This window comes from Ascaphus truei, chromosome 14, assembly GCF_040206685.1.
Source record: "Ascaphus truei isolate aAscTru1 chromosome 14, aAscTru1.hap1, whole genome shotgun sequence".
Lineage (NCBI taxonomy): Eukaryota > Metazoa > Chordata > Amphibia > Anura > Ascaphidae > Ascaphus > Ascaphus truei.
The window spans coordinates 24,814,130-24,875,077 of record NC_134496.1 but is presented as its reverse complement, the minus strand read 5'-3'; the positions used below and the strand labels follow the sequence as shown (position 1 = coordinate 24,875,077).

At 43.9% G+C, this 60,948-nt stretch overlaps 1 protein-coding gene across 3 annotated transcripts; it reads left to right on the top strand.

Annotated features, from left to right (window-relative positions):
- Positions 1-303: 303 nt before the first annotated feature.
- On the top strand, positions 304-43,411 carry IRS1 (insulin receptor substrate 1). Of its 3 annotated transcripts, XM_075570128.1 has the most exons (3): positions 304-4,302; positions 37,066-37,122; positions 42,289-43,411. In XM_075570128.1, exons 1-3 carry the CDS (start codon positions 1,038-1,040, stop codon positions 42,291-42,293), a joined length of 3,327 nt encoding a protein of 1,108 aa, XP_075426243.1. In that variant the 5' UTR covers positions 304-1,037; the 3' UTR covers positions 42,294-43,411. The 3 variants fall into 3 exon arrangements, 2 of the variants coding, with proteins under 2 accessions (XP_075426243.1, XP_075426244.1); XM_075570129.1 differs by lacking the exon at positions 37,066-37,122 and having other exon boundaries at positions 307-4,302; XR_012787984.1 differs by lacking the exons at positions 304-4,302; positions 37,066-37,122 and adding an exon at positions 28,693-31,420.
- The last annotated feature ends 17,537 nt before the right edge of the window (positions 43,412-60,948 follow it).

The window sequence follows — 60,948 nt, the reverse complement described above, 5'->3', positions numbered from 1 at the left end:
TAACACCAAACTAAATGGCGTCCACGCCTTCTTACTACACCGACCCCTCAACCTAACTTTCCCCGAGCCCCACACAGCAGAGCGGAGGGGGAGTGGAGACAGCAAATAGACTGACAGGCGTCCGTAGCCAATCGCAGCGCGCCCTGCGCCCCACCTCCCCCCTCTCTCCACCTTGCAGCGTCTTTCGTAGTAAAGAGTAGGTGGGCGGGGCTTGCTGTGTGTGTGTGTGTGTGTGTGTGTGCGCAGAGTGGGCAGCAGGTTAGTGTGAGCCTGGCGGCGGGTCTGGGCTGCACGCAGTGTGTGTGTGTGTGTGTGCTGCTGCTGCTGCTGCTGCTGCTGCTGCTGCGGCGTCACGTGTTTATCTGGGAGGAGGGGGCGGCTCGCGCTCTGGACCGCGCTCCCGGGGACTCAGCCACAGACGCTTGTTTTGGTTCATTCTGCAAAGAAAGCTGCTGCTGGCGGGGGGCGCATTGCAGAGATAGCCCGTGAGCTCTCTGTGCCAGGACACCCCTCTCTCCCCGGGGTAATACACCGGCCCTCTCCCGGCAGTGACATTGGGTGGGGAGGAAGCCGTGCAGAGAGCCGCTCTCCCGGCAGTGACATTGGGTGGGTGAGACCGGTGGAGAGGAAGCCGTGCACAGAGCCGCTCGGGCAGCCGGAGGGAGCAGTGATACCCCCCACCCCCCTCACCTCTCCCCAGCAACAAGAGAAGGACATTACTACCCACCACCAGGCGCAAAGTTAGGCGGGTTCCGCAGACCGGGGAGGATGGATCGCACCCCGGGGTGTGCAGCGCTATCCCCGGAACGGGGTTACAGCCGGCACCATCACTCGGTGCATTTGTGGGTGTAAGAGAAGACCCTGGAAACCTGCTGATTTCCTACCCCCCGAGGACCATTACAAACACAACTCTGCAAAGTGTACTTGTCTGATTTCTCCTGCAGGGTTTGGTGCTGATCTGTGAATTTGTTTGGTGCACACATTATTTAGGTGATTTTTTTTATTTTATTTTTTGGGTGCTGTTTTCACTTGGTACCATGGCCAGCCCCACAGAGCCTCACCCTCAAGAGAACTTCTCCGATGTCAGGAAGGTGGGCTACCTGAGGAAACCGAAGAGCATGCACAAGAGGTTTTTCGTGCTCAGGGCTGCCAGTGAAGCAGGGTTGGCACGTCTGGAGTATTATGAGAATGAGAAAAAGTGGAGACATAAGTCTGGAGCCCCAAAAAGATCAATCCCCCTAGAAAGCTGCTTTAATATCAACAAGAGGGCAGATTCTAAAAACAAGCATCTGGTTGCCCTCTACACCAAGGATGAGTGCTTTGCCATTGCTGCTGAGTGTGACCAGGAGCAAGAGGGCTGGTATCAAGCTCTAGTGGACCTCCACAACCGTGGCAAGACCCACCATCAGCAGCATGACGGAGCTGCCAATGGGGTGCACAATGGAGTAAATGGGGAGGAGGTTTATGGGGAGGTTGCTCCGCCAGGCCTGGCCTTCAAGGAAGTCTGGCAGGTGATCATGAAGCCCAAGGGCTTGGGGCAGATCAAGAATCTGGTTGGCATCTACCGGCTGTGCCTGACCCACCGAACTATCAGTTTGGTGAAGCTGAATTCTGATGCAGCAGCTGTGGTGTTGCAGTTGATGAACATCCGAAGATGTGGACACTCAGAGAATTTTTTCTTCATTGAGGTGGGTCGTTCAGCAGTCACGGGGCCTGGTGAGTTCTGGATGCAGGTGGATGACTCTGTGGTTGCACAGAACATGCATGAAACCATCTTGGAGGCCATGAAAGCCCTAAGTGACGAGTTCAGACCCCGCAGTAAGAGTCAGTCTTCGTCCAACTGCTCCAACCCCATTTCTGTTCCCCTCAGAAGGCACCACCTCAACCACCCACCGCCCAGCCAGGTAGGGTTGAACCGCAGAGCCCGCACAGAAAGTGTCACAGCCACTTCCCCTGCAGGGAGAACCGCCAAGCATGGGTCTTCATCCTCATTCAGGGTTCGTGCATCCAGTGACGGGGAGGGCACTATGTCAAGGCCAGCCTCTGTTGATGGTAGTCCAGTAAGCCCCAGTGCAAACCGGACTCATTCACATCGGCACCGGGGCAGTTCCCGGCTTCATCCACCACTTAACCATAGCCGCTCCATACCCATGCCGGCAACTCGCTGCTCACCATTAGCCACCAGCCCAATCAGCTTATCCTCCAGCAGTACCAGTGGTCACGGCTCTACTTCTGACTGCCTATGCCCTCGCAGGTCTAGCGCCTCTGTTTCAGGCTCCCCTAGTGATGGTGGCTTCATCTCCTCTGATGAATACGGATCCAGCCCTTGTGATTTCAGGAGCTCCTTCCGCAGTGTGACCCCAGACTCCCTTGGGCACACCCCACCCGCAAGAGAAGAAGACCTAAACAACTACATCAGCATGGGCAAGCCCAGCAGCCACCAGCATAAAGGCCAGCAACAGAGATACCATCCAAGTCGGGGAGAAGAACACCCTGACTTGGACAAGGTTTTCAGGAAGAGGACTCACTCTTCAGGAACTTCTCCCACTGGGTCCCACCAGAAGACCCCCTCGCAGTCCTCCATTGAGGAATACACAGAGATGATGCCTTCATATCCCCTGCGTCTGACATCCTTTAGACACTCTGCTTTTGTACCCACATACTCATATCCAGAAGAATGCCTGGACCTTCAACTGGAGGGTAATCCAGCTAACCACAAAGATGATGGCTACATGCCCATGTCACCTGGTGTTGCTCCTGTGACTACCAAAACCAGTGATTACATGCCCATGAGCCCCAAGAGTGTGTCTGCGCCCCAGCAGATCATTAATCCAAGGCGGCATTCTCAGGTAGACTCCAATGGTTACATGATGATGTCCCCCAGCGGTAGCTGCTCCCCAGATAGTAGCAATTACAGCAAGATATGGACCAATGGTACTAACCCTAAACTGTCTATCGAAAGCAATGAGGGCAAACTGCCTTGCAGTGACTACATCAATATGTCTCCAGCCAGCGGCTCTACTACCAGCACCCCACCAGACTGCTACCTGAATTCTGTAGAAGAGCCCCCAAAACCTGTCTACTCTTACTTCTCCTTGCCCAGGTCCTTTAAGCATGTTCACAGGAAGAATGAGAATGATCAGTTACGCATCTCTGTCAGCTCAGGGCGCCTCCTGTACACCGAGGAGTCCTCTTCATCCTCCACTAGTAGCGACAGCCTAGGAGGACAGGACTTGCAGCAGCCTAGGAAAGGGGAAACTATACTGCAGGGTAAGAGCAGCAGGTTAACAAGACCCACGCGACTTTCTCTGGAAAACAGCAAAGCCAGCACTCTGCCACGGGCTCGAGAACCTGCTTTGCCTCCAGAGCCAAAGAGCCCCGGGGAGTATGTTAACATAGAGTTCAGTGACAAGGTCTTCTCAGGGGGCTTGGTGTTTTCCATGTGCTCTCCACCATATGTGGAGAGCAGAGTGGTTCCGCAGAGGGAAAACTTGTCTGAATACATGAACATGGATTTAGGAGCCTGGAGAGCCAAAACAGGCCATGCCTCCTGCACACCTTCCTCATGCAAATCTTCATCATCCAAGCCTGGCAGCTCAATGTGCTCTACCGGCACCTGCAGTAGTAGTCGCCCTCCTGTCCGAGGGCAGCTCGTCCCCAAAGACTACATGAGCATGCAGCTTGGTGCCCTTTGTTCGGATTACAGCCAGGTCCCCCCTGCCAGGATCATTGTCAAACCGATCAATCCTTCCTCTGGCAAGAGTAATTATGCTGAGATGTCAATCAGTCGGGTTCCTGAGAGCCCTGCTGTGGCTCCAGCTCCTAACTCAAGTTTATCCGAAGTTGCCCGCACTTCTCTTTTGGGTCAAAGCTCTGGCCCCAGCGCCTTTACGCGGGTGAACCTGAGCCCAAACCGCAACCAGAGTGCCAAAGTCATCCGAGCGGGTGACCCACAGGGCAGGAGACGACACAGTTCAGAGACCTTCTCATCTACCCCTACCACAGCCCGAGTCAATGCTGGCCCGGTGTCTGGGGAGGATGTGAAGCGTCACAGCTCTGCCTCCTTTGAAAATGTCTGGCTACGACCAGGAGACACTGGGAGGAGGGAGCCCCTGCAACCTGCAGATCACCTACATAATGGCCTAAATTACATTGACCTGGATCTGGCTAAGGATTTGAGTGGCCTGGAGCATTGTAACCCTCATCAACCCGCAGTCAATCACCCCACAGATGACCTGAGCGCCTACGCTAGCATCAGCTTCCACAAGCTGGGGGAACACCGGCGCCAGGCGGAAACAGAAGGTAAGCACCTGAGGTCACACACAGACACAGTCTACCCTAAAAAGTAAAGGGCACTTTATAACTTCCACCTCACTTATGCACTTGTAATCCACTATACCACACACAAGTTTGGAGACACAAAAAATACCTTAAACCCAGGGGTTCCTCAAATTCAGGCCTTTAGACACCAACCCTTAAGTTCTCACACCTAATCTAAGCAAGTTATAAGATCCTTTTATAGGTTGTGTTACCTTTTTTTTAATGAACCAACATCAATCGTACAGGGTTTTTCTTGTGCATAAGCTTTCGAGACTGCAGAGGTCCACTCTTCATGTTAGTACAAATAAAAGGTATCACAGTCTACAAAGTATATTTCTCTGTGACCAGTATGACTACTAGCACCCTTTAATAAAGTTTTTTTTTTTTTTTGTGATAATTACTGCTACAGTGTAGGTGAAATGATTAAGTGGTAATTGGAGATATTTTGATAGCTTGGATTACTGGTTTCTTTTAAGGATTGAACTTGGGGAGATTTTAGACCCTCTTCCACCGTAGAGGTCATGGCTAATAATGATCAATGGAACCCAGCACTTGAGTGAATATGGATCTCATCCCTTTCAATATGCTGCTTTGGTCTGTTTTTTTAGTGATCCGTTTGCTCCATATCAGGGGTGCCCTGTTGCCATATTCTTTGCTGATTTACTGAATGTTGCTTGTAACAAAGGCTGTGAAATGCGTGCAAGGGTCCTGTTTTGTATACACGTACGTATGTATGTATGTATGTATAATATATCTATTATACACACTCCAATCTGTAAATGATTACTCCGCTCTTTGAACAGTTAGATTGGTGTGTGCATGTCTAACATCTCTAACCCATTGGAAACTCATATACTACCAGGAAATTACCACCTGGTCCCAAATATGTGTTGGGGTTCGCCTTTGTTCTAAGCATACAACTTAGCCCTCAACAGAGGCAGATTTGGACACTTTGCTGTGCTCAGGCGTAGTATGAACACCTGGCAGCTTCACCTAGACATGTTTAACCCCTTACTGGCTTTATAGTTTCCGTCCCCTTTCCCATGCACTTTTAGGAGAGCCATGCATTGTGAAATCTTTTAAACAGGGATGGGTGTCGCCAGTCCTTACTAATGTGGGGCAAACTAGTCCCCTTAAATGTAAGCCTCCAGTATTACTCTGAGTTCTGTTATGATTTAACATGATCCTAACCACAGGAGAAACATGCCCACACTTTATTAACGCTGCCCCTGGATGTGGGGCTTTGATGGAAGCTTAGCACGTGGCGTGCATTATTTATAATGATTGAGCATGTCCCTGTAACTGTTATTATGAAAGTGTAGTATCTATAACACACCTAATAATGATCTGAGACCTTCGTTAATGTGTTATTGCTGAAATGTCTTAATGGTCGCCCAGCTCCTCGTGACATTTCAAAAAGTTCTAACACAGACACACACGTTTGCTTCCATTGGGTGTAGTGTCAGTTGTGTAGTCTGCCTTGCAGGTTGTGCAAATGTTCATGCTAAATGTGAAGTGCTTAGCTTGGGTATTGTGCTATTTGGTCTTTGTGGGATTTGAATTCTCCTTTTGGAGCGATGTTTGTTAAAATGAGAGCCTTTAAATTGTCTCTACTGTATTTGATGTCAAAATACTGTATCTTCAGCATGTAGAAGTTTCACTTTAAAGCTGTAGTGGCTCCACAATTAACCCCTTCATTGCTAGGCAGCGCATTCTGCGCTTCAAGGTCACACTGAAGGCTTTCTTTTGTATCATTTTCATGCACTTGGGTGTCTGGAGTATGAGATTCTGCTAGTTCAGTGCAGTTTTTTAAGTTATTTATTGCCCTGTCACTCGTGTACTATACAAATTACAATGGAAGCTTTTCATGAAGGACTTATTTTAGGCTTTTCTCATTTGGGCTCTTATGCTTCTCTTATGAATTTCCTTATTTTGGTTTCTACAGTGGAGCAGGTATAATAATGTGAAACTAGGGATATAATTAAATACATTCTGTGCCGCTGGTTAGGTCTTTAAGCAGACATCCCCGATTGCTCCTTTTTTCACACGTTCAAAGCGGCTCCCTCAAGAAATCTGTATTTATTGATGCACTAGAAATTTAATAATGAAAATTATGTTCTAATGGTTCTTGCTTCTTCCTTAAGGCATCTAATTGCACGCTGCAAACCTAATTAAATTGATGGCATCCTATTCGGGATTTGCCTGTCTCTTTCCCCCCACTGTAATTGTTAATCCTGATCTGTGCTAATGTAAACCATATTAGACAAATTTAGAATATTCTATAAGTTGGTTGTGATGGAGGTAGTGATTTGGTTTGCATGAATGGACGAGTAATGCTTTTTAAAACTTGAATTCGGACTGTTCTATCCAAGGGGTGGCCAACTCCAGTCCTAAAGAGCTACAACAGGTCAGGTTTTCAGGATATACCTGCTTCAGCACAGGTAGTGTAGTCTCCGACTGAGCCACTGATTGAGTGTCACCTGTGCTGAAGCAGGAATATCCTGAAAACAGGTCAGGTTATCTCCTGAGGACTGGAGTTGGCTACCCCTGTACTATTCGGTATGCCAGGGGTGCTCAACTCCGTTTCCTTCTCTCCTTCCCCCCCTCCCCCCATTCCCAACAGGTCAGGTTTTCAGGATATTCCAGCTTCAGCAGCAGGGGTCATTGGGCCATCTGCACTGAAGCAGGGATATCCTACAAATCTGACCCGTTGGGAGGGGGGGATTGGTGGCTTGAGGACTGGAGTTGAGCCGGCCTGCTGTATGCCACCCTTTCAGGTTTCACATAGTGTATTAGTATCACCTTTAGGCTTGCAGCACACGCAACGCATTGAAAACTCACTCCCCAAACCAGCAGAATAACCTTTTTGTTGAAATTAAATGTACATCCCATTGATACTTTTTATTGGGGGCTGTTTTTGAAAGAAACCGCTTGTGATTATATATAATATAAAAAAATGTAAATCCTGTTCATTTAATTGTAATTACAGGTTGCGCTACTGGAAGTTTTTCAAGGTTGAGTTGTTCATGTGAAAAACAGTTTCTTAAATACTAGGTTGTATCTCATTGTTTTCTTGGACTAGATTACTTGGAGAAAGTGTTTGAGACGTGTTGCTTCCGTTGGCTTGTCTTCTGTCTTACGCAAGTTTATTAATATCTAAGGGTATCCGGTTTGAACGCTTAGGTATTGTTTCACATTTGGAGGTGGATTAACATGGCTAGCAGAGAACTTCATGAATGAATCTGAGCGTGGGAATCTATCATAATCAGTGCTTATCCCGCCCCTCTCTTCCTCCCTTTTAAAACACATCCGTCTTACCCCTTTGCTTTTTCATTGCCATTTTAGCAGCAGAGAGGGTGCTGTTTGCTGGGCTGTCCTGGTGTTGTGTGGACATAATGGCAAGCTCACCAAATGGTGCAATTGCTTTCAACTACTCGCCCTCTGGGTATCGACTTCCCATCCCCTGCAGTGTCCATACCTGCTATATTCCGATCGACTATCAATTTACTTAGCAGGATCATTAGTACCCATTGGATAAATTATTCTTATAATTTGAATTATAGCTAAATAATAAATCGCTTGCCTTGAAGCAGAATTTGTCTATTGCCACAAAATGAAGATGGGAACCATCATTGTTTTAGGGGGGTGTTTGTGTGTGTGTGTGTGTGTGTGTGTGTGTGTGTATTTACACGGGTATCTTATAGATTATTATTTATAATGCAACAACAGGTTGCACAGGGGAAAGGGGTAGGAAGCCAAAAACAAATAATTTTGTATTAATCTTGCATATAAAGCAATAGGTTGGGAGATACCTGCTGAAAGGAGCTTACAGTCTGTGAATTGACAACCGCATTATATCTATAGATGTGAGTGTGTCTGTCTATCTCCTTTTGCAGTGCTGTTTTAAAGCTACCCATTTACCAATTTTTAGGGGATTGGAGATGCAGCTTCTGAGTAATATGAGCCTGAGATGGCTGCTCCATTTAAAGTTCATCCTCGTACACCTTCTGTTCCCATTGGTATTGAAAGCTTCCTTCCCCCACCCCTCCCCTTTGGCAGACAGGAGCTAAGCACATTGCTTCCACCTTGAAAGATGAAAGCCTGGCTTTCTGTGTAAGGGCTGCACGTGCACAGGCTGCCGGCAGGTGTGTGCTCTCTGCCGGGAGACACCCTGTCTGCTTTTTGTGTCTGATATCTAGGCAATTGATGTTTACTCCAATACAGACATGTAGCAGGCGTTCTGTCTGTATCAACACGGCCGTCTCACAAGCAGCACAGACCTTCATTTCTATGCACTGTTACCCACAAGAAATATAAAATATATGTAATTTACGTGTATGTTTTGTAATAATGTTAAACCTATTCGGTGCCAGGAATTGCAGATTTCTGTGTTGGTGTTATGCCGCTTGTTTGGGTATTTCCTCGGTGGTCTGTGTCCGATTTTGGAAATGGTAGTCTTTTTGAATCCTTGTTCAGAGGTCTGTTCCAGCTTTGGTTTCCCAATTTTTAATGCAACTTTGCAATGTGGTAACTCATGAGTTAAATTGCAGTGTGGGCGCATTTGGGAATCTGACTGTTTTACGCAGGTTTAGTGAAAACCTAACATTAAACCAATCCCTTTGCTGGCAGAGGGTCCAACGTGTTATCTGCTGTCAGCAAAAGGGTTACGTTTGCGAGTCTTTAGTATTGCCTGTGATTATACATTGTGGGTAAATTGCTGGGGTGGTTACGTTTTGTTTTTAGCCCCTTTCTCCTTTGTCTTTATGCTGAGTAAGGCTCATTGTTAATCTTTGCTCAACTCTAATTATAAGGCAAGCCGATGAACGTGCATCCACCTCGTGTGCGGTGCCAATGTGTTCGCAATAACGATTATGGTAATGGAGAGAGTAGGACAGTGACGCAGACTCTAAATTTTAGGTTGCAATGTTAATAATCAAAACCCCCCCCCCCCTCCCTTTTTAAAAAAAATAGGGCATTAATCACCTGGTTTTAACCATTTAAACATACCCCTATGTGAATGTATTATATGTGCACATTATGGTTGTTTGTTCATGGCATGGGTGGACAATTCCAGTCCTCAAGGGCCACCAACAGGTCAGGTTTTAAGGATATCCCTGCTTCAGCACAGGTGGCTGTCATTGACTTGAGCGACCTGTGCTGAAGCAGGGAGATCCTTAAAACCTGACCTGTTGGTGGCACTTGAGGGCAGGAGTTTGTCACCCCAGGTTTATGGCCAATGCGAGGTGTAGGTTTACCAATAAAATAGCCCTGAAGTTTTTCTCCCAATCATTTCCTTTCAGCACAAAGTCCTTGCATTGCTCCCATGTAACGTTTTTGTATCTTGAACTCTTAACTACTCTGTGTCAATTTTATCACAATGGTTTTGCCCTTTATTACTAGTGATCACATCCTCAGCAATTTCCGCACAAGACGTTACATATTTCCCCATAATGATCGCAACCCAGTAAACAAATACATTACACATTGCTTTGTAAGGGCTTGGCTAAGGCACATTGAATGGTTGCGTGTTATGACGGCTCTCTGCGTAGCAGGATGAAAACGCCAAGCACAGCGAGTCACTGTCACTTAAGGGAACGCCGTCCCAGCTTCTGTGCAGGGCGCGTGAAGATGAGCGCCGGTCTCTTTACAAAAATACCAGTCGCCGTGCTCACAAGCCAAAGACCTACACCGGATCCTCCCCGTGTAAGAGGTTACACTTACAATTAAAGTTACACAATTTAAATGTAATCGTTTTAGAAAAATCCAAAAGCCTAATTCTAAGCTTCAGCCTCAAGGTGAATGAAGAGTACCTGCCAGGGAACAAGGAGTTGATGTATAAAGATGGTACTGTGTGATCGTTATGGGCCATCGCCCAAACTCCTTTGCAACTGCAGTCGGCTTCTTACTGTTTCGTTTTCAGTCGGACAGGGGACACATTTTTGTTTTTGCGTAGATAAAAATAAAGTGGTACAATTTAAATGTCCGCTCCCGAATGTGTAACCCAGGGGTGGGCAACTCCAGTCCTCAATGGCCACCAAACGGTCAGGTCACCCATTGGTGGCCCTCGGGACTGGCATTGCCCACCCCTGGTTTAACCCCCTTTCAAAAAGTTATTTTTAGAATAATTATGATTTTAGACATTGGAATTGAGGGATATTATAAGTGGGCTTATACGTATTCTGGATTTGCAGAATATGAAAAAATAAATAAAATATATACTCACACACACACGTTTTAAATTATGGTGGGCGAAAAAGGTAACGCGAAACCTCCACCGTATTGCATATAGCAAATAAAAAGATCACTTGTGAGCACATTCACATGTCTTAGGCAGGTCTGCACCCCTGCCTTTCACCATTATCACCCAGCACAGTGTTTCCACTGCAGCAGGGGATTCTGGGAAATGACATGCAAATGAGCACACCGTGTCACCTTTTGCCTGAAAGGCAATTTTTTTTTTTCATGGCGGGAGTTATAAAAGACTGCAAAGTTGTAACTAATTGCCCTGTTAATACAAGCATCTTCCTGATGCTTATGGGAAATGTATATGCAAGTCTGTTGTGTCTGTGCTGTAAATAGTCTGGACTAGTAATGGGTATTCTTGTTGAAGCCTCGCTGAAGAATAGCAATTTATCATACCCTGATTTGGGCTCGATTTAGCCTATTTATAAACTCTGCTTGCACACAATTGGGACAGGTGCAGTTTTAGTGGGACATGATGACTGAGCAGCATAGAAGTACTTTGGTTATGATGTGATTTTAATTGACAGCTTTCTTTAAAAGTAGCATTGTTAGGGGAGTGATATCTCTGCATTATTTATCCATTTATTTAGTGGCAGTCCTCAGTTCCTGTTTCTTCCTGAAATTATTCTGATGTGGGTTAAGATTCGGTCTACTTCATGAGAAGGGCTGTGATACCTAACCTCAAAACACTGTGGCCGGTCATCTCTCTTTTAGTGTAGTAACAAAGGAGGGAGAAGTGGTATGATGCCTTTTATTGGGCCAACAAGTAGTTGATGTGTTCTAAGCATTCAAACCTCTTAGGGTCCTTTTAGCCAAATATTGTTTTTGTTTTAAACACTGATTTTCTTTTTTGAGAGGGAGTATATAGAAGTATTGCTTTAAGAGTGGGATACTGAGTTTGCTTAGTCTTCTCAGGCCGCGTCCATAACAGGGGAAGCCGCGCGGACGCTCCGTGATGAGCCCCTGCATCTTTAATGAGGATCTCTTTAGAGGGGGCTCCCACGAGCGTCCGCAGGCGTGCTGAGGCGCTGGGATTTTCAGCCGACAGCAGAGCCTGTTTCTCAGCGCGAAGTCACGTCGACGCCGTGACGTTGACGTCGGCACTTCGCGGTCTATTGGCCAAGCGACGTCACTGCCCCGCCTCCCCTACCCTCCCCCCCCCCACCCTCCTCCCAATCGCGCACCCTGGCTCGCCTGCCAGTTCATGGAATCGCTCCTGACCGAGCAGGCGAGCCTCAGCGTCAGGGCGGAGGAGCGCGACTTCCCCCTCTATGGACTCAGCCTAAGATTCATATTATTTGTTGTCATTTCCCAGAATCCCTAGCTGCAGGGTAAACACTGTATGCTAAGAGATAATGGGGAGAGGCAGAGTTGCAGACCTGAAGGTGCTCACAAGTGGTATTTTTATTTGTCATATTACTTAAGAAAATCTTAAATTTTGGCTTTGGCACACAAAAAATAATTTAACCTCCTATCTTTTTGGTAATACATTGTTCTTCTGCTGACACATGGGTCAGATAATATATTATCAGTATCGAGCTTGTGCAGCAGTAACCTTTATCTATAGCACACAATATTGCGTGTTAGAACAACTCCTATTTGATCGAATGCTGCTCTTGAGTTCTTGCAATCTTCATTTCTGATACGGACATTCGCACTCCCAGAGGCCATAGTATTTTTGTGTTTTGCACTTCAGAAGCTGTAAAAAGATCCATGATTTGACAGAACTCGTTTGTAAGATAATTTTCCTATTGCACATTAGTGTAGTTGCAAGTCTTTATGGTTATTGATCGATGTCAGTGTATTTCTGGAGATTCGGTGTGTTTGATTCCACTCTCCAAAAGTTCTGCTTGCTCTGTGATCTTCGCTCAATCACTTATCTGCTTTGGGTTGTAATACAATCGCTGCTTCTATCGCTTGGGGGTGATTACGCAGACTTCGGTATCACAGAGAGGCAGTCATGGTTCCATCTCCGAGGTGGCTGCATTAACACCTTTGGAAGTATAACTACAAATGTCTTTTTGAATTTGAAAGTGTTACAAATACAGAGAGATTATAATTAATTTTTTTTGTCTTTTCCCATTTGCTGGCAACCTCTTGACACAACCATGCCTCCCAAACTGTGGTGCCTTCTTGTTTTGTGGGTTATGCAATCCCCTTGTATGGTCCCAGTTCACAGGCCAGGCCACGCCTCCTTCCATACTCCCAGCTCAACGCTGCAGTCCCAAAGTGACTGAATGCTGAGAACGTAATATCGGTTTCCCACGTCCGGACAATCTACAAGAGTATTTCTTACTTAATTAAATCAAAGGAATGCAATGTCGTTCCCAGACTGCACATTTTTTTTATTGTTAAAGCAACAGCACTGTGATTTTTGTTTTCGATCTCTGGTGACAAAGAATTTGCTGTATTTTTGTTGCTGTATGTATATTTAATCTAGTGTTTTTTTTTTTTTTTTTTTTGCTACCCTCGCTTTGTAATTACCTGTGATGTACAAAGTAGCAGGGCAGGAGAGGAATGTGGTTTCCATCATGTAATTACTGGGGGGTGGGGGGAATTGACACTAAACAGTATCCACCACATGGTAATTACTTAATGGAAAATTAACACCAATGTTTCTTCTGCTTATGGAACGGAGACCCCATGCCACTAGATCAGGAGTGGCCAACTCCAGTCAAGGGCCATCAACCGGTCAGGTTCTCAGGAGTTCCCTGCTTCAGCACAGATGGCTTAATCAATGGCTCTATCGAAGTCCTGAGCCACCTGTGCTGTAGCACTTGAGGACTGGCGTTGCCCACCCTTGCACTAGATACTAGAACAGCAACGATTCCCAAACTGGTGCACAATATCATACAAAGTGTATCCCATATTCTCATAGTTTATATGTTTCTTGTGGCTGTGGGACCAGGGGGTGGAGCGGCGGCAGAGGGGAAACTAGGACAGTATCCAAAGGTATTTTTAAACTTGGATTGCAATTGGATAGCTAGAACGTAGGGGATATAATAGATTGAGGTAGGATAATGGCAAAGCTAATATAAATAGTTGGAACGGGAAGGTTTTGTACTTTTGTTATGGTGGCACAGAACGAAAGGAAACTGCAGTACAGAATCCACTCTATGAATTAGGCCTTCTGTTGGATGTTACTCAAAGCCCGAGTGCAGAAATGGATAGTACAGTGTGTGTGTGTGTGTGTGTGTGTGTGTGTATGTCTCTATCTATCCATCTATCTCTCATAAGTGGCAAGATACCACTTCTTGCTCTAAGCCACACAAATTAAAACTATTACATTTAACTTAATTTGTGCCTTTTGCAAATCATCCCAAACAACCTAAAATGTATATATAAAAATAAGATGGAGGGCACATAAGCTTGTATTTACTTATTTATATGCTGCAGAGCTTGAAGATTTATTGATGTGCAATTTTCTGATGATTGACATATCTGGGTCACATCCTTAGAAGATGTGTTGAGAGATTTATCCTTAAGTAGCTGGTAGATGTTCTGTTTCCCCCCCCCCATGCTTTGCCGTAAAGAATATTTTATTATAGCATCAGCTTTCACAATTTTAACCTTTCTGATTTTAGCATGATTTTAAAGAGTCTTATTTTATCAATCAAATGTACTGTGTACACCTCTTACCTGTATTAGTTCAGTTTTTATCCCCCCAACAGGGGTTCCTGGGAGCCCTTGGGTTCCCTGTGCATCCCTAAAGGTTCCCTGCAATTTTCAGGCCATTGGAAATTGTACAAAATACAGAAGAAGCGTTTACAATGCATCTGATCTCAGACACACTATTAGAGAGGGTTGGGGTTCCTTACAATGTATCTGATCTCAGACGCGCTATTAGAGAGGGTTGGGGTTCCTTACAATGCATCTGATCTCAGACACACTATTAGAGAGGGTTGGGGTTCATTATAATACACCTGATCTCCGACACGCTATTAGAGTGGGTTGGATTTCCTCAGAATTTCACAATAAAGTTATAGGGTTGCTTACCCCCAAAAAGTTGGAAACCACTGTATTAGTTGACACAGCAGTTGAGCACCAGCCATGGAATGTCTATGTATTGTGTGATCATACGGAAGACTGCTGCCTCCATGTCCTTCCTGTTCCTCCATCAATCACTCCTATGATTGTGTCCGTAGTGCTATTATGTTAGTTACTTCCTTATTGCAAGTTCAGGAAGCATGAGAAAAGTGAATCTTGGCATCTGAGGCGCCTTGATCCCAGCTTCTGGTCCTACTTCCAGTATAGATTTCTTATGTGAAGGAAATAGGTCATGCGGTTATGAAATAAGAATCATAAACAACACGATAAAATAAAACCATCTGTTGCTGTCTTTTTTTTTTTTTGGATTCATAATCCTAAATAATCCTCGCTTTGGGAATCAAACCAACAAATTCCATGGAATATACAAACAGATGGAGCAAGACTTGTGCTGCGGCCACGCATGGTCGCAGCACCAACATAGTAATGTTACGGGATCCCATAGAGAAGCATTGACAAATCCGCCTCCCCCAACGCGATTTGCAGCAGGCGCTGACCCGGCGGACGTTTTCTAGTTCGGCCGCAGTGCCGGGGACAGCAAGTTTTGCTATATCTACATGCACACTGTTTTTGCTGGGTGCTAATGCCTAACTAGAGGTGAAATGCTACAGAGGTCGTTCCATAAAGGGCAAAGATTAGGGCTGACAAATGAGTAATACAATTCTTCAATTCTCTTTCCAAGACCGCAGATTGGGAGAAATTCACAAGAGGGGAAAAAAAGGTATAATAAGTTCTACCTCTTGGAGGCAATCCTTAGTAAATTCTATATACGCCAACGCGGCCGTACAGGCCATTTTTGGTTAAAAAGCCCATTGAGGTCGGGGAGATTTTTGCCACAAAATGGTAGATTTAGAGTATTTTTTTTTTTTTTAAAGTGACCCCCCCCCCCTGTTGTCTTGGGCCCCAGAAAAGCAGTCTACGGCCCTGTCTGGTATGGCCACTCACTCACAAATACATATACACATACATATACACACATACATACATATACACTCGCACACACAAATATAAGGGATATGTGCCGAACACGCACCTTCACAATCAAACGTCACTGTATTTTATCAATCAAATTGTGCTTTCATGTTTATATTTATGGCATGAAACACAGAGTGTCAAAACACACAGAAGTTTCACTTATAATGCTTGGCACACTTGTTTTTTTTTTTTTTTAATGGAACCCTTTTGCTGCATAGGTGGCCGACTCTAGTCCTCAATGGCCACCAACAAGCCTGGTTTTTAGGATATCCCTGCTTCAGCACTGACGGAACCACTTGTGCTGAAGCAGGGATATCCCCAATACCTGGCTTGGTGGTGGACCTTGAGGACAGGAGTTGACCAGCCCAGCTTTGGTGTGAATTAACCTTCTTAAAAATTCTGCGACTCAAACTCTCTTGGTGGTTCTGCAGCCTATGTCTGCCACACATGCGGTCGGCATCCCAGTTTATATCAGGGCTTCCAAACGCTGACAGCCAGCTGCAGATTTGCATCCAACCTGCGGCTTCCCAATTAGTGCGATGTCTCAGACGCCAGAGAAAAGTCCTCATTGCTGCCGAGCGTTTGTCAGGCAGACAGCGGCAGTACCTGCTGCCGCATATATGATGAAAAGAGGTAATCTCTTAATAATTAATCTGCTCGGAGGATCTCTTTAAGGTCGCGCGCGGGCTGCAGCCACGCACCTTGAGACAGAACGTCAGCTCATTTTTCTCTGCTTATCCAGACAAAGCCATTGTTGCATTGGTCTCCAGGCATTAATAACCAATATATTATGCCACTTCTGAAAGTTCTCTTACTTTGCTATTTCTTGCCTCCGAGCTTATAGGAAGTTCCTGAGGCACCAGTGAAATGACCTACTGACCAATTTTATCAGTCTGTAAACATTTTAATTTACTTTTTTTTTTTAAATGGTAAAATAAACTAAAAAGCACGGTTATCTGTAGGATCTAATCTAAAATTGTATTAATGGCATATGTCAATATCCTATATTTCAGCACCCCCAGGGAAGAGACTTCTGAGGGCTCATGTGTTAACATCCCCCCGCCCCCCACATGTCGATCCACTAAATGCTATTATAATGTACACAGCACCTGCATATTTCTTATAGGATTTAATGCACATACAAAGCTAGGCTCATTGAGTGTCGGATTAAGGAAAGTTAGCTGCAGACTCGAAGTCTTTGTGATCAGGAATAAATTAGATCAGCCGCATGTGGTTCCTCCGGACAGGCAGTACTTGGATTGTAGGATAGATTAGTACAGAGCTAGATATGAGTCAAGCTAACATTTAATTGTCAAACACTGTCAAATATGAGCCTGCCGTTTAACTTCTTTAATTCCCTTTGGAGCATGCAAAAAAAACCTGTTTATATTTAACATCTTCTCTATTAATTCTCTTTTGTCTCTCGCACGCTCTCTCTTCTCTCGTGTTTAACCTTGTATCCATTTGGCAATAGAGGGGGTTATTATTATTATAAAAAAAAAAATTGTTGCTAGCCTAACCTTCCAATGCAGAATTGCAACTTGCATGGGTCGTGGTACACGCGCTGATTTTGTTGGGGCCTCCTACTGAAGACCAAAAACTGCAGTGATTTGCAAGATCAACACTTATATTTAGCATAGTGTCAGAAAAACTGCAGCAAATATTGCTGTGATCAGGATGCAGCGAGGAAGCTTTGTGCAGCTTGGAGGTGTGGCAGTGCATCTTTCAGTGCCAAAGAGGCCAACCGTGTACACTGCAGTGCTATGCGCTTCTCTCCTCTCTATTACTGAAGGGGTTAAACAGTGCTGCCGCAGAGCATAAAGGTGTAACTTTGGCATGCTTTCTCTCCCAGGCATGTGAACTTCTAGCTAGGAATGTGCCTCAGTACCGAAGAGCGAGCAGTTTTTGGCGCTGCTTAGCCCACGGGGGCTTGAAACTCAGGAGAGGAATGTTATTGTGTCTTCAAAGCTTGTTTCACACAAGCCTTTGTCGGGCCGGATCTGTGGGGCAGAGGTTTGCTATTATCAGGCACACACAAAGCCCCTCCAGCTCCCATTCTGATCTAATTGGGTGGCGATGTCTATTCATCCCCAGGGCTCATTCAGTGGGATATTGCATTGAAATCTGATTTAGTGACTCATCCTTGAATGGTAGGTGCTTTTTATTTTCTATTTTATTACATTTTCTTTAATCAAAGAGCGTTTTTTTCCGTGCCGGAACATTTTATTTATTTATTCTCCACGATCTCCAATTATTATGAAATGTAAGTGTTTGCAGGACCGGTGTTGATGATATAATCCGGACAGCACTATTTCCATTTAGAAAACACATGTTGGACTCTCTCAAACTCTCCCGGTTGCAAATCCAGGACACGACGATGCCGCCAGATTCGTCAATCCTGTACCACTTTCTGCGGTTAGTGGTCAAGGCAAAGAGGCGAGGTACAGGAGGGAAGCCTATTTCAGAGAAAGCATAGTGCTAGAACAAGAAGTCCTGCTCTGAAGTTGGGGGCGACAAGCTATGCCGCAGGGTGGCCACCAACAGGTCAGTTTTTCAGGATATCCCTGCTTCAGCACAGGTGGCTCAATCGGTGCCTCAGTCGAAAACTGAACTTCCTGAAAACCTGACCTGTTGGTAGCCCTGGAGGACTGGGGTTGCCACACCCCTGGGCTAGGAGGAAATGTGAGGAAGTACTTCATAGAAAAGGTAGTGGGTTCATGGTCTAGGCTCCCAACAGCTAGTGGAGCCTAATACTTTAAGGGAGTGACACAATGCTTGGGATTAAACATGAAAGAACTCAAAGGATCTAATGCAGGGGTGGCCAACTCCAGTCCTCAAGGGCCACCAACATATCAGGTTGTCTGGATATCCCAGCTTCAGCACAGGTGGCTCAGTCATTATGATTGAACCACCTGTGCTGAAGCAGGGATATCCTGACAAACTGACCTGTTGGTGGCCCTTGAGGACTGGAGTTGGCCACCCATGATCTAATGGTATCAGCAAATGGGAGAATCGCAGGACTGTGGGGGCCCAAGTGGGTTTTATTAAACGTCAGTTTCTAGGTTACTTTGTTTCTGTATAAAGCACAATTACATCAGTAATTCTCCAAAGTAGAAAACCACTGCACCCTTTTCATAATAAAGTAGCAGGTTATGATGGATTAGGCTACGACCTACAGTTGAAAGCCACGTTGTGAGGTCTGTAGGGGAGCAATGGGATGCGGAGGGGGTCATGGCGGGGCTTATCTGCCCTTTCATTGGTTGCGCACCGACCACGTGATCGCGGCACGGGAAGACAAAATTCTTGTCTTTCCTGCCAGCGTATGCGTCACAGCGCTTTGCGCGCCCACATGGCCACTGGAGCCTGCCCCATAGCGCATGCCGCAGCCTACACTTCCCAAATTGCACAAGGCTGCTGCTTTCTTCTTTTTTTCTTTTCTTTTTAGTACTATTTTTTCTAATGGTGTGAGAGGATTAGGTGTATGTTTGTGTATTTATATACTACTGTATGACACGCTTCTACAGCTCCAAAACACAAGTCTTTACTCTTTGGTGTGGATCAACTTCTCCGCACCACTTGATTTCTATGATCTTGACTCATAAAGTTGTACATACAGTAACCCCGCTGCAGGACGTTCTTCCAGTCACCTTCGTCACGCTCCCTGGAGCTGTCGGCTAACTGGATCAGCTGGGTCATTGATGCCTCTTGCTATATGTATATACACATTTTGATGATAACTATATATCACATTTCTAAATATAGACATTCAGAAATAATGTCTTGTAATTTCTCCACATAAACGTTTTATTTGCTAAATTATAGGCTTGTCAATTGGAGAAATTAGGCTATGGTACCGTGGATCACTCGGGGATTATGTGAATGCCAAGTGACCCATATTTACTAACAGCCCATTGATGTGAATAGGTTGTCTTCTAATGCCAGGAATTCAGGAATAGCCCCGCTACGTTTATTATATTCTGTTATATGGCCATCGTCCTTTTTTTTTTTTTTTTTACAGAGCTCGGACTTTTCCCACCTACTAGTAACCACCTTGTCTGCAAGATGTGCACTCGCATCCTTTCTATGCTGTAACCCAGCCGGGCCTCCCACGTAAATAATCTCGCTCTTTGCACCGCTGCTGAAACAAGAAGGGAAAGGCTTTGTATGCTGCTGAGCCAATACAAAGAACACTGATACCGCTACACATTTCTATCATGTTGCCCGTATTTTTTCCCTATTACATATGAAATAAGTTTCCAGTACAGCACAGAGTATAAAAGTGAACTAACCAAGAGAGCAGGCGTGCGAGTCCTAGCATTGCTTGCGTATAACTGCGACAGTGGCTTAAAGCCAATACACCTTAATGGCAGTCCAACGCTTAGGCCGAGTCCATAGAAGGACAGGCCGCGCTGAGCCGTGCGGACGCTCGGCGCTGAGCCCCTGCATCCTCAGTGAGGATGCCTTGAGAGGGGGCTCACGCGAGCGTCCGCAGGCGTGCTGAGGCGCTGGATTTTTCAGCCGACAGCCAAGCTGTTTTTCAGCAGCGTCAACGTCACGGCGCCGTGATGTTGACGTCGGTGCATCGCGGGCGATTGGCCCAGCGACGTCACTGCCCTGCCTCCCTCAGTCCCCCCCCCCGCCTCCGATCGCGTCCGCTGGCTCGCCTGCATGGGCATGAAATCGCGTAGATTTCAGCAGGCAAGCCTCAGCGTCAGCGCGGTCCAGCCCTGCTTCCCCTTCTATGGCCCTAGCCTTACATCTATTGTCCTGCTATTATGGTATTCTCGGTAGGTGGTAACTTTCACACTTGTGCCTCAGAGAAATCCGACTGCATATTTACAGTATTGCTCAAGAATACACCTATCCTATCCGCCTATCCTCCTTGTAATTGCTTTAACGACACCTTTGGGACTAAATTCTCCATTCATAGAAAGAATCCACTGCCACTTGTTTTCGGTAACCGGTACTGCTCCCGGTCTTCTGCTTCATTTCAGAAACTCGCATTGTAAGTGGTTACCCTACGACAGTGTTAACACCTTCGCTGCCGGGCCAGTGCGCCGCAGGTCCCTGGCAGAGAGGGAGTTAAAATGGAAATGTCAAGTGTGCCGTATTCTGCATATACCCACCCCCTCTTTGCTGCTCTTTCTAGCAGTAAAAGCGTTAATGTGTTTGGCTCTTTTGGTTGCCAAATGGTTAATTTCACTGCTTTTAACTGGAAAAACCTTCCTGGCACATATTGTGTCTTGTTTAAACAACCTCCCTTTTCCTTCGTTATAACTCGCTCATTCAGTTTGCAAAAGTTGAGTATTTTTCTGACCTCCACCCTTTCTAAACAGTCTGACCTTGAATTCCTAGACGGCATTACACATTTTGTGAGTTTTTTGTGTCCTCGTTTCATCTTCCTTCCAAACTTTGGCAGTAAATACCCTGATCCCAGGCCAGAGTAGACACACACAAGGCTATGATTAAGTTAGGGCTATTCTAATGCAATTAACTGTGCATCAACTGGTCTCATTGCCTTTTCTAGGGCTCAGGAGCAGGCAGTCTTGTGTCTTGACAAAGACGCCAAAACCTCCGCCACTAAATACGTTATAATTACCGGTAACCTGTAAACAGGATTGATGTAAATTGGCTCCTAACGCTTCTTAATTAGTTAAGTGGAGGGGGGGGAGGGGAGAGGGGGGTGTCTGTCTCTTAAGCAATGTCTTGTGCAGAAAAATGTTACTTTTATTTTACAAAAAATAGTTAATTGTTTACAGGGTAAGAGCAGTGCTTTGATCAAAGGACACAAAGAACATCAAGGACAGTTCGTATTCTGTTTCTGGAACCGCCTAGTAATTGGCATCTTTTAAGCAAAGTGAAGGGGGGGGAAGCTTCAAATGGGCTAGTGTTGGTCAATACAGTGATTAGCCCACTTTGTACCCTATTAACCCTTTGAGTGCCGGAGGGGCCGTGGCAGCATAGATCGCCTCCTTGAGGACTGGAGTTGGCCACCCCTGTGTTAGATCCCTGTAGGTAGAAAGCTTAATTTCCTACCCCCCACCCCCCGCCTAGTAACTTGTTGTGATCGAAGCTGAGCCTAATGTAATACAGTTGAACTGTATTGGAATTTAGACTGTAAACATCGTTCTGGAGTGCACATGTTTGGCTCCGTGTGCAGCCACGATGGCTGTGAGCTGGAAACCCCAAGGGGGGGCTTTACTTTTCAAAATGTGTCCTCAAACGTGAGGTCACGCAGCTGATGGAAGCTCTGTGCGATTTTGGAAAAACGATACACGGGGAAAGCAGGGAGCAGCGAAGAATTTCATGGCCTCGGGCCACAGCTCACAGCTATCCGATAGCTCTCTCCGCCCCCACAAAGCTCAGAGGTTTTAGCATAAACTGGATGTTCTGGAGAAAGATCTTGCGAATGCCTGCAGAGGCAAATAGCTTCATGAAGAGGGGATGCCATTGAGACTATTTTAAAGCAAAAAGTTGCTCCGTTGCAGGAGTTCTGTTGGCCTGAACACTGTATACTGCAAATTAATTGCTACTGCCTAATGCTGCTGATTTTATTGTAAGCTCTGATATACAGTATCACTCACCCCTAGTGAGAGTAGTAGAGGCATGTAACGTATTACTTTGCAAAGTGTTGAACCCCGTTAGAAGGGTTTAAGCACTATTTGGGATTCTTATTTCCATTCATCGTAGTTGAAGGCGTTCTCAAACTGTCCCTGAGAATGATCATGCAGCATTGTACAATAGTAATAAGTTGTTCGGTGCTGGGAATCCCTGTAGGATGGCTGCAATAATGTAGAACCGTTTTGTTTATTTATTTTTTAATAAAGCCACTACCCCATGCACAGCACTTCAGTAAAAATGCAGAGAAATAACACAAACACAATATAGGGAATTACATATACAATCAGCGATTGTAAGTATATAATGATGTTTTTAATGATCTCATCCCTGATTTGTATTGTGTGTATCCTTGTATTACGTTTTACTGTTTTTTACTGGAAAGTGCTCTGTACATGGGGGTAGATCTTTTAACTCTAAATTATTTCATTAAAATCTGTTTCTACTTTAGAGTTATTTTTTCACAAGTACAATTTTGTAGGGAACCCCCCCCCCTTTTAAACCAAATATATACGAACATGCTGATTAAAGATTAATGAACGTCTACCGTCAATGTTTCATTCAGTACACTGGATCTTTAGTTAAATCACTGTACTTGGGTAAGCTTAAAGTTGTACTAGGAGTGCTGCGTTTTGAGCATCATTTCAAAAACAATCATTGCAAATTTCATACAGACCTGAGCATAGAAAATGATGGGTGCAACTTGAAATGCCCTGATAGATCCTAATAGGACCAGTGGCGCTATACTAAACCTAATAACCGGAGGGGGAAATGGAACGTATTGCTACAAAAACATTTTAGTTGCAGAAGCCACAGAAAGGGGAATAATAATAATAATAGCATGTTCTTGTATAGCGCTGCTAATTGTACGCAGCGCTTTACAGAGACATTTTGTAGGCACAGGTCCCTGCCGGTAGAGCTTACAATCCTATGTTTTTAAGAAGAGATGTATTTGCTTTAATGTGTGCACAATGTGGGCAGAGCATCTAGGGAAGCACAGAATGTGGTGGTTTAAAAGATTTATAGGATCTCACATTGGGTCATCCCGCCCCACCCCTATTGTAGTAAAGGATTTGCACTGGGAAGAACATCTGGAACGGGACAGTGCTGGGAGGCATGCTCGTGATGAAAGGAATCCCATTTGGCAATGGCTTTTCCAGTTGATTTGACCCTTTGCATTAGTTGAAGGAAGTTATGCATTAGGAATATTCTCTTTCTTATTTAGAAATACTAACGAGCCCTACTGGTTATCCTAATATCCCTGCCTTTCCCTATGTTGCAGCTCTTGTACATCCATTCTAGCTTCTAAGTGAATTGAGGCCTCTCTCAGCTTCAAGCACCTTAAAACCTAGCATCAAATACACTCTTTACGATTAACATAATTTCTTCATTCATACTAATGTTCTTCAGTTCACGTTGGCGACATAGCGTAGCCTAGGGTTTGGTGATATACCGATATATATCGAAATATCGTGATAACAGAATCTCCTGGTGTGCCCATATGAGAAATTACATGTTATTGCAATATTTCGGGATGAGCGGTGCAGTGAAAGTGGCTTTGAAGCTGCCGCTGTGTTGTCTCTCTGCTCTAGTAAATATAAAGACAATGCATTTATTTTGAAAACACGTTTTATTTCTATTTACTAGACGAAAACCATACTGGATCAGCACTCGCTTGGCCTGATGAAGGAGCTATGAGGCCTTGAAACATTGCTCTATTTTGCACACAAAAGTGTGTCTGCTTACTTTTCCTCTCCTTGTGTGTGATTTTATTTTATTTTTCTGTTTTGCTGCTTATTTTGATGAATTAAACTTGGTAAGATCAAAAGGAAAATGTAAATCCTTCATTTTCTTTGATTTACTTTTGGAGTGCTGATGCAGTATGGTTTTTGTGTAGTTGTATAGATGTAGGATCATAGCGCCTCCAGCTGAATTATAGTAGACAGGGTGAGTGCTAGTTCATTATTTTTATTTTAATAAATTTATTGTGATACATATTATCATGATAAATGTCTTAATAGCGTTGCATGTATTATATATATATATATATATATATATATATATATATATATATTATACACACACAGACACACACACACACTATATGTATATATATATATATGTATGTATATATGTATACTATACCGTGTTAGCCGAGCTTAATAATAAAAAACGAATACAGTAGATGATACCATTCTGTGGCTAACAAAATGCTTTTATTTGTGCTCGCACCCACACACATATACACACCCAGATACACACGGTGTTCGGGTTGCAGAGATTTGTAGTCTGTGAGGTTGTATCTGTGTGGTGGTTTTTAAGTTCTGTAACCACGGCTATCTGACGCGTGGCACAAACTGTGCTGTTTTGCGGTTTTGCTTGTAATGTTTTTGGCACGGGTCTTCGGCTCTGTTCTTCCCAGGGTAAAAACGTTCAGAACCCGGCATGCCTCTCTGAAGGCTGTAAAACCACAAAATGATATAAACGGAAAGAGCTGAGAAAAATGCAGCAATTGCGATGAAAAGAAAACTTAACTTAAAAATAGGCCGACTAGAGCAGTACAAAGCAGCTGGGAGAGCTATGTAGCAGACCCTGCTTTTAGATAACATTCATGATCTCAATTCCATGTCTAGATTTGTTTACTGAAAAATGTACGTTCTTAAGGAATCCTTTTTTGAGGCTTGTAAATGAAAAAAATGTAAAGAGCAAACGTCCCTCGGAATGTGCAGTGTGTTTTTTTTTTATATATATATACAATTTTAGCTCCTGCTACGTTTTCTGTTTGGAAACAGTATCTGAGTGCAGTCCGTTCTGTGTCCTCGCGATGCCTTTATCAGCAAAGTTTAGCCGTCCCTCTGGGCAGGAAACTCCCTTAATCTGCCGACCGGTCTCTCGGCAAAGGTGCTGGGTAAGAGTGTTGCCACTTGGGTATATAAATACAAAAACAGCCATTTTTGCTGGCATAGGTGTTAAGCACACTTCTACCGAAAGTACATGGAGTGGAGAGAGCTGTGAGTGTATGTGAAATACCGTAGAATGTGTATAACTGCTAAAGTAACCTTGATTGAACATCTACAGTCGGGATAGCCAACTCCAGTTCTCAAGAGCCACCAATAGATTTTCAGGATATCCCAGCTTCAGCACAGGTGGCTCAAGCAGAGGCTCAGTCTTTGACTGAGTCACCTGTGCTGACGCAGGGATATCCTGAAAACCTGACCTGTGGGTGGCCTTTGAGAACTGGAGTTGGCCACCCTTGATCTGTAGGGAATCCATTAAATTCGCACACCACCACAGACGGTTATATACCCGATTTTATACTTGTAAAACATTTCTAACACTATCAAGACTGTTAATGGGATATTCTACCCTGGCATTGCCGTGTAAATCAGTATAGTTTCTGTTGTCGGGAGGGGAGCAACAAGTCACAGATGAGGTTTGGTTAAAGGCATTGTCCGTGATTGTAGGTCAAATTAGAATTTTTTATTATCCGTTAACATGTCTTATCGGTATATCCTTATTCCTCGCCTGTAAGTAGCTTGTCCTGACCACCCTCTCCTCCTCTGGGCTCCTACGCAGATTTAGGTATGTAACAAACTCTCGGGAGGTGGTCGTACCAAGTGCCTTTTGATGCATCTCTGGAAAGGGCTATAGCTAACGCAGGGGGCTTCCCAAATTCAGCCACCGAGGCCAGTTTCCCAGAAGGACCTACAACTAGGCGACTTGTCTCCATGATTATTCGAGCTAGGTTACTTACTTAAAGTGGCAACCACAGCTGTTCTTTTAAGTTTAAAATCCAATTAAATTTTTTACCCACTATACGAAGTAGGGATTCTTCCTGAGTTAAAGTGTGCTAAATTACACACACACACACACACACACACACACACACACACACACACACACACACACACACACACACACACACACACACTTGTGTTTTTTCTCTTGTCACTGCCCTTTCCATGCGTATCCATATCGTACCTACGCACAATTTAGATTTATTTTCCACGGTGCCCATTTCAGCTGCTAACTTTAGCTGCACATAAACAACACACGGTGCAGGCTGGAGGGATTGGTTTTCATAGCGGCAGCAGGCGGAAAACTCCCAGAGCCCTGAAAAAGGGCAGCCGCACCGGCCACTGACCAAGCACAGCATTGTGTTGCACTGTGAGATTGCAACGTGTGTGTGTCTCACTCTTATTACACACCTATGTTTTTCTCCACGTTACTATGTACACAGTAAGGAAGAAGCTAGGTGCACTCAATTATGGTGAAGAACCCTCACAGGTGCTCAGAAAGCCTCGGCGAGTTTGGGGTATGGTAAATCCTGGGGAGAAAGAAAATGGCACTCCAGTGGTATTGGCCAAAAAAAATGTTTTAGTCTTGCAAAAGTAAAAAGCATCAACGTTTCCGTCTAACGTAGTGTTGTCATCTGTCTTCGCAGGATTTACCATGTACAAAGTGCCAGTGTGTGACCTTTTTAGCTCACTATCCTAAAACAGGTTGGAACGAAGTATTCCTAGATAGGAGCCACACGCCGTGCAAAAGGCAGTAAACGCAAAAGTAATCTTGGGGGGGCGTAGCGGTACCGTACTGTGTTTAAAGATAATTTCTTGGTGCTTGTTGGGCAAAGGTCTTCAAATGTGCTCTGCAAACAATTTTGCGATTTTTCTTAGTTTCTTAGTAGAATTACACCACTTTTCGCCAGATATTTGCAAAAATTGCTTTGTTCAAAGGGTGATGTGAAAAAAGGATAGGGATATATATATATATAGATATAGATATAGATAGATATGTGTGTGTGTGGTTATCAGTACCGTGTTAGCCGAGTTTAATTATAAAAAATGAATAGACGATACCGTTCTGTGGCGAACGAAATGCTTTTTAGCTTCATTTGAGTGCGGTACAATGTGGTATCTTCCATATTTTGATGTACAGTTATCAGTACCGTGTTAGCCGAGCTTAATGCATTTCTTTAGCCACCGAACGGTATTGTCTCTTCGTTTTTGATTTTATATCATATCTATCCTATTGGGGGGGAAGTAGGGGGCTCGTGAATTTGAAACTTGCTATATGCAGCTCAGATGACCACCTGATTCCAGAGTTGCTTACCACTAAAAGTGACGGTACCATCCCATCCAGGGGAAAGAAAATGGAGGTTTAAAGAACGATGGAAACTGCTGCTTTATTACATTTGATTCACTGGCAAAGAGACAGAAATACCCCTAAGGCCTCGGGCATAGACACTTTGCCCGTGCAGAGGCGCGCTGAGGCTCAGGGAAAGCGGTGCTTTCCCTGGCCTTAGAGCGCGCGCCGTCCATGGGCGTGTCTGGGGGCAGGCCAGTGACGTCACGGAGCTGGTTCGCCCTCATTGGGCGAACCGCCCACGTGATCGGCCCTGCGCTCTGGCGAGCGCCAAATCTGAAATCTTGGTAAGACACACGCTTCCGCATGCGTGTGGAAGCCCCTGCTAAAGCCGCTCTCATTGTGGCTGCAGGGGCTCAGTGCTGAGCGTGAGCGCGCCTCAGCACGGATCAGCAAGGCTGATCCTACTATGTTCCAGGCCTAACGTGTACACACACATACACACGGCTCTCTCCTGCACGCACGCATGCATTCTTCTACCAAGGTGTGTTTAATGCCGTTCGGACGTTGTGTTGGAGTGATACTTTAAATGTTGAAACATTTAAGGAGTATCTACTAATTAAATTGGAAGCATGCCAAGGGCTACGTAAACATGTCAAGACTACTGGCAAAGTCGCATTCCCACCTCTTCAGCAGTACAGGAGTTAATTGTCATTTGGAGACAGTATTGTGTGCACATGTTTTTACATAGCGGTGCTGATTGCATCAACCAAAATAAATGGATGCATACCTGTATATAAGGTGTAGTACATGGTGAGCGATCACTATAAACAAGGGGTGGCCAACTCCAGCCCTCAAGGGCCACCAATAGGCCAGGTATTGGGGATATCCCTGCTTCAGCACTGGTAGCTGTCATTTTGATTGAGCCACCTGTGCTGAATCAGGGATATTCTTAAAACCTGATCTGTTTGGTGGCCCTTGAGGACTGGAGTTGGCCACCCCTGCTACAAACCTTCTCTTGCGTCCAAAAACCATGTGTAAAGAAATGTGACTGGACACACAGTGGGTGAGCGCTTTCACCTTTTATAGGAGCTGTACTGCAATTTGACTGCAGCTCTGCAGAGAGATGCCTCCCGGCGGACAGGGCTATACACGTGCCTCCTTGCCATGTGATTTCCCCATTCATGATCCGTTTAGGAATAAATGAGCAGGCAGAGCGCAACGTCAGGGAATCGGGGAAGGGGGCCCGCATCGGTTCTGGGCATGATGTCAGGCAGCTGCTAATCAGTGTTTAACGTTTCAGAACATGTCCCAGCTGGTATGACTCTGGAAGTACGTCCCGTGCATGTGTGTTGTGCATTACAGATCTTGCCTCTAATACAACGCGAGGGGGGGGGGGGGGGGAGGAAATTGGCCAAACCAGCATTTTTATTTTATTTTTAGCCATTGAATACAGTTTGGATATTAAACCCAATGAGATCTATAACTCCCTGAGTTATAAATGGGCTTTTTACCCACGAGGGAAGAGATGTTTAGGAATAGAACGTAATACGATTTTTAGGAACGATAAACCGTGTGGTTTTACCCAGAACCATTTGCAGCATTGCTGTCCGTTGTTCAGGGTCTCTATCATAGTTGGTGAATTTTAAGACACTTGATCTGGGGTGAACTTGACACACACTTGTGCGATCTTCCTAAGCATGTAAATATCCACCAAATAATCGAATTGTGCCACGGCTGCTCCATATATCCAGATGTTTCGCCTCTTCTTCTTTTTTTGCCTCCAGCCCTTAAGTGTAATTAATGAATAGTTATAGTCCATTTCCGCTTCTTCTCTCTCTCTCCCACCCCCCAACCCCACCCCCTTCACCATCCTTGTGAGTGGTTTAAAAATAATGGAGCTGTCACACACCCAGGCCCGCATGCGTTTGAGGTTAGAGAAGTGCGTCATATTCCTCCAACTGGCAGCTTTCCAAGAGCAGAGAGGGCTCCGAAACAGGCCGTTGAGAAACTAGGGGAGGGGTTGGCTGGGACCCCCCTCTGCTTCACTTTGTGCGTAACTTTATCCCAAGAGCACTTCAGCTTCTTTCAAAGTCAAAGCTAGGAAGCAGCGTGCTTGTGATGTCCAAGTGTTAAACCGAGTTATAAATGTCCCCTGTTTTAATGACTTTCTCAGTGACTGTTCATGGATTGTATTCTCCAGGGGGGTGAGCTAAGGTATTGATCCTTAAAAGAACAAACACAGCTTAGATGAACGCATGTTCCTCAAGGTGCAGTCCTGCTTACCTGCAAGCGTTGGAGCTGCAATAAAGTCCTCCGTTATCATATTTAACACAACGTTTTTTTTTTTTTTTTCCCCTATCTGATCTGTTAAAGATTTTATCTATCCAGGACCTGTAAATAAAAATCCCCACTTGTGGCGCATTTGCAGGTCTCGGACAGATCTGCAACCCTGCCTTTCCGAATATCGCTTAGCATACCGTGCTTTCACTGCAGCCAGGGATTCTGGGTAATGACATGCAAATAATCACAGTGTGTCACTCTCTTTTCTTCATATCCATTTTACCATGGGCCCCTATAAGCGTATGCTTGCCGTATCACACAGCTTTTCAGCACAGCCTGGGTTAAAGGATTACGAAGTAAAGAGTGACACATTGTGCCGATTTGCATGTCATTACCCAGAAGCCTTGGCTGCAGTGTATGATGAGATAATGGGGAGAGGCAGGGTTGCAGACCTCAGACATGCGAATGTGCTCACACGTGATATTTGTATTTACTGTCCTTCCTTCCTTTTTTTTTTTTTTTTTTTACACACCATAACTTTTTTTTAGTATCTGGTTTTATCCAGGAACTTAAAATAGTCACAATAAAATATACGGTATGTAATGTTTTTGCTTGGGGTTTGCAACTCGCAGGCAAGGCTGCTGTGGGGATATTCCAAATTCACTCGCACAGCCATATTTTTTTTTTTTTTTATAAACCCACGAATATCAATTTTTGCAGCAATATATCTCAAACAATAAAATAGGGAAGAAATTCACAACAAAGTACGTGATCGGGATAAACAGGTGATTTCTTAAAAAAAGAATAAAACAAATATTAAATTAGTGGAACTGCACATTTCAAATGCCCTTTTATTTTTTTCCAAGTCTGATCTTTAATTGCCGATGTTTTTATGAATACTGTGCTGACCACTTGGGGCTTGTAAAATGGTCACTGAGATCACAGATTGTTACACTTCTCTGTACAGGTTAACAAAAGGCATCAATCAAACCATTGATTTACTAGAGGAAAACTGGAATGTCGACCTTAAAGCTGAACGATGTAATGGTAACTTTAAGACTTCCAGGAATTTCCTGATCGTATGCTGTTTTTAGGATGCATTGGATTTATATTGGACTAGCACATTCTCTTGCTTCTTTTTATTTTTTAATAGAAGCAAATATCAACCTCAAGTATGCTCTGTACTGGCCAGGAACACAAGTGGCTGTATGTAGCTGAGCCGTTCTGTCTGTTAACCCCATATCTGCCAGTAACTAGCTGGCGAAACGAATGCTGCAACAATTGTTACGTCGCAGTGATCAGGGCTGAGCTGGATTGCAGATAAAATGGCTGTTTTGCAGAAACATCGATAATATCATGTATAAGGCATTGTGTGTGTGTGTGTGTGTGTGTGTGTTTCAAGTTTTTCTATTTTTCAGAGATATTGTGGTAAATTAATATTACGCGTGGGTATTTTTAAAATGTTACCATTAAGCGCTATCCAAAGCCGCTTTTGTTCTTTGTGGCTGCCTCCCCTTTTAAAAGCTTTTGAGTGCTCCAGTATAGCGATGATGGAAAGCAGGTACTAAATGGTACCACAGATCAGCTATTTCATCTGGTTCTACCCTATAGAGTCTGTTTCCTACGAGGAGTTACTTGCTAGTGAGCCAACGCCTGCCCCATTTGAACTTTTAAGAAAGGTGTAAACAGTAACATTGGGATAAACCAATCACACAGCAAGGTTTTAATCTACAAAGGGAACACATTGCTAAGGCAGTAAATGTTAACAAGCAACCCGCAGAAGACAGCTGCTTTCTGTTATTCTCCGACTCGTGGTGGCTTCCAATGAGAAGGTTCGGAGTTCTACAGGGTACACTTTCTCATCATGGAGTTTTAATGTTGTGGTGATTGTTTGGCAATCGGGAAAGAGATGAGGACAAAACGAGTCTTCGCTTCATTGACTGGTTTTAAAAGAGGGCTTTTGTGGTTTTGTTTTATCCTCGGAGATTAGATCAGACAGCAGCATTGCTTGTTGACGATGATTCTTCAGATCAGCATTTTGTTGTTCAGTAGAAAATGAACAGGCTGCAATATAACACAGAAGTGAACATGACTACCTCGCTCGATCTCAAGACTCTTCCAACCCATCAGATGTTTATTCAACGTCAAGGTGCAGATAAGACAAAGGGAAGTAGTCGCCGTGCTATATAAATACGTCCTTGTAGGGAAAAGCAAATTGTTGAACTAATCCGTGATCTGTCGAGTGGCCGAAATCTTAGTGATGCCCTTATTAAAGATAGACTTTTACGCAAGTATTTTAAATCCTCAAGGATGACATGTCCTTTATTTTAATTTACAATGGGACGTTTGACTGGGAATAATAGTCATTGTTGATTGCTGTAGCCCAATAACGCACACTTGGTTAGACAAAAAGAGATGGGGTAATAAAAATGGGGCAAAGCAGGAAGCCTATGAAAATAAACAGGATTCCTCTCCTTTATAAGGTCAACGGAACACCCTTTGGAACCCTTTTCAGGGTTTCTGAGGAACACCCCATCAATCTGTCAGTTGTGTTTGCCTAGCACTAGCAGAAGACTCCTTCAGAATGGGAGTTCCAGGTTTGAACTCATTACAATCCTGTAATTCCCCAGCCTTATGCTGTGATCCTCCCCCTGCTGAATACAGATTTGTTATCTTTACAATTAAATCCTTGTTTAGTTAAATCAGGAGAGACAAATGGGCTTAATTGCAGATTGCCGTGACGCTGCAGTGCTGCAGAATATGTTGGCACTTTTACAAATAAACAGTATTAATAATAATACTAAAATGGGAGACGCGGTCTTTCACATGGGATGAGGACTACAAGCAGAACTTTTAGGCTGCAGACTGTTTTTTTTCCCTGGGTTGTATTTGGAAAGATCATGTTTAGGACATTATTATTTGACAACATGCGCAGCCGGCGTTCAATTAAAGGTAATGCTACCAAATTTCTACAAGACTCAACCAGGGCTAGTTCATCTGAACCAACAATATCTGTTGTAAAATGTAATCTGTTGTACGCCATGAATAATGCAAATTAAAAAACAAACACTTGTGAAAGGTTATGTCACACTTACATTGCAGACCCCAGTGTGTGTGTGTGTGTGTGTGTGTGTGTGTATGTGTGTGTGTTTGTGTGTATTAGGCACACCTCTACATAGTCATTGGGATATTTTGCTCTGTGCACACATAGGGATAATTAATAAATAGTACATCACCCAGAGTACAGTATAGAGTTTATCAGACTGCATATCGTTTGTTTCCTGACGGCTGTTTTTAAAATGCTTCCTTGTAGAGAAACAAATTGTTTAACATTTGTGAATTGTTTGACCAGCATCAATAATAGTTAGAAAGTGTCCTAAACAAAAATGTGTTTAAAATAGACTATCCAGGATTTCACCTTTAAGTAATAATCAATTGGAGAGGTCATTTCCTGATAGTAAATGCCTTGTAGAATGAATTGAAGGCCCGAGGCAACGCAGCATGCGAACAACCCACGAGGGCATTAACCGCCAGGAAATACTTCATCTGAAAAGTCATTATTACAATTTATAAATTACCAGCATTAAAGGAAAAGGTACGGTTTTCTTTACCTTCTTTAAGATGTTGAAATCATGCATGGTTACGGATGAAGGTATTTATTGCTCAGTAACACCCACCACCCCAAGTAACATTTCTGACTCCGCCAACAAGAACCAGATCTTCCCTGATTCGGAGTTAAAATGTATGTTTTATTCACATGCACAATGCTGTACATGCCAAGAAAAAAATACTCACAAGGAACGCGAAATAATATTGTTTCCTGAAGGTCACGTACATAAAGGATGAAGGTCGCACACAGCTAGTTTTGATTATGCCTCATAGTCTTGCAACATGGCAGTCAATAGAGACGGCACTTTTTTTGTTTTAACAATGTTTTGCGGGTCCTTCTCTCAGCAAAAGGCTAAACTTTGTTTTATCTAAATCACTGCGAGTTGGGACCCTAAGCTATTGCCTTGTACGTGAGGTAACTCTCTATCTTTTTGTTAATAAGGCATTTTCTCAGTATCTCACGCTGATAAATGCATTTGTTTGCTAGAGAAGTGTTGCTTTTTTTTTTTGGGGACGTCTCGGGAGTTTAACTGGCTCAAGATGTTTCTTTTCTTTCCACATTTTGGTTCCAATGGGTTGTTCAGATGTGAATTGCAGCACACACATGTAAATAATATTTTGGAACACCCGTAACGCTTCGCTTCATTTGGTATCTTCTATCTAACATATTGAGCTTGAAAACTTTGCTGGTCCCTTGGTGAGGAGTTCTGGAAGTTTGTATGGGGTGGTTCCACTTCTATTCAATGGCATTATGATCTCATTTTCCATATGGGGTACTGATGCAGTTGAAGCACGTTTGTTACCAGAGAGAGTACTTTGTCTACACTATCTTACCCTGTGTGGAATTTTGGTCACTAGTGTTCTTGGTTATAATATTTCCCCTCCAATATATTTTAACTAATGTTGAAATGATCTGGGTGGTATCCTCTGTGTATTGTACGTTAAGCCAACAATGAGGAAAGGGTGGTAGATTTGTGAAATTAGCCTCCTCAGTGCTGGTGGAGTCTAATCCAGTAGTGCAGGGGGTCCTCAAGTGCCCCCGACAGGTCAGGGTTTTAGGATATTCCTGCTTCAGCACAGGTGGCTCAATTGAAGACTGAGCCACTTGTGCTGAAGCTGGGACTGATTGAGCCACCTGTGCTGAAGCAGGAATATCCTGAAAACCTAACCTGGTGTGGGGGTTTGAGGACTGGAGTTGAGAACCCCTGCAATAAGTGGATGAAAAAAATGCTTAGGATAGATGGACATAAGGGTAGCCTAAATCTAAAAGGTCATAGGTCAAATAGGGTGTGAGGCTTTACAGTAGAGGGGAAAATGGGCAGAGTATACACGTACATAGTGTTTTACAGCAGTAATACACGGGACCTAATCGAAATAAGCGCTTCATACAAAAATAACATTTGGGAAAAGAGGCCCTGCCCTGAAGAGCTTACAATCTAAGTAGGTGGGCCAAGTGGTTAGTATTTGTCGTCCATTCCGGCTCCTTTTGAGGAACGAGTGTATGATTTAAAAACTGATGAAGACGCATTTCTACTATATCTGGGGTGTTCCCAAACCTGCAAATAACGAGAAAAAAGTGACCATATTCTGCTGTGTGATTTACAACTGTAGATTAATTTTGTATCCTTCAGTGGGGTCATTAAACCGAGCATGAACGGGGTTTGGATATATTTTCTTCAGAACAATATACTAATTCTGCACAAATAGAAAACATCTAATTAAAAGCAATGCAGCGTTTTCTGATTTTATTATTTTAAAAAAATGTTCCCTCCTGCTTTCAACTGGAAGGCTTCGATCTACGAACTCTGATGCCAAATAGTTTTTCTGCACTGGTAATTATTTTATCATATCGCAAATCAAAGGTTCTGCTTTCCTTCGTGTTTAATAGGAATAAGGCTTGTGTGATTCATGGAGTGTGTATACAGGCATGCCCCGCATTAACGTACGCAATGGGTCCAGAGCATGTATGTAAAGTGAAAATATACTTAAAGTGAAGCACTACCTTTTTTCCCACTTATCGATGCAATCGTCATGCACGTGCATAACTGATGTAAATAACGCATTTGTAACAGGCTCTATAGTCTCTCCGCTTGCGCGAACAGCTTCGGTACAGGTAGGGAGCCGGTATTGCTGTTCAGGACGTGCTGACAGGCGCAGGCGCGAGCTGCCGTTTGTCTATTGGGCGACATGTCCTTACTCGCGAGTGTACTTAAAGTGAGTGTCCTTAAACCAGGGTGTGTCTGTATATGTAGTGTATGTGTGTGTATATGTAGTGTATGTGTGTGTATATGTATATACACACTCACAATATCTTTCGATGTTCGTTCTTCCAACAAAAGTTTTTTTAGGGTGCCCTGCTGTAAGTAGAGTGCTTTTGATATCTTGTCGGTGCTGGTAATTTGAAGCTCCAGTTGGGAAAGGGCTAAATGTTGGGTAATTAGTAAAAGTAAGGAAGCAGACTGTACAGAATCAAAGTGAAAGTTCAGTTACAGTTGGAAACGGTACTATTCTTGTTTTTTTGCTGTTTGTACTGCATCCATCAGTTTAAGGTTCCTCTAAGGGTTTTTCCTCCAATTTCCTGGCATTGAAGATGCTGCATGCTACAAAAGCTTGGTGCTGAGGCATCACTTCTATATATAGGCGGTGCGCCTCTGGTTTGAGCTGGCAAGGCAGCCTTCATTTGAACAGCCTGCGTGTTGCTAGCTCCAAGCTCTGTAGGTTTCTCTCTATCTTCTGCTTGTGCCTAATACTTTGTGATAGGTGCTGTTTGAAGTTTTGACTCTGCTGTTGTTATAGTGTAAGCAGTGACACAACACAGTGGCTTTCAAGATTTGTAATGACCTTTTGTAATAGTATTTTTAGTGCATGTGCAACTGAATTCAGTGCAGGAGCACACATCGCAACCTTGGTAAAGCTGTATCGGCTGTAGTTTCAGAGTTGAAAGTTACATTTTTATTCTTTCTCTGAAATACAGGCATACCCCGCATTAACGTACGCAATGGGACCGGAGCATGTATGTAAAGCGAAAATGTACTTAAAGTGAAGCACTACCTTTTTCTCACTTATCGATGCATGTACTGTACTGCAATCGTCATATACGTGCATAACTGATGTAAATAAGGCATTTGTAACAGGCTCTATAGTCTCCCCGCTTGCGCACAGCTTCGGTACAGGTAGGGAGCCGGTATTGCTGTTCAGGATGTGCTGACAGGCGCATGCGTGAGCTGCCGTTTGCCTATTGAGCGATATGTACTTACTCGCGAGTGTACTTAAAGTGAGTGTCCTTAAACCGGGGTATGCCTGTAATGCATTTTACAGCTTGTGTGTATGTAAGTGGCCAAAAGAAGCGCACACCGCACACTGTTCTAAGAACAATATATTTTCCCCAGACTTTTCTGCTTTGAATTGAATCATGAGTGATAGAGCGAAGGTGCGGGGGGGCCCAAGGTCATTGAGGACATGTGAAGATGAAATTGTTTATATGAATGCCCAGCTGTCTTATCAATCTTTTAACATGGGCGGCCAACTCCAGTCCTCAAGGGCCACCAACAGGTCAGGTTTTCAGGCTATCCCTACTACAGGTGGTTCAGCCATTCTAACCGAGCCACTGATTGAGCCACCTCTGCTGAAGCTGAGAGATCCTGAAAACCTGACCTGTTGGTGGCCCTTGAGGACTGGAGTTGGCCGCCCCTGCATTAGATTGAGAAAGAGAAGACCAGAAATGCTGGAGCTGACTACTGTATATGTTTGCTTAAGAGTTCCTCTTTAAGAGCTTACTCCTGTAGAGATGTGCTTTGTAGGTTAGGCTTGCCTTAAGGATGGTGGAAACGTATTACACCATATTTTCTCTCTTTATTTTCTTCTTTCCTGTTTGTGAACCTGCAGCTCCCCTGACCCCGAATAATTTTTTGCCTCCAGGATGCCTGATCCTGAATCATAACGGTATGCATTTGACAGTCTGAAATGCTCCAAGCTTTTGAGTGGTGTAATGGCTAAGTTATTATGACATGCATTAAGCAGTGCCCAGAACAAGCCCTCCGCATATAGAAACACAGCTTTAATGATCACTTTTGCAAGACTTCTAAGGATGCCCAGATGAAACCAGACATGACGTCTTTGCTTGGTCTCATTAGTGCTTTCTCTGAATTATGGGGCAGAGTTAAGGCCCCAGATTGGAGATACAAGATCATTGCCTTAAATAACTTGTTCACAGATCTGATGTACATTTAACTCTTACTCCCATAAAGCAAGTTTATGACATCTTTTAGTCACATTATGAATCCCTCAAATACGCAGAATTAACTATTTTTTGTCTTTCATTTGGCTATCTTGGATTGATGACACCAAGTATGACAATACCTCAATAATGCTTTTTTTTTTTTTTTTTAATATGTAGCAGGGGTGAACTATCTTTAAAACTTACAATTACTCAAATGTTAGCGCATACTTTTTCAAACATTTAAAAAAGTTGATTTTTCCCCCTTTTTTTTGGCATGTATTGACATCCTCTGTCTGCATGCTTGGGGAGTGTTACACTCGCAGAAATCAGACTGCTGACATTACATGCGTGTTTATGCTTTATAGGGAAAGCCCATGCAAAATGACCCTTTTTTGGTTTTGCACAAAAAATTTCACAAACTTTTTTTTTTCTGCATCGCCAAAATTTGCAACATTTGATCCAGATCCTGAAACGGGGCCTATTTGAAAGGGGTCATGAGACGGCACATGCCCTTAGCCCGGAAACCGCAGAAGAGTCCTCTACCTTTTACCTTCACTTCAGATCGCGTCCTAAGCTGAAAAAAAGCACTCTGCGGGCATGGTGTCACCACTACGTCATGGGTCCCCAGACGCCATGATGCTGTGAGTCCGTCTTGGGCACCCAAAGGGTTAAGTTAGCCTATTCCCGAGGTATCATAGGTGTGTTCACTGGCATCTCTCCATGTGTTGTATAGATGAGTGTATTAGGTGGTATATTCCAATGGGTACTTGGCTTTGCCCCCTTGTCCACTCTCCCCCACCTGCTCTCACCCCTCCCCCCCCTCTTTTCCTCTCCCTAGTAAACGTGCTATTTCACGGTGTGTTGCTAAACAGCAAAAAAAAAAAAAGAAGGGGGTTGATTAAACTTGTCAACATTTTGCAAACACTGTTGGTTAGAGTTTTGCGCATCTGAGCACCCCTTTCATGTATGAGAGGCTGAACCGTTTCAATGGATTCTACCTTTTCTGCATTAATAGCTTGTCTCAAGCCCAGAGCTAAGAACTTCTAGCATCCATGTCACGTACGACCCCCAGCTAGCACGCGACCTGCATACGGGACAAGGGTTAATACCAACGCTCGCAAGCGCACCCACTCTTCACCCCCTCAAGGGTCCCTGAAATGAGTTGTATCTCTCCTCAAGCCGTCCCAATATACCACCACGCCGAACAGCACCCAAGTGAGCACGTGACTTTAGATATACAACCAGGGTTAACACACACGGCTAATCTAGCCAGCCCACCTTTCTCCTCTGCAAGGAACCAGCGAGTTAATATTAACCCCTACTCAATTGCACATCATAACCATCCACTGCCACCACCTGAGGTTATGCAGATCTGATAAAAGATCTTAGACTAAAATATCTGGCAGGGCCTCAGGTCCCTGTTTCCTATAGGAAAAACTATGCACTCTAACACACAATTAGTTGTAGTAACATGTGCCCGAATTTAGCAAGTTATTCTCTCCAGCGTGTACAAAGTTCATTGAGAACCCAAAGCATTACTTATTAAATGTTTTAATATATATAAAAAAATACAGTGCTTGAACTACAGAAAAGGTATTACAAAATAAACATACAGTTACAATATAAGGCAGAACAGCTTCTTAAAATAAAAGGAGTAAAACAGAAAATCCTATACAGTACATTACCACATGCTATGGATTTTCCCAGAGGCACTGATTCTGAAGATGAGGTCTTCCATGCTTTCCAAGCATGCCCCTGGACAGATCTGCTGTTTTACAACCTGGCCCAGATTTAAGTACAATGAGCCCACCCCTTCTACAACATACCTTGAAGCTGTTCTCCCCCAACCCTGTCTGTAAACCTTGATTAATTCAATTGACACCTTGAGTGGGCCATCCACACGGACCCCCCTCCTCAAGTAAATCCCTTTGAAATTTAGAGCAGTTCAAAGAAACAGTTCTGACCTGTTTCAGACTCCGGCATTTTGTATTCTTGTTAAAAGTGTAGCTCATTAACCCCTTAAGCACCAGAGGGATTAAAAATACCCAATATCTCATGACATTATCATGACAATCAATGATTCTGGAAATAAGATATTGCTGTTAAAAAAAAAAAGTGCATACTACAGACCCTTTTCAATTATTTTCTTTAATTTAGGATCTGGTTTTTATTTTTTTATTTTTTACCATTAAATTCCGTTTCCTTTTTTTGTCTCCTAATTGAGTGGTAGATTAGCAGAATACTCTACATACATTAGCTGTTTTGACAGTTTAGAAGACAAGTGTCATCATCACTGCATCCATCAGTGTGCATAGTTTCAGGGAAATGTAATAAAGCTAAGATAATAGTGTGTGGATTGTGTTGAAAGGATCCTCTGATTTGCTAATCTCTGATCTGATTTAAAATGCACCGAAAAAAGGTGCATTCTCCCTTAAAACACACCCCGCAGCAGAAATGAAGCGTACATCATTAGGTTACGGCCCCAGTCTTCAGTGTAGCATGCGCGTCTGGCGCATGTACATGTGGAAACCGCGTTCTGCAGTCTCACCTCTGAATGAGTTTTTGCGACGGAACATGCGTTGAGGGAGCGTGGCTAAAAAGTAACATCCTCTACCACAGCAGCAAGCTGAAGAGTCTGTGCTCTTATTGGCTGCTATTTCCTTCGCTCTGATTGGCTTGGGAAGTCTGGTTCTCACATCCACATGACGCCGTCACTACTTCTGAACACTGTTTTGTTGTCTTCGGAAAAATCTGTCGAGCAACGCGGCGGCAAATTGCACGCCAAGGCAGGTAGGCCCGGCCACATCGAGGGGCGATACGTGTTCTTTCAGCTCACGCCATAGCGTGCGCTGCAGAACGAACTGGGGACCTAGCCTTACAAACCCTCACCTCACCATAACATTCACGGTTGCATGTTCGACTTGCCAGGGAGGATTGAGTCATCCAACAAAAATGTCTAGCTCCAACCACAGAGCTGTATTATTGGGGACTCCAGCTAATGCTGGCGGTAAGTAGGAAATAGATTAAACACAGGTTTTCCCTTTTCTGGGGCTGCCAACAGTGATGTCAGTGACATGAAATGGTCCTTAGCTGAGCTCACTGCAGCCCGAGATCCCCTACGCTAAGCCTGTTGTGTTGAGCACTGTTTTAAGGGTTGTTAAGGAAATGCTGACTGTTGGTGATGAGAAACAATGGGGTGTCCAGACGGTGATCTAAGCCAGAATTAAGCATTTCTGTGTCTTCTCCTACTTTACTGAACCTATTTCTAGGGGAATAATTTCAACGTGAAGTTTTAGGACCTTCTGCCACAGAAGCATCATTGTTTACTATGCGGCTTTATAATACACTGCTATGTTGATGATTTAATATTAGCTTACTGCTTTCTATAGCGATTGCTTTCCTTTCAATTGCATGCAAGTATTTCCTTGTAGATTTGTTGCTTTTGGTCATTTTTAAAGTGACCAAAAGCAACATGCAATAGAGTTGTAATAAAGTTACCGTACGGAGCCTGTGCACATCTATAGGTGTTGTATAAAACACTGTATTAAGCTCCGTTGTACCCATTACAAACAGTGTTTGCAAAGTTTTTTTTTATATGACTTTGGAACAGGGTTTTCCAGCTTTTGGATCATGTACCTGGCTAGGACAGAATGCTCATTTACTTTTTAAATCTAGCAAGTATATATATTTTTAAATGTTTCCACTTTTTGACAAGCATTGGTATATCCCAGCAGTGTGGTAGGAAATTGTGTATTTGGAGGAGTTTAACACTTGAGTAACAAATGGCCTCTCCCTGGTTCATGGCCCAAACCAGTTGTCTACAAAAAGAGCCTGTCACTTATCGGTCTTTGCTTCAGGTACCAGTTATTGTGCTGTTATGTCTCCATGTATTGTGTACTATACTCCTAGTTAGGAAACGCCTATAATGTCCTATTGCACTTTTTTTTAAACAAGTTTGAAAAACATATTGTGATTTCTATTGTTAAATGGTGAACAGAGTTCTGCCATTTGACGGTCTATAATAAAGATGGTGCCTAAGACATCCAGGAGGTCCTTTGTGTCTGAGGCACAGGTAGAGATAGGGATTTGCCCAAGATATAAAATGTGCGTATGACTTCATGTTTGTTATCTGGGACTCCTTGTGTTATATTCCCTATAGCCATTATTGGTTAACTTCCATGAGGTGGCTTGATTGATAATGGCTATTATACTTTTCTGAACCTATAATCTTGCATCAGTAACTTCTAAGTGCAGTAGTGCATACTCAGCCTGGACTAACATAGTAATTTATCACAGTAGCATGGAATGAATTGTAAATACTGGCCTCTGAGATTTGGAGAATTTTTTTTTGGTAAGACCTAAAAGGATCTAGAATAACTTGCCCAAGATCAAGTCTCATACTTCAGAAGCTAGGCCCTTGTCCAAGGTTAAGCGCCATACATTAATGCCAAGTCATTGCTGACTTTGTAAGAACTGCTGGGTGTGCATTGGGATTGATGTTTCGTTGTTTGCAAATACTGCATAGTTAGTTGTATGTGCAGGTAATCCACTTTTGGTGTTATTGATGATGATAAAACCAGTTGGATACATTTGGTATTTATTGGCTTATTTTTGTTACTTATGTTATATAGCCTGTGTGTGGACCTTTTTTGCTGCGTGCTGTAGCTGTCATGGTAGAAAGACTCGTGCTTGGTTTTTCAGTTTTTATTGGCCATAAGCAGCATTGAGTTGTTTTAGGGACAATTTCACAGTCTGAGCCAAAAAAAAAAAGAATTATTATACACTGCATATGTCTAACATTGTTTCCCTGTTGTCATTCACCACAGCATTCATCATCCAGCATTAACTACATCACTAAAAACTTTTATTTGTTTCCTTTTGTATTTTAGAATAACGACCTCTGCGACCTCAGCATATAACTCCTTCAAACTCACGGGAAAACAGACTCTCTCAGTAACCTTCACACATCACAACTTGGACCTCACATCCTCTTCCTCCGTAGATGGTACGCTGCATCCAGTTCACTTTGTTTACTTTACACGCAAACCTCAGGAGTCACTTGACTGAATTGCACCTTCCCTGTAGTGCCAAGCAAGAAGCACTGTGATGGATGGACAACGAGTCCGCTCTACTTCACCCTGGCAGTCATTCTCGGCGATCTGACCCACCCAACCCCTGGGCATGGTGGGGTTAATGGGCCCCGAGTACGCGCACATTTTCACAACTCATTCAATTTAAGTTGCTGCTGAAGATTACAAGAAAAAGAAAACTGTGTTACAAATCATTGTTGTAAATTATTACGTACAGAACTGTTAATAATGGTTGGAGATAATTAAATATTTAACATAGGTTTTGATTTATACATTTAATTTTTCTTTTTTAAATCTATCTTTTTCTTTTGCTAGAGCACATCTTTTTGATGTGGGACTTTGAGGTATTCTGTTGTTAAACAGACTTTGGGTAATTGCTTAATTGAGGCTAATATGAATATAAGTAGGGTACTTTTCTCCTTTTTAAGATTGTAATACAGAAATCGTGTCCTAGATTGCTAGGGCCCTTATTTACAGTCCTGTTTTAGTGACGATCAGTCGTAACGTAACCCCAATAACCCAACAGTTTTGCACTCGCTGCATAGTGAGGCGCTTAACCCCTTTGGTGCCAAAGAAGGGCGGCAGCGCACTAAGGGATTACCGTACGGAACTGAAGACCTCGCTATACACACTACTCACAGGTTTGGGAAACACAAACCTTTGCATTGCACAGGTACAAGAAAAAAATAAAAATATGAAATCAAGTCTTCCATTGTACATAGTGTAAAACAAATGTAAAAAAAAAAAAATGGGGAAAAAAAATACAATAAAAGAGGGAAAAAAAGGAGAAAAAAAAAATGCAAAGCAGAAAAGTGACGCGTGGCTGAATTCTATCAATCGAAACTCCCTGGAATGAACAATGTGGTTGTTTATAAATTCTGGAAAATCTTTCTACGTAATAAACTAGATACTGTTTAATTTTTTTCTGGTAAATATGTCTTATTTTCTGTTCTGTTCCTCAGATATCTCAGCATCCTAAGTGTATAAGCCAGGCACAGCCAGCTCCAGTCCTCAAGCGCAACCAACAGGTTAGCTTATCAGGATATCCCTGCTTCAGCACAGGTGGCTCAATCAGTGGCTCAGTCAAAGACTAAGCCACCTGTGCTGAAGCAGGGTTATCCTGAAAATCTGACCTATTATAGATCTGGAGGACTGGAGTTGGCTACCCCCTGGTATAGGCCCCACTAGGGGTCTAGCTCCCATGGACACTGGGAATGATACACTAGGTGCCCCCCTCCATCCCTGCCCCCCCTCCCCCCCCCAGAGCAGGCCAGCTGATGACTGCTGGGGATTGCAGCCGAAATCAAGTAATGACTTGGGAACATGGGAACTAAGGTGCGAGATTGCCATCAACGTTTCAGCCCTGTGTGGGATCTTGAGGAAGTTCCATATATAACGTCAATCATCGTTACTTTATGTTACTAAGATACACATCCTTTATAGTCTGCCAGAAGCTGAAAGGTAAAGCAGGCAGAATGTTTTCAGAAGTTGCAATAAATGTATTTTTAAAGCCAGGCTGAAGCTAAGAATAATCTCTGTAACCTTTTCGATACCACACAGGCCTGCAATACATTGTACAGAGCTCGGGCAGCAAAAAGATTAAACGCATGGTGAAAATACATGGTACCATTGGCGGCACTAACATTTGAGCAGCCAATTTGGCTGCACTAGGGCCCTCCACCTTTAGGGACCCATCCTCCTTGCATTGGAACGCTTTTCCGACACTACTACTAGCAGCTGTAATGGTGTTCCAGCATTTCTAAAGGCCTCTCCGTAGTCCTACCTGTGAAGTGGTGGTGGTAGCAGCGGTGGAGGGAGCCCACCCATGTGGGCCTAACACGGAAGTCTGGCTCCACCGTAACTCTGTCGCTGCCACCGCTCCACAGGTGGGGAAGAGAACATACGCTGAGAACCTCCATGAATATCGGCAAATGCATTGCGCTTTCAGTAAACCCTTTCCTTGTCTTACTTCCAGATTGAAGAACAAATGCTACAACATTTCCAAAGCTGCTGTGATCCGTATTACAGGTGTAAGTCAGTTTGTAGAAAATTAACAAGGGCGGCCACTGTTTAGCGTACCTGATAAAGTACAGTGTGTATAGATTATATATATATATATATATATATATATATATATAATCCAATGCACAGCCGGCACACCATATGCAAGTAAATAAGTTTTGGTGCTTATCCCATAAAGCAATAACAGACCATACGATACCGGTTGCAACACGACATCAAGGGACAGCACGCAGGTAAGTAGATCAAAAATGTTCTATATTTGATAGAAGACACAAAAACCGACGTTTGGGTCCCCCAGTGGGACCTTTCTCAAGGTTTTAAAATGACAAACACACTCGCAAAAGCACATGTGAGAGGGATGTAGTCCTTCTCTGGGACCCTTTACCACCAACAAATTCCTACCTCACAGCCTCTCGGTCGGAGCTCTTCTGTGTACTTGCAGTGCGACGCAGGTAACAATGTTGTAATGACTGGTACCATCGTACACCAGCTGGCCACCCAGCTAGGAGTTGATACATAAAGATTCTACCATCCTATAGTTTTTCATTCCTTTAAAATAAATGTAATACACTTGTATTTTGCCAGTCAAATTCCTAATTTCTCTTTGTAACTTTCCTTGGTACCTTCTGCATGGCAAAAAAACATTATGATTGGTTAAAAAGCTCCAGTACGCACTACAGTGGTAGCAAAGGGTAATTAACATGCTGGGAAAGCAGAATGTCACAGATTGTACATAGGATCCAAGGGCAGTAATAACAGATTATCACCGTAACACTCCATCGGGTGCATTAACATTTACCACATCTATCAAAAGGGTAAACAGTCTGGTTTTATATTGTAGGTGTATAAACGTAACATAAGTCGCACAAACATGAACGAAGCACTAACCCTCTGTCCTCTCCCCCCCCCCCCTAGAGTTGCCAGGTGGCTTCTCTGCTTCTCCAAAAATATTGGACACAATGTTGTGCTTGACACACACACACACACACACACACACCCCTATCTCTCCGCTCCATGCTGTTTCCTCCTTGGCCCCACCCTCAGGCTTCTGACACCACCACCTAATTGGCTGCATTACCCAGCAGCAGCCAATCAGGATGGAGGAAGCTGCCAAGCCCCTTAGCAACTGTCCTGCCCTCTCCCTGCTCAAGGAAATCCCCAAGCCGGTCAGGTCACTATGTCCGGGGAGGTAATACCGGTATAAACATACATATCCAGAGAGGTAATACCGGTATACACATACACACCCAGAGAGGTAATACCGGTATACACATACACACCCAGAGAGGTAATACCGGTATACACATACACACCCAGAGAGGTAATACCGGTATACACACACACCCAGAGAGGTAATACCGGTATACACATACACTCCCAGAGAGGTAATACCGGTATACACACACACACCCAGAGAGGTAATACCGGTATACACATACACCCCCAGAGAGGTAATACCGGTATACACATACACACCCAGAGAGGTAATACCGGTATACACATACACACCCAGAGAGGTAATACCGGTATACACATACACACCCAGAGAGGTAATACCGGTATACACATACACACCCAGAGAGGTAATACCGGTATACACACACACGCCCAGAGAGGTAATACCGGTATACACACACACCCAGAGAGGTAATACCGGTATACACATACACGTCCAGGGAGGTAATACCGGTATACACATACACACCCAGAGAGGTAATACCGGTATACACATACATATCCAGAGAGGTAATACCGGTACACACATATATATCCAGAGAGATAATACCGGTATACACATACACCCAGAGAGGTAATACCGGTATACACATACACACCCAGGGAGGTAATACCGGTATACACATACATATCCAGAGAGATAATACCGGTATACACGTACATATCCAGAGAGGTAATACCGGTATACACATACACCCCCAGAGAGGTAATACCGGTATACACATACACGCCCAGAGAGGTAATACCGGTATACACATACATATCCAGAGAGGTAATACCGGTATACACATACATATCCAGAGAGATAATACCGGTATACACATACATATCCAGAGACGTAATACCGGTATACACATACATATCCAGAGAGATAATACCGGTATACACATACATATCCAGAGAGATAATACCGGTATACACATACATATCCAGAGAGATAATACCGGTATACACATACATATCCAGAGAGATAATACCGGTATACACATACACCCCCAGAGAGGTAATACCGGTATACACAAACACACCCAGAGAGGTAATACCGGTATACACATACATATCCAGAGAGATAATACTGGTATACACATACACCCCCAGAGAGGTAATACCGGTATACACATACATATCCAGAGAGATAATACTGGTATACACATACACCCCCAGAGAGGTAATACCGGTATACACATACACCCCCAGAGAGGTAATACCGGTATACACATACATATCCAGAGAGATAATACTGGTATACACATACATATCCAGAGAGATAATACTGGTATACACATACACCCCCAGGGAGGTAATACCGGTATACACATACATATCCAGAGAGATAATACTGGTATACACACACACGCCCAGAGCGGTAATACCGGTATACACATACACCCCCAGGGAGGTAATACCGGTATACACATACATATCCAGAGAGATAATACCGGTATACACATACACCCCCAGGGAGGTAATACCGGTATACACATACACCCCCAGAGAGATAATACTGGTATACACACACCCCCAGGGAGGTAATACCGGTATACACATACATATCCAGAGAGATAATACTGGTATACACACACACGCCCAGAGAGGTAATACCGGTATACACATACATATCCAGAGAGGTAATACCGGTATACACATACATATCCAGAGAGGTAATACCGGTATACACATACACGCCCAGAGAGGTAATACCGGTATACACATACACCCCCAGAGAGATAATACTGGTATACACACACACACGCCCAGAGAGGTAATACCGGTATACACATACACACCCAGAGAGGTAATACCGGTATACACATACACGCCCAGAGAGGTAATACCGGTATACACATATATATCCAGAGAGATAATACCGGTATACACACACATGCCCAGAGAGGTAATACCGGTATACACATACATATCCAGAGAGATAATACTGGTATACACATACATATCCAGAGAGGTAATACCAGTATACACATACATATCCAGAGAGATAATACTGGTATACACATACATATCCAGAGAGATAATACTGGTATACACATACATATCCAGAGAGATAATACTGGTATACACATACATATCCAGAGAGATAATACCTGTATACACATACACACCCAGAGAGGTAATACCGGTATACACATACACGCCCAGAGAGGTAATACCGGTATACACATACACACCCAGAGAGGTAATACCGGTATACACATACACACCCAGAGAGTTAATACCTGTATACACATACACCCCCAGCGAGGTAATACCGGTATACACATACATATCCAGAGAGATAATACTGGTATACACATACACGCCCAGGGAGGTAATACCGGTATACACATACACACCCAGAGAGGTAATACCGGTATACACATACACACCCAGAGAGGTAATACCGGTATACACATACACACCCAGAGAGGTAATACCTGTATACACATACACCCCCAGGGAGGTAATACCGGTATACACATACATATCCAGAGAGATAATACTGGTATACACATACACGCCCAGAGAGGTAATACCGGTATACACATACACACCCAGAGAGGTAATACCGGTATACACATACACACCCAGAGAGGTAATACTGGTATACACATACACACCCAGAGAGTTAATATCTGTATACACATACACCCCCAGGGAGGTAATACCGGTATACACATACATATCCAGAGAGATAATACTGGTATACACATACACACCCAGAGAGGTAATACCGGTATACACATACACACCCAGAGAGGTAATACCGGTATACACATACACACCCAGAGAGGTAATACCTGTATACACATACACTCCCAGAGAGGTAATACCGGTATATACATACACGCCCACAGAATTAATACTGGTATACACATACACACCCAGAGAGGTAATACCAGTATACACATACACGCCCAGAGAAGTAATACCGGTATACACATACACGCACACAGAGGTAATATCGGTATACACATACACACCCAGAGAGGTAATACCTGTATACACATACACTCCCAGAGAGGTAATACCGGTATACACATACACGCCCACAGAATTAATACTGGTATACACATACACACCCAGAGAGGTAATACCAGTATACACATACACGCCCAGAGAAGTAATACCGGTATACACATACACGCCCAGAGAAGTAATACCGGTATACACATACACGCACACAGAGGTAATATCGGTATACACATACACACCCAGAGAGGTAATACCGGTATACACATACACGCCCAGAGAAGTAATACCGGTATACACATACACGTCCAGAGAGGTAATACCGGTATACACATACACGTCCAGAGAGGTAATACCGGTATACACACACACACACCCCGAGAGGTAATACCAGTATATACATGCACGCCCAGAGAGGTAATACCGGTATACACATACATGTCCAGAGAGGTAATACCGGTATACACATACACGCGCAGAGAGGTAATACCAGTATACACATACACACCCAGAGAGGTAATACCGGTATACACATACACGCCCAGAGAAGTAATACCGGTATACACATACACGTCCAGAGAGGTAATACCGGTATACACACACACACACACCCCGAGAGGTAATACCAGTATATACATGCACGCCCAGAGAGGTAATACCGGTATACACATACATGTCCAGAGAGGTAATACCAGTATACACATGCACGCCCAGAGAGGTAATACCGGTATACACATACATATCCAGAGAGGTAATACCGGTATACACATACACTCCCAGAGAGGTAATACCGGTATACACATACACACGCAGAGAAGTAATACCGGTATACACATACACTCCCAGAGAGGTAATACCGGTATACACATACACACCCAGAGAGGTAATACCGGTATACACATACACTCCCAGAGAGGTAATACCGGTATACACATACACGCCCAGAGAAGTAATACCAGTATACACATACACGTCCAGTATTACCTCTCATTTATTATTGGACAGAGTGTTCAAATACAGGACAGCCCGGTTCAATAATAGACACCTGGCAACCCCCCCCCCCCCCCCACACCCCAGTTTCCAAAAAACTATTGCACCTTGAGTAATACGTTTTAAGAAAACAGAAGCATATTTTCCATTACATAGAATGGTTACGGCAAGCAAGTGACGCCTTTGCCATAGGCCTTCCATGCTACAGCCAATCTGGACATTTTAACCCCAATGACGCTGGAGGCATCTACGCTTGCTGTCTAAGACGCATGTTTTTTTTTCAATCAGAGTTTAATGTTTTATGAAGAGCTGTTGACTGAACCTATAAACAAGATAAGATGTCAATACAAAGCATTAATATTTGATGTCCTCTTCCAGTAAAGGTTCTTATCCTAAGCAAAAGCTAAGCAGACACTTAGGACACCATGCACATCAAGGTTTCAGGTTACAAAGGTTCTCGTTTGTGTCCTAAAGATGCTATTCTTTCTGTTTATTCCATGTAAATGTCTGCAGTGAGAACATTTTAACCCTTAAAGGCAGCTCAGCTTTGCTCACAATTGGACATTGTAAACAACTTGGCAATGGAAATGACTATCTTTAACATGGGTAATAATATTTAAAGCAACAACTAAACTCTTCTGGTTCCTTAGGAAATGAAGTGGTTTTTTTTTTCAGTGAGCCTGGTTGAGAAGATGATGGGGGATTTGTAAAGTACTGTATGAGTTTTCTAGGTATTTAAACACGTGGGTCATTTTTGGTGGTACAAAGAGGAATGCAATGTTCATGATTAGAGACATAATTGGTTGACAAAAATTAGGTGAACTTCTTCCTTTTGTTATCCTCTTCCTTTCCACACTGACCAGCACCACTTTTTAATCTGATTCTGGGCCCATCAGCAGGGTATTAGCTAAGCCAGTCCCATTCGATCATGAAAAGATGGACATATGTACAGGTGCGCCGACGAGTATTCTAAAACTTGCCTTAAACTTGCCTTGGAAAATCTGGGGCTATCACCAACAAGATCCAGGTACATGCTGGGTACATACTGCAACATTTCAGTGACATTTCTGCAGAGACTAATGGCCCATCGGATTAACACAGCAAGGGTACTTGGCAGTCCCATTCAGTTTGAATGGGACTGCCAGGGACCCCCGTTGTTAATCCGATGGGCAATAAGTCTGTCTGCAGAAATGTCACTGAAATGTTGCAGCATGTACCCAGCATGTACCTGGGTCTTGTTGGTGATTGCCCCAGATTTGTTTTAGAATACTCGTCGGCACTACAGTATGTATATACACCTTTGTATAGCGCCCATACCCCAATACAGTATATATATATATGTTTAGCACTCGGGACGCTAGTAAAATAGGTCTCTCTCTCCACTTCCAAAAAAACATCTTAACATTCGTTTTAAGAGACCAATATCGTAAATAGCTCCCAACGATATTTTAACACTTTAAGTGCGGTCTAATGAGGTAGAGGACTAATGCATATGGCAAGCAAATGTTCTGTAGAATCTTCTGCGAACAAAGGGGTTAAAGACAAAATAACCAATTGTTTGATTGTTATGTAGGAGGCCTGGTCAGTATTGGGAAATGTCCCAGTAGATTATCTTCACTATAGGAAACATGTAGTTATATTGTGTATAGAGACGGATCAATTCATTATTTCTCTTTGGCTGTAGAAGAAATCAGTTTTGATGTGGGATTTCCACCGGTTTTACAAGGTTGGAGGACTGTGTAAACTCTTTAGTAGTGAAGACACCAAAATACTTATCTTCGGCAAATAAGACTAAGACCTCATTCTTAACCAATCATGAAGAATTGGAAATAGCTATTGTTTTCCTGACTGTCACAGTGGAATCTTCTACTGAAACAGCTGCTGGCCCAATCAGTGGCAAAAACATTGCACATGTCCAATAACCCGCAGTTGGCCTTCTTTGTCCTATCCGACCCTTTGTTAAACTATGACCTAGAAATCTCTCCCTTTGTTTTCTTTAAATGTGTTCAATGGCCATGACAAAAGTGACGTTAAGTGATAGTAAATCCTACAGGTCACACAACTGGTCCTATAATATGTGTTATCCGTGGCTAGCAACTTCAGTCCTCAAGGGCCACCAACAGATCAGTGTTTCAGGATATCCCTGCTTCAGTACAGGTGGCTCAATCAGTGGCTCACTCACGTTGATTGAGCCACCTGTGCTGAAGCAGGGATATCCTTAAAACCTGACCTGTTAGAGTTACTTGAGGACTGGTGTTGGGAAACCACTAGATGGTAACCGGGAAACCTTCAACGCTGAACCCGGTGAAGGTGCTGGTATCACTTCCTGGTTTCATCCAGGGTTTTAAACGGCCATCCAATAGGAATCCACAACCGATGACATTTGCGCCGTCCTATTGGCCCACGTGAGGCGGGAGGTTCGAACGTCCATTTTGTTTCCCATTTACACTAGAGGTCCTTTGGGGCTACACTCTAAAAATGTCTATTTCAATTGCCACGCCGGCTTAACACATTAAACAGAGCAATGCAAGTACACATGGTGCTTTGTTTTTGCATTTTATCCAAGTCTATAAATAATGAATCCAAAGTCTTCCAATTAGCGAGAGCCTGCGATTTGCATATTTAAACACCATCATTATGTAGGAAGCCAGCATCCTGTAAACTTGTGACATTTTTGTTCGGTTTTGTATTCATTAACAATTAGAACTTCCCAAAATAGCTGCTCAAAAGAATGGGTACACAGGTTTTTTTTAAGGAGCGACAGAAAGGTACATGCAAAGGCTTTGGACAGCTTATAGCTGCATTGTATGTATGTATATCTTTACTGATATAGCGCCCACAGTGTACTCAGCGCTTTACAACCACATTACAGTACAGGGAATTATAATAATAGATGCAATAAATAAAATCAGACAATATGAAAGGAAATTAAATCCCTGCCCTGGAGAGCTTGCAATCTAAGTGCTATGTTGGGAGACTTACAGTGACCGCAGGTGAGGGAATAAGAGCAGTAGATGGTAGCGCTTGGTGGTAGGAGTGACTGTAGGTGTGGGGCAGTAGCCATGAGTGTAGGCTGTTGGGATGCTTCATTTAAGAGGTGAGTTTTCAGGCTTGCCTTGAAGGTGCTTGGCGTATACTGCGTGTGAGGGAGTTGCACAGATAAAGAGCAGTAGAGAGCAGTAGAGGTAAAAGTGTTACTACGTATAAGGAAACTGTTTGCATTTACACACTGTGCATGAAACAGTACACTAGATTAGGTTTCCTAGCTCTCTCTGTATGCCAACAGAATACATTACCGGGCCCTAATCCTCAACCGGTTGATTAACCTTTGCGTTTTCGATTCTCCTGCAGGCATGAAGAATGGACAGAGGCACAGATGCTACCTTCATTGCAGGTTGAGGGAATAGTGCCTGACGTGTGCAGAACATATGGTCTATTCTGATTAAATAAAGCTAAACATGTATTCATGGTGAGTTGATCATTAAAAAAGTAAAGGCATTCGGAAATAACCCATGTGCGTGACAACTTGCACAATTATATTGTTACAGAGCACACCTTGTTCCTTCATCGGGTGACCTTCATGTGAACACATTATTGCTACAGTGAAACATGGCCAAGTACAGATGTGGCTCGATAGAAGTTCCTCCGTGCGGCCGCCATCGCGCTGCAGGGGTCCCTGCTTCTGAATGGGACACCCGCAGCGTTTCTCCGAACGGGCCGCCACCAGTCTGTGAGAGCTGCGCAGAGAGATCGAAGAATAAATACCAGTGCCCGGTTTATTGCGGTAGCGGGGGGTGGTGAAGGTGGTATTTGGCCCGTGGTGGGTGTTTCGGCCTTGCGGGAGGGTTTCGGGAGGAGTTAACCTCTTCATTACCTTGGCGGTCAACCCATCCTTCTACCCACCCAGTAGGCATAAACACCCACCACCGACCAAATACCACCTTCACCAACCCCCGCTACCCGCAATAAACCGGGCTGGTATTTAACACCTTCATTGCCTTAGCGGTTAGCCGCTAAGGTAATGAAGCTGCCTGTAAATATATTTTGATTACACAGGATTGAAGCAAAGGGTCTCTGGAGCTGGTATTAATGCATATGGGATTGATAATGCATATTTCGCTATGGTAGTGAAGGGGTTAACTCCTCCCGCAACCTTTCAGGCATGCCTAACCACCCACCCTGGGGCAACTACCCCCTTCATCCAACCCCAGTACCCCCAAGAAACCAGGTACTCAGGTTTAACCCTTTCATTGCCTTGGTGGCTAGCCGCTACGGTAATGAAGCTGTTTTTATTTTAATAACAGAATATTGTAGCCGGGGGTCTCCGGAGCTGAATCACATTCATTTCAGGTCCGGGGACACGCTGCTTCCCGAGTTGCAGGTCCCGGTATTAGGTGCCGGTATCCCCCTGCTTTGTTTAAATCTCCCGCGTCACATGACCGGGACATTTAAACATGCAGGGGTATACCAGCACCTCATGCCGGGGCCTGTATCTCAGGCAGGAGTTTTTATTAAAACAATGTGATCGCCTATAAGAGGAGGGGAGATACAGTTCTCTCTGTGCAGTTCTTACAGACTGCGGGAAGATCGCAGGGCTAGGACTTGATCAAACACCTGATCAAACAAATGACACAAAAACATGATACTTTTTGAAAATGTATTTATCCACAAATGATTCAACATTCAATATCCATGTGCGAGAAAGTATGTGACCCTTTAGATTCAGTACCTGGTGGCGCCCCCTTGAGAAGCAATGACTTAAACCAAGTGTTTCCTGTAACTGCTGGTCAGTCTCTCTTCAACTGAGCCTCTGATTGAGCCACCTGTGCTGAAGCTGGGATATCCTGAAAACCTGACCTGTTGGGGGGAGGGAGGGTGGGGGGCTTGAGTCCTGGAGTTGAGCACCCCTGGCTTAACCTATTGGCGGTACCACCTCCTTGCACAACACAAGGTTGCCCAGACACATCATTGCCCGAATAACAAAGGGAACCAACAACACATAGCTAGAAAGCACAGGGGATGTAAACAATTCCAAAGTATTATTAGAAACATATTCAGAAGCCGTTTTAAATAGACAAACTCCAACTCAACAAGGCTGTTTGTTGGTTGCAACAAAGTAATGCATCCTTGGAAATGAAAAGATAGACGGTGTGTTAACATGACAACTGCACAGGACAGATGACTCAGCAACAAACAGAGCATTCATGTTTTGTTTAGCTCCGTGACCCAAGTGACTTTAAAAAGTAGTGGTACTGCGCGTGGCTAAAAAACAAATGTACATGTTTGAGACATTGGGACAAAGCTCTCTGACATGCCTTGGGGAACAAGAATTCGTGCTGCAGTTCAATGTAGCAGCTCAAAATAAATAATAATTCAGTGTAATTAATTACTTCCTTAGAATGATTCAATCACCCTAACATAACTGTCTCTCTTATTGCTATCTTGTGAAAAAATGAAAATGAATTGGGTTTTGTTGGTAACACTGGATTCCAGTCTATCAGACACTTATGTCTGTCTGTCTAATGATGGCACTATAATTACTTTGTAATCGAGAGAACACCGCTAATCCAACAATGTTAAGGACTGTATAACGTGTGTGTTTGTGATAGCATAATTGGCCACACACCGTAAAACGATTAGTTTACTGTGGGAATGTGATGCGTGTGAAAGCGATTTTTAAATATTTAAAATATTAAATACCGGTGGGTTTCCCCCGCTTATGACACTGGGTTGTGTGAGTAAAGGTAGGTCACGTGACCCTGTGTCCAATCAAGAGACGCAGGGGCGGTGCCTACTGGAGGTTACATAAAGCAGTGTCACTTCCTATTTAGTGTAGAGCACAAGGTTGGAGTGTGAAGTGTTAGTGAGTTAGGAAGCAGAGGAGTGATCAGCTCATGAGTAGAGCTGATCTAACTATAGTTAGTAAGGTGGACCAAGTACCTCTCACCCTGCTTAGGGGGTGAGGGAAGAGCTAACCCCACTCTGGATGCCCGTAGTGTCCAGAGTGGAGGCAGGGCCATCACAAGGGAGAACAGTTAGCGGACTGTGCATCACTGTACCTGTCGGCTGCTGCTGCTGCCCATATGTGAATAAAGAGACTGCTGCTTTTAAAGATAACCTTGTGTGAGACTGGAATCTCTCATCCCTGGAAGGGAAACTCTGTGGTAAGGATTCCACCCCGCATTCCTGGGGCTTACTATAGATGGAGGCGTTGCACTATTGAACCAGAAGGAAGGCATCCACCCAGGAACCTGTTCCTGTTATACCCCATGTCATCGCGGGAGACTCAGGCCCTCCTGTTGCCAGCAGGTATGCACCACAGAGAGACACCTAGCCAGACCCCAGAACACCTTAGGAGACCCTATCTGCGATTGGGAGGGGGAAGAGGGGCTAGATGTGTTAAAGCTGCAGTCCCTTAGTGGGATGAAATAGAGCAGGCAGAAGCCTGAGTTAAGCAATGTAATGCTTCGTATAATCCTTTTGTCTCATTTATAACCCTAGAGGACCGTGTCGCGAAGATCTTGGGCAAACGGCAGCGCTGCACCAAGGGAGCAGTTTGCCACAGTATGTTTGAGGGTGTTGGTGAATTGTCTGAGTATGTTTAGAAAGCCCATGTTTGCTGGTTCACAACTAGCCTCAGGTTGTCCAGACAAATGAATCGGGTCCAGTTTTAATAGTACTTTTACTCCCAATAATCTACTTCACATGCCTGGGTAATTTCAGAAAGAAGTAAGGACTAAATGAATCTGTTGAGTTAGAAAACCTTCTATATTTGGAAGGATTTTCTGTTCGAGATTCGCCGAAGGGTGTTAAATGGACAATAATATTTAGCTGTAGGAGACAAATAATGCAGCATAGCTGTTTGTTATTGAACTGCTCTGGGTGTGGGTCTTTAGCACTAATGGAGGAGACCCGGGGTAGTCACTATGGTAATTTCCTCCATTTAATGCTGAAAATTTGCATCCAAATAGCATATTCTTGTACCACAGGTTAGTGTAAAAATAATCATTACAGTAGTCTGACAGCAAAGAAATTGAATGCATTGCAAATGCATGCAAGGCAGGCTGCTGTGGCACTAAAGAGTTAATATAAAACACTACCCCCCTGACAGTAAACATAACTTGACATTTAATGAAATGTAAAAATGTATACATTTCTACCACTTGGCATGCTTTGCAATTCAGTAAACCCTTATCACGTGTCCAATCAGTGTCTAAATGGTTTTTTTTACAAACGGTTTCACTCCGGCTCTGCCAATCCGATCTCTTTGCCCAAAAAGCCCCCAACTCGCATTTTGTGACTAAAACTGCTACAGTATTCTTGTAGCTCTGTTAAGAAAGCTTGGAGCCTTAAGCAAAGTGCGGTATGACTGCAAGGCCCATGCTCACCCAACCCCCATCTTTTCCTCCTGCCCCCACCCTCCTCTCTTGGTCACCAGCGACACTCCAGACTGAGCTGGATGTGGACCACTTGATCGGGAGCCTGAGTGGCATGTGAGGATAAGCGCTAGGCCCCTAAGGAGGCACAGCAGGGTACTGGAGGCTACGCAGGTGACAGGCCTTAAGAGGCAGAGCTTGTCAGCACCAGGAAGGGGTAAGAGAATGCCTTGGGGCCTTAGTGCTGCAGCCTCTTCCCCTGATTCCCCCCCCCCCCCCCCTATTCAAGTTCTCAGGAGGGTCAGTGCCACATGCCTGGTGGGCAGCATCCCACAGCAATTGGCGGTTGCGTCAGGAGACGCAGTAGCAGAGCTGGTTACGGGGGCCGGGCCCCATCTCTTGGTTACCCTCCTAAGAGGTGTTTTGACTGCTCTAGAAAGACTGCCGGGTGCGTTTGCGGTGGTTCCCCCTGGCGTGGCGCCAAGGTGAAGGAAAAAAATCTGGCCGAGGGTTTATGTGGAGATATTGTCTTTGCTGCCGGGCTATAGGGAGGTCTTAGTGAGGTCTAGTAAGAAAGGCGAGGCTAAGAAAGAGGACAATGGAAAACGGCTATATCCCCGTACGTTTGCTGATTGGATCCAGGATTTGTCCATCCTCGCTAGCGTAATTGGTGAAAAGCTCCCCACCTTTGCTCTGCCCTGTTCAAGAATCAGGACATGATGGGGTTTGCGCAGCGTAATTATACCGCGCTGGAACTGTGATGAGCAGTTCCGACAAAAAGGGGCTGTCCGCAAGCAATTATCTTGGGATACTAAAGATATGGCTTTGTGGATCGAGCTCATGATAATGAGAATCCTTTCTCGGGGACCCGACTGTGGGTCATCGTCTGGCCTGGTGGCCGGCAGTAGGAGGGGTCTTTGACGAGGGCCATTGTAACGTCAGCAGTTGCAGATTCCGGCATTAGTGTTCCTCATGTGGGGGAGCTCACCCTGTGAGCGAATGCTCCTGCAAGTTCGAAGGCAGGGTCACAAGTGAGGGAAGCAAGAGGGCACTCGAGAGGATATTCCCCAATAGGGGGCGGTTTAGTTCATTCACACAGTGAGTGTTAAACAGTGTGAATCGGTTATTGTTCCCTCAGATCAGATTGGGAGGGTTCCTGCAGGTCGGGCGGCCCGGGCTAGTTTTAGAGCATTAAATAGCCCTGTTGGGGGGTAACTGCAGGGTAACCTTGCCAGGGGGTCAGTTACGGTAATGCCTGGAGGTGGCATTGTGGGCAGGGCTTATTGTGCTTTGAGTTCATGGGGCCCATCTCGCGGCTGACATGGGATCAGCTGAACGGCTGGGACAGTCCCAGCCAACAGGCCATGATTTAAACATCATTGGCCTTACCTTTGGGTGGAGCACTATGGATGGGGGAGGGGTTGGGGGAGCAGCATTGCAGGCTCTGAGGTCATGCAAACTGCTTCTAAAAACTCACATTTTATCACGCCACCTAAAAGGGGGCGAGATTGGTATTGCGAGTTCCATCGAGAGCCTGAAATATAAGTTTGGCTGAGAGCAAAACCCATAAATCAGACTGGGGATGGTGTTAATACCTCAGGTCAATCCGCTTCTAAAACAAGTACAAACCAGGCCGTTTGGCTGTTAAACTGGGCGGTCTGTCACTTTTTTTAGAATCGGTTTAGAAGAAGCGATTTGCAATAGAGAATAACGTTTTTTTTTCTCGCATTTCATTCCGCTCCTTGTGAACATTCCGCTCCTTGTGAACATTCCGCTCCTTGTGAACATTCCGCTCCTTGTGAACATTCTGCTCCTAGTGAACATTCCGCTACGTGTGAACATTCCAAACTGCACGGTTTGTCACTGACCACTTCTGAGCTATGACAATGGGCACCGCTGACTCTGTAAACAATGACATCGCGTTTGAATCAGGAGAGCCTGCCGGTGTCAGTTCCTTGTGGCCTTGGGCGAGTCCTTTTATCGTCCTCTGCCTCAGGCACCAACAAATAGATTGTATGGGGCAGGGACTCATGCCGGCAAAACGGCTATGTACAGCGCTATGTACACTGTCGGTGCTATACAAGAAAGACGATTATTATATATAAAAGGTTTCAGAGGGAGCGCGGCATGGAAGTGTATACGCATGCCATGATTATGCAGATTACAGGACATCACCCTTTATCAAATAATGTCTTTGTAAACAACATGGAGCAAGTTCTGGGAAGAGTTGCACGGCGTGAATCTCAGACAGCTTTATGATAGATTTGAGGCTAACGTCGTAGGTAGTATATATATATATATATTTTTTTTTTCAAAGCACTCTTGGAATATTGCCTCCTGGAAGAATCCCAGCCTTGTCATTACTTGTATTGGTGATAAAAATGTGTTGTTCACTTTATGTGTAGATAAATACATGTTTTTCTCTTCCTTTAGGCACCAAAAAGCAGATTCCATTCTTACATGAGGGCTGCTACGCTGCATTCTTTTTTTTCTTTTGGTCTTTGATTCATGTGGTGTAATTGTGTTTTTTATTAACATTTCTGGTTTCTTAAAGGCACAGTCCATGCAATATCCTACATATGTGTTTTTTTTAATCAATTCTGTAGTATTAGAAAATTAGTGATTGTTGTTGTTGTTTTTTTTTTTTTTAATTCAACGCTTAATGCCATTTTTTAATGAACTTTAATATACTCAGCATCCTTTGATTTCTATAGCAAGTTTTAGCCCCCCTCTCCCCCCCAGCAGTGCAAGATCTTTGGCAGCAAATTATTACAAAAAGGAAAGTGTTGCAATGTTCCCAGCAGTTTGAGCTGCAAACTATAGCAATAGTCAATGTTACCTTAGTAATATAAGAATACATTGTAGCTGATGAATTACACTGACTGAAGGATTGATTGAAACTGAAATTCAGCCATTTAGTGAACCCGTTGGAAACAGGAGTTTGCCAATCGATCACGGGAGAACAAATCGATTGGCAGCTTAGGTTATTAAAAAAAAAACTAAAATACCGCTTGGACTGCCTCTTTAAGAAACTTCAGGTGCGGTGCGAAACATCATCAAAATACCTGTATATTTGTTATGATAGCTGTTAAATCCCCTGGTCACTCTAACTGCCTCCCCCCCTGGTCACGGCACTATACACTGACACAGAGCATAACCTGACGGCACTACGCACTGAGACAGTCAGGTTATGCTCTGTGTCAGCGTATACAGGTATTCATTTTCATTTTTTTTATTGTGGCCTATTTGACAATGACACTGGTAAATTCTGACTCCAACTTCCAGCCAGCTTGGCCACCCCTGCCATGTTTGGGATCTCTAAACTAAGAATGTGCCCTTTAACCATTGTTAACAGGAGTTATGATGACTTTTCCAAAGTACAGTACGACCCTTTCCAGATGTGTGCAAGGTAAATGGAAGGCTTGTACACACCGACGCACGCTAAATATTTCCCTTTAACAGCTCTCTTCCAAGAGCAGGTATTTGTTTGGGTAGGATTAACTGTCCTTGCAGCTGACCTCACACCAGGTATGGCCAAGAGAGTTGTGTGCCAAACAGAGCACAGCCAGCGACTTGTAAACTTTGCAATGAAAAAATCCTAAGCAAACTCCAAAAATAAGCAGATTAGCTGTTTATTGCAAGCTACCAAAAAACATGGGTTACATGAACGCACCTACGCGTTTCATGCCGAAGCACTTTATCAAGGTATGGCCAAGGCCTAGTTGTGGGGAAGCTGGCAGTTGTTTCCTGCCTTGCTCTGAGCTGTGTTGGCAGACGGTGCAGAATCTGCTTCTGAAAAAAGGGCACAGTTGATGCAAATAAACTTTGCTTGTGATTGGCTTGTCCAAAGGGGTCGACTCTGTGCTTTGCT

What these genes read in the sequence shown, in the direction of transcription:
- IRS1 (XM_075570128.1), top strand. Translation starts at nt 1,038, where the DNA reads ATGGCCAGCCCCACAGAGCCTCACCCTCAAGAGAACTTCTCCGATGTC. An exon ending in GCGCCAGGCGGAAACAGAAG is followed by an intron (nt 4,303 to 37,065) that starts GTAAGCACCTGA and finishes GTGAACCTGCAG; the next exon opens with CTCCCCTGACCCCGAATAAT.